At 43.1% G+C, this 59,082-nt stretch overlaps 4 protein-coding genes across 7 annotated transcripts; 2 read left to right on the forward strand and 2 right to left on the reverse strand.

Annotated features, from left to right (window-relative positions):
- The first annotated feature begins 4,062 nt into the window (after positions 1–4,062).
- Positions 4,063–18,508, forward strand: LOC143170907 (ceramide synthase 4-like). Of its 2 annotated transcripts, XM_076359578.1 has the most exons (10): positions 4,063–4,340; positions 6,112–6,229; positions 8,278–8,396; positions 9,618–9,675; positions 10,227–10,277; positions 13,054–13,146; positions 14,539–14,667; positions 14,974–15,080; positions 17,143–17,287; positions 18,368–18,508. In XM_076359578.1, exons 1-10 carry the CDS (start codon positions 4,174–4,176, stop codon positions 18,443–18,445), a joined length of 1,065 nt encoding a protein of 354 aa, XP_076215693.1. In that variant the 5' UTR covers positions 4,063–4,173; the 3' UTR covers positions 18,446–18,508. The 2 variants fall into 2 exon arrangements, with proteins under 2 accessions (XP_076215693.1, XP_076215694.1); XM_076359579.1 differs by lacking the exon at positions 13,054–13,146.
- Positions 18,509–21,137: 2,629 nt separating this feature from the next.
- On the reverse strand, positions 21,138–24,483 carry LOC143170906 (kelch-like protein 23). Its single transcript, XM_076359577.1, has 3 exons — positions 23,387–24,483; positions 21,963–22,374; positions 21,138–21,740 (listed from the first exon to the last, which is right to left on the reverse strand). The coding sequence occupies exons 1-3, from the start codon at positions 24,363–24,365 to the stop codon at positions 21,428–21,430; spliced, it is 1,704 nt and encodes a 567-aa protein (XP_076215692.1). The 5' UTR covers positions 24,366–24,483; the 3' UTR covers positions 21,138–21,427.
- Positions 24,484–26,373: 1,890 nt separating this feature from the next.
- LSM7 (LSM7 homolog, U6 small nuclear RNA and mRNA degradation associated) lies at positions 26,374–30,793 on the reverse strand. The gene is made up of 4 exons (XM_076359581.1): positions 30,711–30,793; positions 30,259–30,349; positions 28,668–28,739; positions 26,374–27,464 (listed from the first exon to the last, which is right to left on the reverse strand). Exons 1-4 carry the CDS (start codon positions 30,753–30,755, stop codon positions 27,322–27,324), a joined length of 351 nt encoding a protein of 116 aa, XP_076215696.1. The 5' UTR covers positions 30,756–30,793; the 3' UTR covers positions 26,374–27,321.
- A 75-nt stretch (positions 30,794–30,868) lies between these two features.
- Positions 30,869–58,133, forward strand: SPPL2B (signal peptide peptidase like 2B). 3 transcript variants are annotated; one of them, XM_076359271.1, is made up of 15 exons: positions 30,869–30,976; positions 40,370–40,489; positions 42,875–43,057; positions 43,759–43,848; positions 44,206–44,345; positions 45,190–45,332; positions 46,208–46,304; positions 46,461–46,577; positions 48,118–48,199; positions 49,032–49,106; positions 49,239–49,301; positions 50,774–50,873; positions 51,837–51,914; positions 54,276–54,436; positions 55,475–58,133. In XM_076359271.1, exons 1-15 carry the CDS (start codon positions 30,920–30,922, stop codon positions 55,760–55,762), a joined length of 1,794 nt encoding a protein of 597 aa, XP_076215386.1. In that variant the 5' UTR covers positions 30,869–30,919; the 3' UTR covers positions 55,763–58,133. The 3 variants fall into 3 exon arrangements, with proteins under 3 accessions (XP_076215386.1, XP_076215388.1, XP_076215387.1); XM_076359273.1 differs by having other exon boundaries at positions 54,276–54,504; positions 55,475–55,534; XM_076359272.1 differs by lacking the exon at positions 30,869–30,976 and adding an exon at positions 37,662–37,733.
- Positions 58,134–59,082: the final 949 nt, after the last annotated feature.

Genomic DNA, 59,082 nt, shown 5'->3' on the forward strand with positions numbered 1-59,082 from the left:
CTGCCAGGGCGGTGGCAAGTCCAAGATTGCAGCACTGGTGAGATGCTTTGGACTTGCAAGGGTAGGAGGGGAGAAATTAATGTCTATTCTTCTTTTTCATGAGCTTTTAGAAGGCTAGGAAAGATCCCTGTTGTAAAATCACACCACCTCTCACCTGAGGAGCAGAATGCTTCCCGGAGACTGCACAATGCACTGTGGAGCCAGTGCAGACATACATTGATGCCTGCTGAATTTTATCCTCAGGGCTTTGCTGTCCCCCTGAAGATTGAGATAAGCTCATTAGGAGGCAAATCTGATTCTTGTGAAAGGGTACATCAAGGATTCAGGAGAGCTGTTAGACTTGATTAAGAACTAGAGTGCTGCTTTTAGCTGAGGAACTGAGCATGACAGTGATGAGTCACTGGGGCAGATCAACTGCCGAATTTGTTTTATTGCCATCAACTTGCTAAGTCTTAACGAAGCTCAGTGTGTAATCAGCTTCCTCCCCACATTGTTCCACCCTCTCTTTACATCTGCTCCAGCGTTGGGAAGCTTGTGAGTGCTGTGATAGTATTTATGAATTTAGTATATCAACTCGCTCCACCCCTTCCATACTAGGGGCATCCGAGCCCCCAGCACAGAGACGCTGTTGTAGAAAACCTGCAGCAAGACTGTCACTTGTCTGCTGAAAAACCCAGCAGAACGGGTGGAGCACTGGGCACCACAGCAGCATCTGAATCTATTTCCCCTGTATCTTTATCACCCCATGTGTACAGGGGAGGCGTGCATCACACAGTGCATGCATCACATGATGTGATCAAGCAACTGTAGGAGATGAGGTGTCCAGCTCCAGGTGAACTATGAGAAAAAGAACATTTACTGGTGCTCCCATGCTCTTGTGTGGTGGGTGAGTTGAGGACTGGCAAAGCATGGCCCCCAGGCTGTCATCTGGCCAGCCTAGCACAAAATTATGGCTGACATGAATCTGCTAACTCCAGTAGACGTGGACATCTAGTGCTATTTTGGATCTTGTTTTAAGAGCAGTTTGGCACAGTTGTTCCTTTCCCCCTGCACACACTTGGGAAACAGCAGAGATGTGCATCCACCCATTTTTTTTCATTTAGACATGTACGCCCAAGGGAACCTTCACTTGGATGGCTACACTTCTAAAGACATTGCTTTTCTCATATGCGCATGTACAACAGACACAGTGCCTGCAGGTAAGGGCGTCCCTAAGAAACAGCAAGACAGTGTTCAAAAAGCTGAAGTCATGTCTAAACAAGGAACGTGGAAAGGACCTGTAACTTTGGCAGATTAATGTGAACATGTAATAAAGCAGGCCAAGAAATATCCTGAGAAACAACTTGAAAGGCAATACCAGTCTCTGAAACATTGGAAAGACTGCAGGAGTCATAGATAATGGAGGCATATAGCAAGAACACTGAGACAAGATCAGGCTAGAGCCAAAAAATTCAATGAGCTGCCTGCATATGACTTCATAGAATCATAGAATCATTAAGGTTGGAAAAGACCTCTAAGATCATCGAGTCCAACCATCAACCCAACACCACCATGCCCACTAAACCATGTCCCTAAGCGCCTCATCTACACGTCTTTTAAATACTTCCAGGGATGGGGACTCAACCCCTTCCCTGGGCAGCCTGTTCCAATGTTTAACCACTCTTTCAGTAAAGAAATTTTTCCTCATGTCCAATCTAAACCTCCCCTGGCGCAACTTGAGGCCGTTTCCTCTCGTCCTATTGCTTGTTACTTGGGAGAAGAGACCGACCCCCACCTCGCTACAACCTCCTTTCAGGGAGTTGTAGAGAGCGATGAGGTCTCCCCTCAGCCTCCTCTTCTCCAGACCAAACAACCCCAGTTCCCTCAGCCGCTCCTCATCAGACTTGTTCTCCAGACCCCTCACCAGCCTCGTTGCCCTTCTCTGGACACGCTCCAGCACCTCGACGTCCTTCTTGGAGTGAGGGGCCCAAAACTGAACACAGTGTTCGAGGTGCGGCCTCACCAGTGCCGAGTACAGGGGCACGATCACTCCCCTAGTCCCGCTGGCCACACTATTTCTGATACAGGCCAGGATGCCATTGGCCTTCTTGGCCGCCTGGGCACACTGCCGGCTCATGTTCAGCCGGCTGTCAACCAGCACCCCCAGGTCCTTTTCCGACAGGCAGCTTTCCAGCCACTCTTCCCCAAGCCTGTAGCACTGCATGGGGTTGTTGTGGCCAAAGTGCAGGACCCGGCACTTGGCCTTGTTGAACCTCATACAGTTGGCCTCGGCCCATCGATCCAGCCTGTCCAGGTCCCTCTGCAGAGCCTTCCTACCCTCGAGCAGATCAACACTCCCGCCCAAGTTGGTGTCATCTGCAAACCTACTGAGGGTGCACTCGATCCCCTCATCCAGATCATTGATAAAGATATTGAACAAGACCGGCCCCAAAACTGAGCCCTGGGGAACACCGCTCGTGACCGGCCGCCAACTGGATTGAACTCCATTCACCACAACTCTCTGGGCCCGGCCGTCCAGCCAGTTTTTGACCCAGCGCAGAGTCCACCTGTCTAAGCCGTGAGCCGCCAGCTTCTCTAGGAGAATGCTGTGGGAGACGGTGTCAAAGGCCTTACTGAAGTCCAGGTAGACCACATCCACAGCCTTTCCCTCGTCCACTGATCATAGAATGGTCACCTGGTCATAGAAGGAGATCAGGTTGGTCAAGCAGGACCTGCCTTTCATGAACCTGTGCTGGCTGGGCCTGATCCCCTGGTTGTTCTGCAACTTCCCTGCTTAGAAGCTCAAAGAGGGTCCAATACCTGACATCTTGCTGAGGCTACATCCCAAGAAGATCCATCTCAAGCTGATGGGTGTGAAGATGTTATATAGCAAACAGACTAACTGAATAATAGCAAACCTTCAAACCTGGGTGGCATTCACTTAAGTGTCAAGAGGAAACTCGTACTAGAAGAAGTTAAACTACCAACTGTGGAATGCCATTTTTTGTTTCAAATCATCTTGTTACCAGAAAAATTTAAGAAGGTTCCAAGTGGGAATGTGAGGAGCTATAGCCATCTGTATTCTGACATCCAGACTGGTCAGACTGGTAGAAAGTATAATAAATGATGGAATTTGTGGAAACACATATGAACATAATATTTTAGGAAAGAGTCCCCATGGGTTGTGTATGAGGAAATTATGTCTCACTCTGCTGGAGGTATCCCAAAGAGTCAGTGAGCACATGCAGAGAAGAGAACCTGCTACCTACTCAGCTTTGCAAAAGCATTCAGAAAGGTCCCTCACCACAGACTTAAAGAAATCCACCTGAGGTTACCATGAGAGACCAACATGGATTTTTTTGCAGCTATGTATTGTTGCAGGTGCCCCAAAAAGTGGGAGGGAAAGGCAGATGGCAAAATTGGCTGATAATGAAAGTTACTCATGATGATGATGCAGACTGACTGCAAGCAGTTGCAGAAGGGTTTACGGTACTGAGGGACTGAGTGATAAAACACAAGTGAAATTGAATATGGAGGAGAGCAATGTGGTGTACATGAGAAAGTCTCCTGAAGTGCTGGGCTGAGTGTTAGCACTTCAGAATAGTTTTGGGGAGCGGTATATCAACTTAGTGCTCAGTATGTGGTGGTTCAGAATGCAAATAGGATTTGGGATGTTGCTGGGCAAGATGTAGGAACCAAAACTGACTGTTGGGGCCCTAAGGGTGCCAGAAGATCTTAATGGCTGTGGCCAGTCTCACCTGGGACCTCCATCCACACCCTCTGCCAGGTGTCAGAGCTGATTGATAGGTGAGGGCTTTGCAGCCTGGGAAGGAAAAGGCTGGTAAGAAAGGGGGGGCAAGAGAGAAGCCCCTGCTGTTATTGTCACCAGGTAGGGACTTCAGTCATCTGTGCAGCAGAGTGTAATTGAAGTTAGCCACCTCCTTGACACCCACTAAATTACTTTCTTGTGCTAGGACATCTTACCCCACCTCCAAGCTCACGGGCAGGTCAGAACAAGTGATGCTATTTCAACTAGTCTGAAGTCATACTCATGGGATCGAGTGGGAGGTGGGGAGTGTGAATGATGAGCTGTTGAGCTGGGAATCCTGATTTAGGAATGAGCTATATGCCTTGCTGCTACCTGCTTGCTCAGTCCCAGAGCCTCTGCTTTCTGTGCCTACCATCTTGACCAAGATGGGACTGTCAGAGGGATTCTGGCACCATGAATACTGGCTGCCACCTGGAGCTACCTGGGAAGACATGAAGGAGTCTGCAGACATACACTACCCACAGCCTCAGGACCTCTTGCTCTGCCTCCCCGGTGCCCTGCTCTTGATCATTGTCCGATGCATCTTTGAAAGGTGAGCACAGCAAATCCAGTTTCTCCTGTGTTGGTTGCCACCAGTGTCTTGCAGGGTTGCTCCAGACTAATCCTTACCTGCTTCCTGACCACTACAAAGTGGACAGGGGATTGTCCCTAAGAATACTGAATCTCTCTGCTTTTTGTGGCATATGTTATTTGTGTGGCAGCTCTTTGCCCTGCCTTCCCCTCCCTCTCTCCTGTACCTGTAACATAACCTGTACCAGCAGGTGTGAAAAGACAAGTCCGTCACTCAGTCACACCTCAACTGTGGGTGGAGGGTCCCTCTGGAGAGAGTCCAGGTGGGAGCTTGCAACACAGATAAGGGATTTGCTGGGTACATCAGTGTTGGGAGCCTGCAACTGAGCCAGGGTACAGCCTGATCCTAGAGGATGCTTCCAAAGGTGCTATGTGAGCCCCGACTCTCAGCACAGAGGCAGAAGGAGAGGATGACCATGGCTCCTGGAGCTTGTTGTGGGACCACTTTGCTCACACCACTCCTCCTTGCCCAGCTCTGCCCTGCTCACTCCTCCCGGCACCAGAGATCCCCAGTTCAGTCAGGGATGATGTACTCCAATGCCCTAGCTGTGGTCATTCACATGGCTGAGGGAAATGGTACTCCCCAGGGGGGCCTGAGGACCGACTGGCATCTCCCCAAGACTCACATGTGGAAACAAGGCAGGTCCACATGGCTCAGCACAGGAGATGGATTCGGACTGGGCTTTGGGCCCCTTTTCCAGGAACACAGAAACTGACACATGGGGAGGTACAGACCAACCCTCACGCACGGGAAATCGGGGAGCTGATCAGTTAAAGAGGGGCCGTGTGCTAGTGTGGTCAGACCTGCCGAGATGCTTCCCCGCCAGGCAGAGCAGGACTTCGGGTGGGTGGGGCGTGAAGCAGCAAGGCTGTGCTCAGCAAACTTGCCCTCAGCTGGGACATGGGCTTTCTCCTGTGGCCTAGAGGAGCTGGGGGAGCACTGGCCCATCTCCCTGGAGAGCTGGCTCTTGCTTGCTGTGCACAGCCATGTGAGAAGCTGTGGCAGACGGGCTGTAGGAAGAGCCAGAATTAATTCCAGGGTCATCAGGTCTTGCCTCAGAGATGTTGCACTTGCCTGGCTTCCCAGAAACAAGATTTTAGAAACCAGTACCTCCCACTAGAGCCTTGCTGGGGTTTCCTGCAAAGCTAGTGTTTCCTGCAGGAACCAGCATATCCCCATGTGCTCTGCCCTTGGCTCCCACTGCAGCCAATGGTCGGGTACCCTGGGCCCAGAGCACATGGGACACTCAGACGCTTGCAGACTGGTTTCATGGCATGGTCTGGGTTGCTTGGGAACATTGTAAAGGGGACCAGCAGGCACTCCAACACACAGAAATGCAAGGCATCTCGGGGCCTCAGCAGAAGAATTAATTATTGCTTATTTTGTAGTTGTTATTGTTGTCTCCGCTGCACATCCAGCATTCCTCACCTTTGCTCTGGTGCCATCTCTCTCAAGAAAGAGCATTGACCTGACAGAGGCACTGGGCTTCGTGTGTGCTCCTGGAGCAGTACTGGGTCCCTTGGGCTGTGCATGCGTAGCTGGGGTAGTGCTGGATCCCCTGGGCTGGGTGTGTGAGCACCCAGGGCAGTGCTGGACCCCTGGTGCAGTGCTGGACCCCTGGTGCAGTGCATCCATGCACAGGATACAGCGCTGGCAGGATCTTGCTGTTGACTGATCCTGGCTCACAGCGCAGGCACACACGTCCTCTCCTGTCTGAACTTTCCTCTTGCAGAACCGTAGCTCTGCCCTTGGGCAGGAGGTTGGGTGTGAGTGACAAGCTGAGGCCCATAGTTCAGCCCAATGCCACGCTGGAAGGCTTCTACGTTCTGCTGGGCAGGACCCCAAAGGAGGTGAGTGTCCCCTGTGTCCCAGTGTCCCAAGCAAGCTTGCCCAGGCAAGCAATGCCTTCTCCCAGTCCAGATACCCAAGCCCAACCAAACCAGCCTCAGAGGCAAGGCAATTACTGCTAACCACCCTTCCAGGGAAGAAGATATATAAGCAGATATTTCAGCATCTTCCAACATGTTCAACAGCTGCAATCCCAGCAACCCCTGACCTTCTGCATATTGAATACAGCAGGTAGTGTGAGAGCTGATGGATCTATCTGGTAAGGAGGCAGCCATCACCTCCTTTGACTAAAGTCTATGGATAAGGCTCCTTATTTTTAGCAGAACTACAAGTCCTTCAGAATCATAGAATCATTTCGGTTGGAAAAGACCTCTAAGATCATCAACTCCAACCGTTAACCTAGCACTGCCAAGTCCACCACTAAACCATGTCCCTAAGCACCACATCTACACATCTTAAATACCACCAGGGATGGTGACTCAATCCCTTCCCTGGGCAGCCTCTTCCAGTGCTTGACAACCCTTTCAGTGAATAAATTTTTCCTCATGTCCAATCTAAACCTCCCATGGCGCAACTTGAGGCCGTTTCCTCTCGTCCTATCGCTTGTTACTTGGGAGAAGAGACCGACCCCCACCTCGCTACAACCTCCTTTCAGGTAGTTGTAGAGAGCGATGAGGTCTCCCCTCAGCCTCCTTTTCTCCAGGCTAAACAACCCCAGTTCCCTCAGCCGCTCCTCATCAGACTTGTTCTCCAGACCCCTCACCAGCCTCGTTGCCCTTCTCTGGACACGCTCCAGCACCTCGACGTCCTTCTTGTAGTGAGGGGCCCAAAACTGAACACAGTATTCAAGGTGCGGCCTCACCAGTGCCGAGTACAGGGGCACGATCACTTCCCTGCTCCTGCTGGCCACACTATTTCTGATACAGGCCAGGATGCCATTGGCCTTCTTGGCCGCCTGGGCACACTGCCGGCTCATGTTCAGCCGGCTGTCGACCAGCACCCCCAGGTCCTTTTCCGACAGGCAGCTTTCCAGCCACTCTTCCCCAAGCCTGTAGTGTTGCATGGGGTTGTTGTGGCCAAAGTGCAGGACCCAGCACTTGGCCTTGTTGAATCTCGTACAATTGGCCTTGGCCCATCGATCCAGCTTCTCCAGACCCCTCTGTAGAGCCTTCCTTCCCTCAAGCAGATCAACACTCCCGCCCAAGTTGGTGTCATCTGCAAATTGACCGAGGGTGCACTCGATCCCCTCATCCGGACCACTGCTAAAGATATTAAACAGAACTGGCCCCAAAACTGAGCCCTAGGGAACACCACTTGTGACCAGCTGCCAACTGGATTTGACTGCATTCACCACAACTCCTTGGGCCCGAATCATGACTCACACTGATGCATGGATTTTAAAAATAATTTTTTATTTAAATTTGTATGGAGCTTTGTCAGATTAATTAAAAAATGCTCATGAGCTCATCTTTACATTCATTTTAACCACAGTTTATAAATCTTAAGGCTAGGTAGTTTTATTTGGAATTCATACATAAAATAGAGCATGTTGGAAATGATGCTTTTTGGCCTGTGAATGTGCAGTCACTCAAACAGCTGGATGTTTTTTCTGACATTACTGAGTGAACTATGTGCTTGTTTCTTTATCATCACAAGCTAAAACTTCTTTTATCTTCAAGTTTGCTATCTGTAGCTGATAATTACCAGTCAAAACTGCATCAGAGGTGGAAAAAAATGTGTTTAGACTTTTATAGCAAAGATATTGAATCCTATTGTGTACAGCTGGCAATATTTAACCAGGGAGAGCCTGTGCTTACATCTGAACCTGCACTTAGATATGGCTGAATTGGAATTTTAAAATGGCCAAAAGTATTTGGGAGTTCACAAATGCAAATAGAGCTGATATGATTTTTTTCCAAAGAAAGGTGTTCTTCAGGGAAATGTGGACCCACAGCGGCAGAGGCAGCCTGCAGGAACATAGCTTTTCCACCCACATGGGGACAGACAGCCTTAGGAATGCTAAGTCCTGCTTCCCTGCTCTGTTTTCTAGGGAGACCTGATTTCACTGGCCAAGCAAAGTGACCTGCCAATCAAAAAGGTGGAGACCTGGTTCCGGCACCGGCGGGCCCAGGACCGGCCCAGGCTGATGAAGAAGTTCTGTGAGGCCAGGTAGGTGGGCCAGCAGAGGCTTTTGGTGATGGAGACCTCCAACAAGGTCTGCACACCATCACCATCCCCTGCCCCGTCCCTAGCCCCAAACACACTCCCAGAGGAGCCCCCTGCCAGCTGTGGCTGCGAAAGGAGAATTTGTACCATGAGGCTGGGTCCCACCACTGCACGCACTGGCGACAGAGCCACCATGCCGTGCTGCCAGCTTCATCCTTCTTTCCTTTCCACTTTTAACTTTAAAAAGTTAAAGTTGCCTCAAAAGAGTCCACTGGCCTTGATGCAGATCAGGTTTAAATCTCAGATGCTGGAGGGATTTTGAGCAGCAATGCCATTTGCAAAATGCATCAAACGTCTTTTCAAGATGACCTTGATACGAAATTAAAATTTTAAAATATTCTCAGCATGGATCATTGGGCATAAAATAAATCCATGAAGTGCAGTTAGTAGGCAGTGCAAGCCATGAACAGAGGGAGGTAAAAACTGAAAAACACCAGAGAGTACCAAAATCTTCATAGCATTCCTTTTCCTCAAGCTATTTGCTCTCTCATATGAAATCTTCCTGCATATCTCAGTAATACATGAAGTCAGAATGGAGAGAGAAGTCACCAAATGTCTCGATCGAAAGAATCAGGTTATCTCTGGTTCTCAGCTTCAGGTTTAATGCTGTATGTATGCAAAGACCCCCATCAGGTATGAGATCTACTCTCCCTCCCCCTCTGAAAAATATATTATTCAGTTCTTGAATCTTGTTGTTATGCTTTTTAAAAAACATTCTCCTCCTGAAAGCTTGTTCAGTGCTCCACACTGCAGCATTTCTGAAGAAACTAATAAAACCTTGAGTATTCCTGTGCCATCACTGGGAAAAATTACGTGCCTTCCACAGGCTGTGGTATATAAGCATTTGCACAGGTGATCTACAAACACCCACATAACAAAAGGAGACAGGTAGAGGCATTTTGGTAGTCATGCTGCATCCTGTTTAATGCTGATGGAGTATGCCAGGAATTTGGGCACAGCACGGACCACAGCAGAGCCTGCGTGGGCTGTGGATACCCTGTTGCCTTAACAGCACATGCGTGTATGTGCAAACAGAGCTGAGGTTCTGCAAATCTGTCCAAACAAGCACAGGTTCTCCTGTAGGCTTTGCAGTGTCCTGGGCACAGCCTGGGGAGCTATTCCAACTCTGGAGGAAGTCTTAATTCCTTGTTTTTTCTGTTTTAGCTGGAGATTTACATTCTATTTCACCTCATTCTTCTCTGGGCTGGCTCTCCTGTATGATGTAAGTACGTGAGCAGGGTGATGCTGTGGAGTCACACCTTTCCGGGGTTCCTCATTCATGGCAAATGAGGCTAATGGTCCTGGGCCATTTTAAAGCCCATCCAAAGATCATGTGTGGCCATGACTATGGGTCCAAAGCCAAAGAAGGAGAAATTCAGGGGCATAAAGCAGAACCATCCCCAATCCTGATCCAGTAGAACAGTCCCCCTTTCCCTGGCTGGACCTGGCTAGGTGTCAGTGATGTTACCATGTTTTTTTCCTTGTCTTAGATCATTGTGTAAGTGATTCCCCACTTATAGCCACACACAGCCCTTGTGTCTCAGCCAAGAGCAGACCCTGTCCTGGCTGTCGCTGCTGCCTGTATTGAGACACTCCATGTGACATCCTGTGCATTCACTAATGACAAATGCATTTTGCCAACCACTTTTTCCAAAGCTCAAAGGCAGATTGGGTCTAGCATGGGCACGCTGACTTCTTGAAGTACTTCTTCACATGGTCATTACGTGTCATTAAAAGGCTATGGGTTCTTACTGCTGCCTTCTCTCTGCACAGAAGCCCTGGTTTTGGGACCACACCGTGTGCTGGCTGAGATTTCCACAACAGGTGAGCAGCAAGTACATGGAATCACAGGAATTCATATTGGAAAGGGGGCCAGGAGGTCTCTTGTCCAACCTCCTTCTCGCAGCATTCAGCTGCGAGATCAGACCAGGTTACCCAGGGCTTTCTCCAGTCTAGTTTTGAAAACCTTCAAGGATGGAGACAGCACAACCTCTCTGGGCAACCTATTCCACTGTTTGACTGCCCTTATGATGAAAAGGTTTCTCCTTACATCCACCTCTCTTGTTTCAACTTACCTGTCTCTCATCCTCGCACCATGGCGAACAGCTTGGCTCTGTCTTCTTGACAAACTCCTCATAGGTAGTCCATATAGAATCATAGAATCACAGAATAGTTTGGGTTGGAAGGGACCTCTAAAGGCCATCTAGTCCAAATCCCCTGCCGTGGGCAGCGACATCTTCAACTAGATCAGGTTGCTCAGAGCCCCATCCAACCCAACCTTGAATGTTTCCAGGGATGGGGCACCCACCACCTCTCTGGGCAACCTGTGACAGTGTTTCACCATCCTCAGAGTAAAAAATTTCTTCCTTATATCTAGTCTAAATCTACCCCCCTTTAGTTTAAAGCCATTCCCCCTTGTCCTGTCACAACAGGCCCTGCTAAAAAGTCTGCCGCCGTCTTTTTTATAAGCCCCCTTGAAGTACTGATAGGCAGCAATAAGGTCTCCCTGAAGCCTTCTCTTCTCCAGGCTGAACAACCCCAACTCTCTCAGCCTGTATTCATAGGAGAGGTGTTCCATCCCCCGACCATTTTCGTGGCCCTCCTCTGGACCTGCTCCAACAGGTTCGTGTCTTTCTTATGCTGAGGGCTCCAGAGCTGGACACATTACTCCAGGTGGGGTCTCACCAGAGCAGAGCAGAGGGGCAGAATCCCCTCCCTCGACCTGCTGGCCACGCTGCTTTGGCTGCAGCCCAGGATACGGTTGGCCTTCTGGGCTGCGAGCGCACATTGCTGGCTCATGTCCAGCTTTTCATCCACCAGTACCCCAAGTCCTTCCTGGCAGGGCTGCTCTCAAGCCCTTCATCCCCCAGCCTGGATTGATACCGGGGGTTGCCCCGACCCAGGTGCAGGACCTTGCACTTGGCCTTGTTAAACCTCATGAGGTTCACACAGGCCCACTTCTCCAGCTTGTCCAGGTCCCTCTGGATGGCATCCCGTCCCTCTGGCGTGTCGACCGCACCACTCAGCTTGGTGTCATCTGCAAACTTGCTGAGGGTGCACTCCATCCCACTGTCTATGTCACTGATGAAGATATTAAACAGTACCGGTCCTAGTACAGACCCCTGCGGGACACCACTCGTCACCAATCTCCATCTAGACATTGAGCCGTTGACCACTACCCTCTGGATGCGACCATCTAACCAATTCCTCACCCACCAGACAGTCCACCCATCAAATCCATCCCTCTCCAGTTTAGAGAGAAGGATGTTGTGGGGGACCGTGTCAAAGGCCTTACAGAGGTCCAGATAGACGACATCTGTAGCCCTTCCTGCGTCCACTGATGCAGTCACTCCATCACAGAAGGCCACTAGGTTAGTCAGGCAGGACTTGCCCTTGGTGAAGCCATGCTGGCTGTCTCGAATCACCTCCCTGTCCTCCATGTGCCTTAGCATAGCTTCCAGGAGGATCTGCTCCATGATCTTCCCAGGCACAGAGGTGAGACTGACTGGCCTGTACTTCCCCGGGTCTTCCTTTTTTCCCTTTTTAAAAATGGGGGTTATGTTTTCCCTTTTCCAGTCAGTGGGAACTTCACTGGACTGCCACGACTTCTCAAATATGATGGATAGTGGCTTAGCAACTTCATCTGCCAGTTCCTTCAGGACCTGCGGATGGATCTCATTGGGTCCCATGGACTTGTGCACCTTCAAGTGCCTTAGATGGTCTCGAACCTGATGTTCTCCCACAGTGGGCGGCTCTTCATTCTCCCAGTCCCCGCCTTTGCCTTCTGTGGCTTGGGCAGTGAGGCTCGAGCACTTGCCAGTGAAGACTGAGGCAAAAAAGTCATTGAGTACCTCCACATTCTCCATGTCCCGGGTAACCAGGTCTCCCATTTTGTTCCGGAGAGGGCCCACATTTTCCCTCGTCTTCCTTTTATCCCCGATGTACCTATAGAATCTTTTCTTGTTGCCCTTGATGTCCCTGGCCAGATTTAATTCTATCAGGGCTTTAGCTTTCCTAACCTGATCCCTGGCTGCTCAGACAATTTCTCTGTATTCCTCCCAGGCTGCCTGTCCTTGCTTCCACCCTCTGTAGGCTTCCTTTTTGTGTTTGAGTTAAGGTCGAGGGATGTCCTGTCCACCTGGTCCCTTTTTGGTCACACACACAGAGCTGCTTCCAGCCAGGCTTGGGTTACAGAGAAACTCGTTGAGAAGAAGTGCCTGTTCAGGGCAGTGACTCTCTGTCTGCTATCATATTGGTGGATGAAATTGGTGGAGTTGGACTAGATGACCTTTAGAGGTCCCCCCCTTCCAACCCAAACTATTCTGTGATTCTATGACCTCTTGAAGCAGGGATGGAGATGAGACCCTGCCTCCTCTCAGTCCCTCTGCAGACTGGACAGGGCTGGTCCTGGCTTTGGACTAGGCTCGACAGTGCATCAGCAAATGGTTCAGTCACGGGGAACATGAAAATTTAGGCATGACTAAGCTCTGCTGTCCCAAACATGGGTTGAATGAAGGGGCTTTGCCCAGGAAGACCCTTCTCCTCTCCTGTCCCCCAGGGCTAGGCAGGGGTGTCACACTGCCTGTTGCTTGTCTCACAGCCTCTCCCGCCTGCATTGGGCTGGTTCTACCTGCTGGAGCTCTCCTTCTACTGCTCGCTGGTGGCCACGCTGCCCTTTGATGTGAAGAGGAAGGTGAGTGACAGCAACAGAACCGCAACCTGCTGGCTTGGTCTGCCCCCACCATGAGGCTCTCCCCTCCTGCTGTCAGCTCCCCAGGGGTGCAAAGGACAAGGCACACATGCTGCGAAGACCCATGAGCACATGAGCTCCCTGCAGCTCTCATATCCCACCATTGCACCTTGTGCTGGGTCTTGCACTTGTGCGGCGTGGCCTTCCTGCCTGCTAGGCCGGGGAAGTGCCGGGGGCTGACATGGGGTCCCCACGCCTAGCCAAGGGACAGCCACTGGGTGGACATGGCATCATGGCCTTTCCTGGCTCTGGTTGCAGGTGCTGCCTGAACCAGAGGGCTGTGTCCTCCTGATGGGAGGGAGCTGGGCCATTGTGATGAGGGTCCTGTAGATGCACATGTGGCTTTTGCAGCATGGGATGAGTTGACCTCCTGGGAACCACAGACCCAGCATCCACCGTTGCCCTCGCCTTGTTCTGCAGTGGAGACTGCACAGAGCTGTGCAGTTCAACTGCACAAGCTGAAGTTCAACCTCAGCTTCATTTGACTGTTTAATTTGATGATCACATCTCTCTTCAGAGACATCATGCTTTTCCCCCAGAGACGGGCTCTGCCCAGCTCTTGCAAAGCATGCCGAGGGTCCCAGGGGACCTGCAGAAACTGTGTATTAAAGTTACCAACACTGCAATAGTCTTTGTAGACAGGTTGGTTATTGGACAGCAATGCTTCCCAGAAGAAGCAGCAACCCACTGCCTGGCAGTGATCCTCCCTGGCCAGAGCCAGAGCTGCCCTTCCCAATACCTCCACAGAGCACTCAGGAGTCATCTCATACCCCAAAGCATTGCCTTTTTGCATGTACAGATTTGTCCATGCAGGCATGAGTCATCCAGCAAGGTCCTCTCTTTACCTGAGGCATGTGAGAAGGCATATTCCCCATGTGCAGTATCTCCAGCCTATCTGCATTGCTCCCTCTCCATGGGCAGCACAGGGAGGTTGAAGAGCTGCCTCCGTTATGGCTAGTGGATAGGACCTGCCCCAGGGCAAGGGCAATCTACTGTCATTACAAAAAGCTCTTCAATACACAGTGGAGGGGTCTGGGAGGAAAATATGGGGTGTTAAGAAAGGAACTTTCTTTGTTAGGGCATATTGATTCCTGGAAAATTTATAAAATCTGTCTTCTAGCATGTTTGCACCTATGTGTACTTCACTGGTATTTATCTGGGTTTCCATAAACTGGGCATAAAGGTGTTCATTCTTCCTGGGACCGTGCAGGACCTCAGAGAGCTGTAGCACAGTGGGGAGCACTGATACTTTGTGGAGGTGTTTGACATGTCCTTGTGAGGCAGCAGCATCCAGGTCAAGGTAGGACTGACACACAATCTCTCTTCTCGTGCCAGGACTTCAAGGAACAGATCATCCACCACATCGCCACCATCACTCTGATCTTTGTCTCCTACTGTGCCAATCTTATACGGTTTGGGATGATAATCATGCTGGTCCATGATGCCTCCGATTATATTTTAGAGGTGAGTTACCCTCACCCAGAAACGCAGATCTGTGCTCGTGTCTGTGGGTAGCACTGGGAACTGTGTGCCTTACTACACGTGATGCATGTGGATGCGGTGGCCCACACAAGTGGGCCACATGTACTATAGTGCCAGTGCATTTAGGAAGTATCAGATTTACTGCTCTTGGGGGAAAGTAAGCAAGTGCACAGGGACTGGGGCACATCCCCGCAAGCCTGGTAACCCTTGCAGGATGTGGGAAATCCCTCAGACCCCTAGAAGGAGAACACAGGCACACAGGACATATGGCAATTTGTCTCTCTACAGCTTGCCAAGATGCTCCATTACATGAAATGGAAGCAGGTCTGCGAAGCAGTCTTTATTGTTTTCGCTGTGGTTTTCATCATCTCCCGGCTTGTCATTTTCCCGTTAATGTGAGTTACATTTTAATGTTCTCTGAACATGGGTGTTATGCACTATTTGAGCTTCTGGAGAGATGACCCTCCATGCTGAGGGGAGGAAAGGCAGGGAACAGGACACTGCAGGTGAGCTCAAAGATTAATCCAACTGGAACTGAGGAACCCAAGAAAAAAAAACCCAGGGTTTTAACTATATTAATTAATTAATTAACTATATGAATTAATCTAGAGCCACAGCCTCTGCCCCTCCATTCCCACCCTCTCACTGTCTCTCCTAGGCAGGCACTGTCTCTCACCTGGGGCTGTCTCTCATGCTGTGATGAGATGCTTACATGCAGCCACAGCAGCTGACTTCTCATGAGCTATTGTGGCACTGAGAATGTTTTAGGACTGTCTTTCTCCATCCTTCTAAAGCCATCCCCACCGGTCTGAGGGTAATCCTTTTTCCCCTCTACTCCTGCTCAAGACCTGGTGTGACTCTTCCAGTGTGTGGCCTCCTTCTGTTGCAAGCACTGGTTCCTACAAGAGAAAGAAGGTACAGACTGTACTGGTTAGAATTTCCCAAGAATTTCTTAGCAGATTAAGAAAGGCTTGCTTAAAGCTCTATTAAGATAAAATTTATATAGAAACAATGGCATAGTAATTTAAGGTGACCCACCATCTATTTGAAATAAAACACGAAATTCATGAGTCAGGATACTCGACATGCTGGGAGAGTATCAGCAATGATACCTCCAGAAGCCACACACAGGCACCAGTCTTGGAGAATGACTTTTGCCTACACACATCTGACCACGCTCCCAGCCTTTAACTATGCTGAAATTGTTCCCCTTTCTTTACCACTGCCAAGTCACCTGGAAAAGCTGATCCCAGTTAACTTCCCAGAAACTCATTCCACAACACTTGCATTATAGTCTAAGGTTTCTGTTTTCTTTCAAAACCAAACATTTCATTTATTACACCCAGAAGAATTTTTAAAATGGGGCATGTTATACACACATAGGAGCAAGCCTGCATTGCTGTCCTCTGTTCCTGCCCTGGCTCTATACCAGCACTGAAGATGCTGAGTTTTGAATTTTGGTCCTGCTGCCATTTAGTTTGGACGCCTGTGAGGCTGACTTTGCATAACAAGTCCCAGATTCTGGTCGTGAAATGGCTCCCTTAGAGAGAAAAGCAATAAAAACTTGAGGCAACTTTCCTGAGAAAGAAACTAGAATAACCATGACTTCAGTTGTCTCCACTGCAAAAATTCAAGCCCCAATATCTCAACCTGCTGTATCATAACATAAGGACAAAGAAGGTAACAGATGTCCCAGGTCAGACCAAGGGTCTATCTACATCAGCACCTGTCTGCATCAGCAGCAAGAAGCAGATGTCTAGGAGGGCAAGAGCAGAGCAAATACACACTATATCCAACAACGTTTCCCAGCTTCCAATATGTCTTAGATTTCATGTCTTAGATAACTTGCAGAGGAGGACACATACCAGTGTTCATCATTTCTCTCCTGCGCTGAACTGCTCTCTGTTCTGTCTGCTCTCTGTTTCCAAACCAGTGCTTTCTTCCTTTCTGTCCCCGTCACTGATGATACAGTTTGTGACTTCTGCCAAAAATAATGCCCTGCCCAATTGCTCATCTGTACCCTCAACTCTTCCCTAACTTCAGTTAAAAAAAATCATTTATAATCTTTTTATTTAAGTGCCAGTGGCCAGGTCCTGTTATGATTTAATTTTCGTCCATTGCTCCTCTCCAGATTTATTTTAGGAGAAACGCTGCCAGTTCCTGCTTCTTCTGGGAAGCATTGCAGGTTTCCAATAACCAGACTGCAAAGACGATCGCATTGTTGGTGATTTTAATACAGAGTTTCTGCAGGTCTTCTGGGACCTGGGACATGCTTTGCGAGAGCTGGGTAGAGTGTGAAGCCTGATGGTGCAGTCCTAGCACAGCTCAGCTCTGCCCTGGGGACACAGGAGCCAAGTAGTTGCCCAGAAAGACGCTTGACCCTTGTAAGTGTGAAGGTACTTGGCCTGCTTCAGTCTTGTGTCTTCTGATTTGTCTCTCCCTCTCTCTTTCCCACAGCACATACTATTACTTTGTGACAAAATTTCAGTTGTTCCTCATAAGCTGTCTGATAAACACTTTCCTGATGGTCCTGCAGTTGTTACACGTTTTCTGGTCCTATCTAATCATCCAGATGATCTTCAGTGTCATCCTCCATGGTGCGGTATGAAAAATCTTTGTCTCCTCTGTGCCACCACTACTCATGAGAGACTATGAGATCCAGGCTGGCTCCTGCATGCCTGCAGGGAAAGCGGTGGGAGAAATGGGACTGCCCAACAAACAGCCCGAGAGCTTCTTAAGTCACATGTTGGGAGTTGTGTGAATACCTTTGCTCATGGAGATCAGAGCAGCAGCTCACTTGTAGTTTGCAGCTGTGTCCTAGTGACATGGGAGCCATCCATGGTCCTTTCTCCTCACTGCCTAACAGCTTCTCAGTATGCAGTTTGGGAGAATTGGACATACCAACAGGTTCCTAAGTGGAGTAAGGAAGGAGCAATCAGGTAAGCCTGGTAGATAGCATACTGTGTATTTGCACCTCTGAGTTTTGGGTGCATTCCACAGGCTTTTGATGCATGCCAAAAGTTTGTATAGGGATCATTGGAAGAAACCTTGTCATCAGAGATGCCAGTTCCATGGCCTGCCTTGCTAACATAAGCAGATGGCATCTTGGTAGCCTCTGAGTAGATTTGTGAAGGCTTTGAGGATCTGTGGCCAGAAAAAAAACCACCACAGTGTTGGTGTTATGCCTTCAGCTTACCTTGAACTACCCCTTCATTAAAGCTAACTTAAGAGAAAAAACAGTTTTTCTGGAGGAAATAATGGAGCATACTCTCATCAAGTTTGTAGATGATTGCAAAGTGAGGAGACCAGTCAATATGCTCACTGGACAAATATGTGTTGACTTTCAGAGCTTTGGCAGTAACAAACTGCACAGGAAAATATGGAGAATAACTATATGTAAAATAAATACTAACTTATTTTCAGAAGGTCACATTACAAGAACATTATTAGGGCGACAAAAAAAGGCGTTCAAAAGTTAGGTGAAACCATAACAAAGTCCACCTCCCAATGCAGGGACAATTGCAACACTGGCTTTAACATGGACATGATCACACCTGTTATTTTTATTTTAGCTGCCAGGCTAACACACCAGTGCTGTGAATGAAAACAGGACCAGTCCCCTCTTAATATATATGATGTTATAGGTTTTGCAACTCATTTAAATTGTCTTTCTTTCCTACAGAAAAGAAAAGATGCCAGAAGTGACACCGAGGAAAGTGACAGGAGCGAAGCAGAGGATCTGGCAAAGAACAAAGAGTAACGCAGGTCTCGCTGCAAAACACCAAGAGCCGGGCAGGCTCTTAAAAGCGGGGAGGCTGAATAGGACCTAGGGGGAGACGCCAGACAGGCTCACAGATGGCTTCATAGTAGTCTGCCTGAGGCATCATCCAACGTCTAGATGCAAGTGAATTTCATTGTAGCATTTGCAGGCAGTTAAGTCACTTTAGGAGATGTTTTCTTCACCTCTTCTGTTGGGACCATTCTTTTACTACTAATCTATGATCATTTATCCAGGGAAAAAAAGGTCTACCAGCCAAAGTCTCACTGTAAACAGAAGAGGGGTTGAACAAGCTGCTGAAGTTATGACACCTAACCGTGGTTATCTCAAAAACCTTCCCAAAAGTTCATGAGATAATAAGTTACAACTGCTGAAGATTTAACTTACTTGCAATTTCAGAAGATACTGGCAGCCATTGCCAGCCACCTCATGAAAGGACTTGCATTTGAAAGACACCAGCTTAAGTGGCAAATAAGTTTTCAGTTGTATAGTATAAAATGGTCAGGCTTTGGGGAAGGATAAACCATTTCTGCAAATAAGGCCTGGCCAACTGATACAAGCTGGTTTGCTGTATGAATTATACAAAATAGCTCATGTATCTAAAAGATTTTGCTAACTGAATGTCTATGCAGGGAGAAGGCTCCTAAAATTGAAAGCAACTGCACACTTTTCCACCAGAAATTATAATTTAGTCTAAATGGAAACTTTCCATAGGGATATATTAATTTTGTTGAGGTTTCATTTTCAAAATTGGAAAATAAGTGTTACAATATTAACATTTTAATGGGATAGTTTAGGGGTTTGATGACTTTTCACCTTGTAATAATGTTGTATCTGATGTCATTTTCAGAATTTATAGTAGACCATAAAATTTAAAGTCAATGTAAAAATGAATTACACCTAAACCAAAGAGTCTGTTTTACCTAGATTTTACATGATGCAGAAGTTTTTTAGAATATCAAATCTTATGTCAGTAGGAAAATCTTCTTAGAAACTTGCTGGAGGTCTGACATCACTGCTAACTCAAAGGCTCAGAAAATGCAGAGGACAAATAAACCTACATATCTATGTCTGTAAACAATATACAGAAACCTGCAAACACTGTCTTTAAAACACGTTTTCTGCTCAGGCTTTGAGTATGCTTCCAAGGGGTCTGACACATTTTACGCAAATACTAGGGGAAACTGTTTCTGAGAAATGCAAAGAGGTGGAGAATGAAGGATGGTGTAACTAGAACACACTGTTGTGAAGAACCATGGTCCATCTCCCACATCTGACCTATGCAAGTCAAAATATAAAGTCAGGAAAGATGTGCGAAAGGCAGAAGGAACTGAGCCAGCATCCCCTTAAAGGATTTTGACATTCAGATCTGCAGGAAGCAAGGCAGCCAGCCACTTATCTCCGTGGGACGCCGGCCTTGAGAAGGATGTCACCTAGCCCCAACTAGCTATACTTTGCTGGGAGTGCAAGACCCTTCATTAGGATACCTGGTGTAAGGGTTTGCCCAGGAATTATTTCACCCTGTCCATCGAGGATGAAGCTTTCTTTTAAAGCCCCAAATGATACAGGAGAGTATCAGCTTTTAAAAGATTTATATAGTCTCCAGGGCACAAGAGTACAACTGGCCATCGGACTCAAAGAACAAGCCCAGCGTTTCATTGCTCCCAGCCTCATCATGGGGGAAGCACCAACTCTGCTCTCAGCTCACGGAGCTGGCAATGCCACAGCCTGGCTGGAGGCTGATAGATGGACTAGAGCCAAGGAGTGGAAGCCAGCCTGGATTGAGAGGGCTCCACATTTGCAGGCCTGGGTAGAGTAGCTCCTGCCACCCTGACAGTTCTCACAGTGCCAGGGTTGCTTTTAATCAACACCTCTTGGTGTTTAAGGCCTCTCCCATTCTCTGGAGATGATAATCATTCAGCTCAGGAATTCTCTTAAGTACATTTTCCTTTCAATGTTGCTGTGTCACATCAAAGAACAGACTCTGCTAACATAGATGACAGTAATGCTTGTAGTGTAACCTCCCAGGTTGGTACTGTTGCACTCTCCCCTTCTTGTCCAGTCAAGCAGACTGACATGGCAGCCATTCTCAGCTGCTCCATCCTTGGGAGGACTGAGTGCCCTTGGAGATCTATCCCCTACTGCTGTGCTAAGTCCATAGTCCTGCCCATCAAACCCTCTTCCTCATACACAGTCTTCAATTAAGGCCACGTGCGGGTCCCTGCTACTTGCACCCTCATTTCAGTGCTTTGGGATGGGGATTTTTATTCTGGGTCTGTACAGCAATGAACTAAAGGGGACTAATGAAACTGAAGCAAGACTCTTAAGTGTCCCAGTTTGCAAATGGTTATCACATACCTGAATGCATAAATCCAGAATAGCCTCCCTCCTTCTGTGGTGCTCTCCAGCCTGGAATAAAGGTAATTTTAGCCATAATTACATAACCTGGGAAACTTGCTTATTTCAGGCTAAAACGATACTGATACTGGGTATGGCTTGACTGCAGTGGTTGTTTGGTGTATTTTTTTTCTGCTCTGTCCTACAGCACTAAGAGCTCATACATCCTGCTGAAGATTCCCTTAACACACATTTGATTTATTATTTTACTCCTACAATATTTTCTAATGACTTTCCTGTCTCTCCCAGCTGTTCAAAGGACAGAGAGCCACAGAGGTTAAAGGTCAGAGCAGCCCTTTATTTAGCATCAACCCTGAGGAGTTTATGCACCATAACAATGCTGACCACCATTTCCAGTAATGACCTGCAACCTTTGTGTAGACACAAAGGTTTCACTGGCTTTTGCTTCAAGTTCATTTGCCAGGTAGAAAAAAAAAGACAAAGTTACCAAGGAACAGATCTATTTTCAAAATTAAAAGATTTCACAGACCAAACCTGACGCAATTTAACTTCCATCAGCTGTAAAGCACATTACTTTCTTTTCGGTTATGCTGGATCTGGCATCGCTCATGCCCACGTATCAAATCTTCGCACAGAGACACACCCGTGAATAGGAAGGGGGCAAGGGAGTTTGTTATCTATGACCTGGCACATATCAATGTAGGGATCAAAGAGGACTACAATGGGGAGGACACTGTTCCCCTTCCTCTGTCCAAGGAGATAAATTCGTCCATTCACAGTGCTGCATCCCATGAAGAACTTCTGGGTCAAGCATTCCTCATCCACCCGGGTCCATTCATCTGTCTCCACATCAAATCGAAAAGCTCCCCCTCCTATGGTGTACAGGGCACCATTCAGTGATGTGATGCAGAGGTCATACCTGGGAGGGAAGAAACCCTTGATCAGAATCAATAGAAAGATCTGGTCCCTGAAATACTCAGTGCGACTTTGGCCCTCATATCAAGAGTCCCATTTAAACAGAGAATCACAGAAGCATTGGTGGGACAGGACTTCTGGATTTCTCCAGTCCAACCTCTTCTTGGAGCAGGACCAACACTAGAACCTTTCTTCTGCTGCCAGGTCCCAGAAGATTATTTCTTACCTTGGAAGCGGGGAGAATGAGATGACATCCCAGCTGTCCGTCTCTGTGTTTAGCCTTTGCACTCCATCGTATACATGTCCATTTTCATCCAGGCCACAGACCACATAGATCCTGGTTCCCACACTGACCGCATCTCCTCTCTCCACAGGTTGAGCCATAGGACTCATGCTTTCCCACTCTGACTCCATCAAAGCCATGCGCTCCACTGCTGGGACTATCCCTTCATCTGTGCTCCCTCCAAGTACATACAGGTAGAGCCCTGCTCCTACTGCACAATGGCTATTGCGGGACTTCTTCATGGCAGGCCCTTCCAGCCAGCTATTGTCCAAGCAATTGTAGATAAGCACCCAATCCACACTATACCACACAAACTCATCCCGGAAATATCCTCCTGTCACAAAAAGGAAGCTCCCTGGAAAGACAGCAGAGAAAAGTATCAGTTACATGAAGGCTGAAAATTGCTCCTGAGATCTAGGGTTCTCATTTCTCCCTGGGCTATACTGATGAGGTGCAAGATGAGCAGAGAAAATCACTGCTCTTTGTATCAGTTTGCACAAATATGCTGGGCCTACAGGACGCAGATGGTATAGAATAAGGGGTGGATATTGTCCTGGTTTCGGCAGGGATAGAGTTAATTTCCTGAACTCACCGAACATTTTAGAGGGATGGCCCACAGATGAAGGGAATGATATCTGTGTGTGTGTGTGTGTGTATATATATATATATATATTAAAAAAAAAAAGGGGTGGTGATTAATGAAAATGTACTGGAAAGGTACCATGTACTGGATTAATGAAAATGTACTAGAAAATATGAGACTTGAGCATGACGCAGATGGTATAGAATAAGGGGTGGATATTGTCCTGGTTTCGGTAAGTCCTTCCAAGTCTGCTCCCACTCTTTAACAGAATCATGGAAACACTGGTTGGAAAGAACCTCTGGGGATCTCATGTCCGAACTCCCACTTGAAATGGGACTATCACCAACACTGAATAAGGGAAGCCATGGTATTGAGCTGTCTTTAAAGTCTCCAAGCATGAAGATTTCGCAAGATCCATGGGTAAGTTTAACTTAACGGCAGCTATAAATCAGAAGTCACCATCTGTCAAAACAACAATGAAGGAGAAGGCCAAAAAAATATGCTGCTTAAAGTTAAGTCATTATACTCACTCCAGATAAAGCTAATGTAAGGAGTTCAATAGTTGCTGCTATATGAAAAGAAATATTCAGCCTTGTCTAACATTCTCCCAGGACTAAGGAAAACACCACCATTCTTTGAACGAATATGAACACAAATATGAATGATGTTTTAGCAACACTGAACAATGCAGTTTTACAGGAGAAGCAGCTGAACTCCCTGCATTTGGGTCTCTAAGCCTCAACTTCTGTTTGCATTTGCTCAGTCCCACTTCTTTGTAAGTTACCTACTGCTGCCACTGCATATTGGGTGAGGTTCCTGCGCTGCAATGGAGAACAAGCCTGCCAGGTCCCTGTTTTAGGCTGAAAGAGAAATAATTCTTGCTGTTCCTTGTCATGCTTTCCTCCCAGGACATATAAGGTGTCATAACTCCGACCAGCACAAGGACACAGTTCCGTATTTTGCCAGCTGGGTGGAGGACAGCTGTCTAACTTCTTTATTAATCTGGAAAAGGTATCTGTCTCTCCAAGGCGCTTGCTGCGTTTCACCAAGATATCGAGGAAGGACAAACTCAGAAAAGCGACCCTGACTTCGCCCACCAAATCCAGAAAGTCTTCCTCTCTCGTTGCTGGGTCCTCTGTTATCCACCTCATAATACTGTCAAAAACCACATCTTCTCGCAAAACGAAGAGGTCATCGCTTTTTAGGAGCTGCATCAGCATTTCTTTGGGTAGTGCCTTAAATTCTTCCTGGCACATCACATCCCCCCAGTGAGTGAGAGCCACGTTCATAGCAGACACGTACAGCTCTATAAAGGCAAACTGCTGCGAGTAGGTCATCAGGCCCAGGCAGTTGGAAACATGCAGCTCTCTCTCCAGAAATTTCTCACACAAAAGTTTCACTCTGTCAAACTGAAAAAAATCAGCCGTTTCCAGTAAGCTGGTCACATTTTCTTGACCTATAAGCACTTGGGCTGTGCGAGTGAACTCAAGTAGCGTCTGAAAAGGCACTGCATCAATCCCTCTGATCACTATGTGGTGTTCAGAGCTCTCTCTTGCCCCCCCAAAAAACATGGCTTCAAAATAACGACTATGTATTGAAAGTACCCTACGGCTGACCTGAAAGAGTCTCTCTCCAACCTCAAGAACTGTGTCTGCAATCATTTCTGTCTGAGGTCCCAGCTCCTCTGGTTCTTGTGCAGGCTCCATGCTTGTTGACTGCCAGGCAGTTAAAATTAACTCAGCCCTTATGCAGTCTTTACTCATGTGCAGTCTCTGGAAACATTATCCCCCTAGCCAGGATAAATACAAGATAAGCCAATCTTGTCCTAAAAATAGAATATGTTTTCTACCCTCCTGCTTTGCTTTTCAGTCTTTCCTGCTGCTTTCAGAGCAGCAATAGTAGGAGAGCCAAAAAACACAGATTTAATTGGCATCTACCTTAGGCAGGTAAGACCACAGCAAATCAGGGGAGCTGTTAGCCAAGCAAAGAGCCTGGACTACAAGGAGGAAAGAGGACAACCAAAACCTTCCTAAGCACTGACTAAATATCAAGAATTTGTAGAAGAACATTGAACCCATTTGGAAAAGAGTACCCATTACAATACTTTTCACTTCTGCAAATCAAGAACATAGGAAAGCTTGAGACTTCCTGGAGAAAAAACACTGATTTCCCCAAAGCCACATCCTTCATCAGTTCAAGTTGAATATCAAATTCCAGATTGCTTGCAGTATTTAGTATATATTTAACTTTATACTTTAGTAAGAGATGGGGGGAAGGAATGAGCCCCCATTCAAACCCAGATAGCTGTCACATACTCGGTCATCCTCAATCTCAATGCACTAAATAAATATAGTCATAGTACAAGCACCAGCTCACTGATTCCACAGAGTGAATTTTTCCACAATGTTTAGACCAAGATATTAAGTGGAGAGATTTGCATAGTGACCTTGAACTAGTGCCCCTTTTCCTAAAGAGCCCATCCCAGCAAGACTCAGTCCCATTTCTCGGTGGAGTTCAGAAAGCAGAACAGTGCTATCTGGATCAAGAGCACCTTTTTTTCCCCTGGAGGTTCCCCTCCTGCATTTCTGGAAGAGGCTTCTGCAAAACTGCTGTTACAAATGGTTTTATAGTCACATTTAGGAATTAATGCAATAGAAAAGCATATACACATTTAAAATTCAGCTATCATTTTCATATTCTTATTTTCAGGTACTTGACTCCCAAATTCAACCCACAAGTCTGCACTGCAGAAAAGGACAGCCATGTATCTTGCAATGAAGACTGAGCGACCTATTAACTGAGCAGGAAATGCTGGAAACATGCCCCTCTCCAGAGTTTATGCACTTGACACATGACTTCAGGCAGATGTCTCTGTACCCTCTGCATCTAGAGCCTGGAATCAACTCAAGAGAACTTCAACAGGTCCGTTTCTGACACTACACTCGGAAAACAAGAGTACAGAGATGGTGCAGCACGTTATCGGTATCAACAACCAGCAATCTCTCTCACACCTAAGGGACAGTTCAAGACTCTACTCAGGCCGATGGTGAGCAAATTCTGCTCCAAACACTCTAAATAAGGAGTCTCTTTTGAATTGTGCAATTGCATGAAGAACAAGTTTTGTAGTGTTAGGAAAAAAAAATGTTGGAAGGAGCATGACTCTACAGACAGCTCTGTGAAGCACTCAAAGAATGAACCCCTAGGAGCACTCAACTTTACACAGGCAATATGCCACACGACAACTGGTCCCTAGTTTCATAGCCTCCTGGAAAAGTCAGATACACTGAACTGGAATTTATTTACTTCAGGTTCCCACCCATTTCATAGCTGACCCAGGAAAGGCTATGAATGGGAGTACAGTGCTGTCGTCAAAACAAACAGGCAATACAACCTGTCCTTGGCATGTTTTCTTGACAACCTCTAGGAACAAGACTGCTGCCACCAAAACAATTTACTCTGCCACAGCCTCCTCATAAAGGGTCCTCAGGAAATCAGGTGGCAGAAGCAGGTTACATACAGCCTATGGGCACATATCCTCTACTAGACAGTCTTTAAAATGTCCAACAGAAATGCACACGTCCCAGAAAGGGACCAGATGCTCTCAGTCATTTCTCATGGATTTCCTGTCTTAGAGTGGAACATGGCTTCTGATCTGGTCCCTCCTGATTTTGCTGTGTTTATGCACCTCCTGAACAAATTTCATTTAGATTTACAACTGTGGAGAATTGTAATGTCAGCTGTAGAGCACTTTTTCAGACTAACAACCACACATTTAGGAACAGATTAATTCATATTTATTCACTCAAAACTCCTCAATTCTTGCTATTTCTGCAGTATAAAAGAAGTAGAAATTTTTACTTACAAATCAAGTTATAACAAGCAGAACCACAAGCAGATAGCTACAATATAAAAATATGCAGTATTTCCTGACACTGCCTACAATTGAACATTAGGATCTTAAATATTCTTCCCCTAAAATTCCAAGTATTGAATAGATTCTTCCGTAAGGTTCATGTCACTCAGCCAAGAATCATCCTAGAAGTTAGTCCAGTCCTTCTGTAGAAGTGTGGGAGCCTTCTGATACACAGATCACAGCCCACAAGATCTGGAACAAGTGCTAGAAAAGATCTTCTTAGCTGCATAGCTTGTACAGGTGATGACAAGGTACTATACAAGGAAAGTAACATTCCTGCATGCACTGGAGCAAGCAGGCAAAAGAGACTGAACTCAACAGCAGGAATACTACAACACAATGCTTCCCAGCTGAGTACTGACATCTAAGAGGAAGAAAAACATGTTCTAATGTATTTAGGCTTTAGATTAAATACATTTTTAATGTATTTAAAAATGTAAATAATAGAACCAATATTCAGGGCATTCTTTACTAATTTTATGTGGTTGTTTCAAAACTCACAAGATCAAGAGGGTCTCAGACAATTCCATGACAATATATTCTCTCCTGTCAGCTCTAAACAATGTAGTTACACATTTATTTGGGGGGGAGGGGGGTGGTGGTGGGAATCAAAAGTTACTTCTTACACACCACGCCCCATCCTCTCATCATTTATGGAAAGCCACAAAAATAAAAGTTGACCATTCTTTCACACTAACAAATACACATTCAAACTCCTCCCCCAAAACAGGAAGCTTCTCACACAATGATAGTTTTCTCCGATGATTTGCACCCTTGAAGTCTTCAGAGACAATCCAAAGAAAGCATCAGCCATCTTGCTGCTGAATGAAAGGGTTTGGAATAGCTTCCATTCCATCCTGTGGACAAATAAGAACCACAGAAGTCCCTCTGCAGACCACAAGTCCCAGCTGACGTGTGTCTTCTGTTAATTTGTATTGATCATCTGGATCTGAAAAGCAGAGATCCACCGTTACAAAGGCAACATAAGGAAAAGAAACCAAATTCCATCAACTTCAAAAGGCACAGACATACAGGTTTTTTCCAGGTGTCTCTGCTTTGTTTTATTGAACACATGGACTATAAAAGTGATGCAGCAGTAATATCCGATGTCTTCAAGACATTACAGGTTTACTAATTTTCAAAGTAGCACATGCCACAGCGAGCAATAAAGAACTTCGCTTTGTATGCAAAGCAGAAAACATACCTTTTAAAGAATTCAAAGGCCCTTTCATTCATCTAACCAAAGGCATACATACAAGTGATTAAAAAAGCTCCTGATCCCACTTCAAATGTCATTATAGACAAACATTTTGGGATCAATGCAAATCAGAAAAAGACCCTAACTTCAGAATGCACTAAGTACAGAATGCACTGGTCCATTCCTTGACCAAGCCAAACAAGGCTGTGGATGGGGACAGACAGACGAACACTTAACACAGCAACAGCCAATTCTACCCTCCTTGAGATGTCAATATATTCAATAAAAATGCACTACATATCTTTTAAAACTCCCTTCTAAGTGCAAAATTAAAGGTTCAGGTGCTTACTTGTAAGCAGGCAAGAGAACAGTCTTCAAAAACACTGTCCTATCATATGATAAATTTTATTTCAGAGAGGAGAAAGGAAAATGGGAGTATCTATCCTTGGATGGGAAAAAGAAACAAATAAAAAGAAAAAACCCTACACTATTAGCTCTAAGAAGCTATAGAAGGCTTTAGTTCCACAGAAACGTGAAGACTGCATTTACAATAGAGTTTAAGACAGTAAGATACTAGTTCTTGCTGAGAAGCTTTTCCTGCTTTGAGCAAACCGGCAACCGTCCAGCAGTACAAACAAAGGCAAAGGCAACTGCCTTATCTGAAGAGACACACTACTTTATTCAAGCTTTAGAGGACAAGAATGCCAAATGAGTTATAGAGGAGCTCAAACAAGAACTACCAAGAATGTTCTACCACAGGGAATGTGCTTAATCTAACTTGTGCTATCTTATCCCTTTCTTTACAACTTAGTTATCACAAACATGTCTCAGTTCGGATGATGTCAACCTGCAGTTTCTGGTTATTCACTCAGAGCTGTAAGATTTCTGTGAAGAAAATTATTTGGGGGGCGGGGGGGGGGGGGGGAAGCTTTACACAGATAGCATATTACTTACCTCGCATATATTCAATGGTACCATCAAGCACAAGGTTCAGAAGAGGGTCAAATCCTTTCAAGACACCACTTGCTATTGAAGACCACACACAAAACAATGATTAGAGATCAAAACCAGTTATACAGCAACACAAGATTGTGTGAAGACGCATTCAGTTCTCCAGCTCTGTTCCCTCCTTCAAGCAAGGCTATCAAGCAAATGAGACCAGAGGTATTAAAGTGTCCTCTTTATCAACATGCAAATGCACAAGAACCCAGTTTGTGTTGTGCCAACTGAAACTTACAGGTTTTTCAACCAATTCTTCAAAATGCTCTTCAAGACACTACCATTTTTGTTTTCAGCCAATTTCAGGGGCATTTTAAGAATACTTTAGCATAACAAAACAATAGAAGTCACACCACAAAAAAACCCACACCCAAAACCAGATAAATACCCTTAGTGAAGGGGTATGGCAAAAAAATGAGGCAAGACTGTAATATTTTGAAGTGTTTTCCTCAGAAAACCCATCTTCCAGGTGCTCTCCTGGAACATAATCTCTTTAGCATAAGCACTGCCTTCATTGGAATGCACTGCAGACAGACAAGCACTTTGTCCTAAAACAGAACATGATTCCACAAAACTGGTCACTAAATAAATTGCAAGACCACACAGAATCATTCCCCAGTTTGAAAAATACTTGTTGATTACCAGCATTACTATCATTGCTAACAGCCCAAATCAAAGAAGAGACTTTTACAATCCCAGGTGTTACATGAAGATCATAAAGGAACTTGGCATGAATTTTTTGAGAAAAAAATCTAAACCAATAAATTCAATGGAATTGGCAAGTGCTCAAAAACTACAAAAAAAAAAAAAACAAAACCCACATTTATCAGTAAGGAGTCCAAGTAACTTCCAAAACCTCATAAGCATCAGGTCCCAGTGGAGTTTTAAAAAGAGATTTTTAAAAGCAAACCGAGTTTACTTTAGCAAAAGCTTCTGCCGAGCATCTCCCACGCAGCATGCTGTTAACTTTCAGACAAACAAGTGGTCTGCAGGTGGCACTATCAGCAGCATCGGGATGGATAGCTGCAGATACGGCAAGGGAGCAAGTAAGGGGAAGAAACAACGACGTAAGAGCCTCGAAAGTGATGAAAAGACACGGTGAAATATATTGAAACAATCTATGAACTCCAGGCACATTTAGCATGTTAAGAGATGAAAGGTTTGACAGGTGTATTAATCGTAGCACCCATAAATGTTTCTTTGCTCCTTTAAGTGCATCCTTGTAATGTGAAAAAACAGCCAAAATAAACAGTACAGTCGAAGACAACTAATAAAAGTAGATGAAAGAAAGGTGCACGGGTGAAACATAAACTTGCAGCCAGGAGATTAATGGAAAAGTTAACGGAGATAAGCGTCACACCGGTAACAGCAAACAGTAACAAATACAAGCACCCTCTATTCATCGTCTTTCCCTGAAAGCAAGCAACGTGACCGCACGGGAGACGAAAGCCGACAAGGAGCGAGGAAAAACGCCAAAAGGCAAAGCGCGCTTCACGCTGCAGAGGTAGACGCCTCAGCCCCGGCCCGGGGCCGCGCGCGGGCTCACCTTCTCTCCCACCTTGGAATTTCACTCGGATTGTTTTGTCGATATATTTGGAGAGATCCAAAATACTCTCCTTCTTCTTCTTCTCCTTATCCTAAAGGAGAGGAGCACAGGCAATCTGAACTAAACAGAACCCCCCCTGCCCCGCCCTTCCCCCCGGTCACACATACACTCCGCAACGCTTCTTTTTATTGCACTATTTGTAATACGGCTACGGAAACCGCCCCAAGGCAGAGCTCCACGCGAAGGAAGAGCAAGGGGACAGGGCTGACCGGCACGGCGGCGGGCCGGCACCCCGGGACTGGCGGGCCTTTACAGCACCGCCATGGCACCCGCAGCCATAAAACCCCCGGGGCCGGGCCCACCCCTGGGCGACGGCGATCAGCGGGAGACGGTCTGGGCCTCGACCGCCGCCTCGCACGAGGCCGCGCGCCCGCGGATCCCCCACTCCTCACCGCCATCTTGCTCGCGCCACCGCCACCTCCGCCGACGCTCGCCATTTCATTCGCCGCTGCCAGAAGTGACGTTGTACCTCGGCGAAGCCCATTAGCGGCTCACGAGGGCGGGGCGGGGCTTCCGGGGCGGGTTGCTGGGTTACCCGGTGCGGAAGGGCCCGGCCCGGCCCGGTCGGAAACAAAGCGGGCGGCGGCGCAGCGGGCCCGGTATGGCGGCGCGGCGGGCCCGGCTCCGCCTCTGGCTGCTCCTGCATTTTCTGCCGCAGGTGAGTGGCCGCGCCGGCCCTGGGGCGGGCAGCCCTGCTGGGATGCGGGGCAGCAACCGGGCGGAGAGCGATCACGGGCAAAGCCGGGCGCTGGCCCGACGCTGGTCGCGGGGCCCTGGCGGGGCCTATGGTACTGGTGGCCTCGCTTGGTCGGGTGGTGTTTCTCGGTCTGAGAGTCGCCTTTCACGGCTAGTAAGGGCGCAGAGCGGAGCCTGGGCTGCCCGGCGGCAGCAGGAGGGTGCCGCAGCCCTCCGTGGCGGGGAGGGACGGGGGGGGGCGCAGGGTGTTAATGACCAAGTTGCGGCCCGCTTTTTCTGGAGGAAAGAAGACAGCATCGTTCGTACCCCAGGCTGCACCCCCACGTCTGTGTTGTGTGTCCTCCGCGATTTAGCGGTATATTTATATATGTATATTTGGGTTTGTTTGGGGGTTTTTTTTCCTTCCTCTTTCCGTGGTTAACAGCATACTCCTCGTAGTTCTTAAAACATCGGGTCCCTGTCAGGCCGGTAGCCTTCTCCAGGCAGCCCTTCGCGAAGGGTGTGCAGGCTAGCAGTCGGGGTTGGGGCTGGGATCCTTGCAGCAGGGACGGCTCTTGGCTTTGTGTTCATCCCGACTGACAAACTCGCTCTGAGAAAGCAGCCAGCAGAAAAGAAAGGGGATTTCTGCTGAACCTGACCCCATAGCCTGTCTTGAGTCTTGCATTCTCATTACAATACTAGTAAGTTTTGTGGAATAAATTTTTAAGGGTGTGACAAACTAGGCACGTAATCCTGATACAGGAGAGAGTGGATTTTTAGCTATTGTATTGTATGGTACATAACTTTTGTCTTTTAAGTTCAGGTGTTTTGTGTTCTGAAAATGTTGAAGTATCATTTAAAGTTCTTAACCGTTTATTAGGTAATTTGGAGGGTAGTATGTCTTCTTGAGTATTATTGGTGTAACATCTTAACACGACAGTCTAATTTTTCCCTTTTCCGTACCTGTCTCCTTACTGATTCCTTGCCAGTGATCTTTAGTTACAGAATGGTCTGGTTGCCAGTTAACTTCTTTTTTTATTTCTGCATCATCCCCTTTTTTTCTTTTCCTCCATCATCTTTTCCTGCATCATCCCTTCCTTATTCCCCGCATGCCCTGTGCATTTTGGCATCTCTGTTAATGCTTCAACTGGACTGGTAGTGCCAGCATAGGCCCCACAAATTAATAAGATATAAGAATGGGTCAAGGACTGGCATGGAGTCAGTTTGATCCATCAGTCTAGAAAAGGTGAGCACATCGCAGTGTGGAAGGACAGCAGATGAGATAGTCCACTGCTGGATACTTAGAGATCTTGGCTTCAGCTCCATGCATTGCAGCATACTTCCTTTCTGTAAGCAAGTAATTTAGTATGTTTGTGCAGTGGAATAGTGTTAATGTGCTTGAGCAAGCTTTGAACAGGCTTGCCAGAGTGCTGAAACAGTCCTGCTGCAGCAGCAAAAAGCGAATTTACTGTATGCTGCTAATATGTTTCTGTTAGCCGAGCTGTCTCATTTAAAATTTTTTTTAATACCTCGTATTTTGCAATACTTCTACATCTCTTGTACTTGCGCTTGTTGGTACGGTTTTAGGTAGTACATCATCCTCAGCGTGAGGCAGAGAGGAGTGCTCTGATGCACTTGTACTACTGTGATACACCAGTGACTGATGGATGGGTTTATTCTGGGGGACAAAGCTGACAACTCTCACTATGAGCTGTTGTGTGCGTTTGCTGTGCACCAGCTGTACTCATTATCAATGGCTTACTCTTGTCATAGTGCTGTTGGGCATATTTGGAATATATCTTTGTCTCCCTCCTTGAGATAGGATAATAGGATTTATTATTTTTTTCCCTGGGGCAGGGGGAAGTAGTGTCCACATTTGCTTCTAAACTCTGATTTATATGGGGAGAAGGAACAGCTTGGCTAGTGAAGCATGGCTCTCTCAAATCTGGGCTCTCATCTGGGAACACCTGAAGAGGGGTGTGATCTTACAGATCCAAGTACAATCTGCACTTAGATCTTGCTTTGGTATCTGAGTCCTCACTTTTCATTTAACTTCCCTCTCACTCTAACCATTCCTGCATGGCATTGCTACCTCTTAGTTGTCCTGTAACAATAACAGACATACATGAGCCTTTGACTAACGAAGAATATGGTAACATGATCTGCAGTGAGCATGTTGGATCTAGCTGGCCTTCACTTATACTAGCTTTCAGCAGAATATTGAATTGAGGTGATGGTTTCTCTATTTAAAATCAGAGCACACTATGATGTAGGTCCGAAGAGTTGAAAAGACTGAAATTCTGGATTAAGGTGGTGGTTGACAGTTTAGTCTCATGGAATTGTTTCATTGTGAATACGAAACTCTCTACTGTACAGTGCTTGTTGAAGGAGTGTTTTCTTTGTGTGCAAATTTGCTGTCTGCTATTGATGATCTCCAAATTGATCGGTGCTGCTCATGGGAACGAACGCACCCCAGCTCTTGGGAACTCCGCTATGTGTCTTGCCTGATACATACTGTAAGAGTAGGCATAGCTCATTCATTCCTTCTTCAAGGAGCACAGCTCCTAGTGTCTGTTAAATCTCTGAGATTCAGGTGAGCAAATCAGCTGATAGAGCTAATGAAAGTGGAAAAAGTGTATGGGGCATCCAGGTGAGTTTGGGGACAGAGGCAGGGAGGAACAAACAAGAATGAGCCACTAGGTTGGCTCAGTCACTCACATTTGCAGTTTCTTGAAATACGGGTTAGCTGAATTCCTCCTCTCCACCTTCTTCCATTATTTAACTTGCAAGCCCCAGTGCTTGTCTCTGAGCTGCATTAATTCACCAACATGACAAAAAAAACTTAACTCAGCAAAAAACTGGGGAGTGTTCTGATCTTTTAATGCATTAAATAAACCATGGAAGGGTCTGATGAGGTTCAGAGCAACAAGCGTGCTCTTCTAATGCCACAAACAATTAGATTGGCTCAGTTGCCTGTTAAGTTGTGCCCTCAGACTTTACGCATCTGTTGTGTGAAAACTTTTCCTTGTTTTGCAGCTTTATATAAAACCCTTTGCTTTGTGTTAATTATACAACAATCTTCATAAAGCTATGATTCTAGGAGATTTCCAGCTTTGCAGAGGTCTTGCTTGTGATACAGCACTGTTGTTGAATGTGGATGCGTGATTGGTAACAATGTTTAAATACAAATACTCCCTCCCTATTCATATAGGGGAAATAGGCAATTCCCTACTTAACTGGGAGGAGTTACTTCTGCTATTTGAGGCTAGGAAGTCCATTCCTATTGAAGCTTGTTGTAGTGCTTTCTAAATCATATGTACTGTAAGAAGCAAGTATCATAAAACACCTTATTGTCACAACAGCTGTTGTTTTTCTGTTAGTGTTTGAAAAAGGCTGGGTTTGATATCCAAACACTTGGAAAAGGGGTTGTAGGAAAAGGGGTTGTAGGAACATTGTATAGGATCTGCACAGGAGATTACATTTTCTCATGGGTTAATATAGGATATGGAGTGATCTCTAGGAACTAAAAACCATCATAAATATTGCCACCATCCCACTGCATCAGCTGCACCTCTTTGAACTTACTTTTGTTGTCTGATACCCAGTGACATAAATAAAAACAAAACTGGAGGCATCAAAGTCCTATGGTAGTGAAACAAGAAACTCTGATGCCTATGGCTCTGCTTAGGTGGGAGGATAAGAACAAACTTGTAGTGGCTCTTAACAGACTTCAGAACTATGCTTTGATGCTAAGTGATAATTGCTTTGTAAAAATGTCTGTTAATCCACATTCGCCATGGACTCCATTCTCCATGGACTCTGTACACCCTCTTCTGCTTTTAGCCCTGCTCATATTCCCTTTAATTCCTCTCATCCTTGATTTTCACTTGGCTTTTGGCACACAAAAACACATAGCTTCTAAAGTGTGTTTTAAGCACTCCACATTAGGAACCTTTTACTCCCTTAATATTTCTTTAAAGAACATCGATTAAGTTGCTCAGAAAGCATAATTGTGTATTACTGTCTTCAGTGTGCAATTTGGGGATTATTACTGAGTTCCAGTAATGGTTATCTAAATGGAAATGTAGCAACACACCCTATGCTTATTCTCTTGTTTTAAAGATGTGTAGTTTATATCTTATAAATGTAAAACTTTTAACTGTACAGGTTAATTGTTTCTCAAGTGCATAAAGCTGTTCAGTTACAGGTACCTAACTCCTGCAAAACTACCTGAAGCTTTTGGAAGCAGTCGTACACGTAATATTCAAAACTGAGCTACTCTGTGTGTTTTTTTTAAGGCCAGTCAGATCCTGTAACAATAAGCAGGAAATACTTTTGTTCTGGTCTTTTGTCTGTGTCTGTATTTGGGTCTCTGTGGCTTCTCACTCTTGAAAGTAAAATTCAAGATAATAACAATAATGGATTATTTTTCAATACTTCTTCCTTTTGTTGAAAGGGTTTTAGGTGCTATGGCTGGATAGCTCAGATATGAGTTAAGAAGTCCACCATGGCAAATAGTTGGAGTTTTTTGCTAAACACTTTTTTTTTTTTTTCCTCAGAGCATATGCACAATAGTGTCTCCCTTCCTCCACAAATAGCTGTATCTTGTAAACTTGCACTTTGCTCAAGTGGCTTTAATCTGCACTGAAATAAGCAGGGTAACCTGCCATGCCCAGCACACTTCAGGACAAATGTCATAGATTTTAGAGCACTTAATGAACACTAATGTTATTAAAAAAAAAAAAAAAAAAAGGAAAAAGTTGCTGCATGAGTTATCAAAGACTAATTATATACAAAAGAGCTAAATATAAAAATCTCTACCTCCTGTATATTTTTAGGCTGATGTTTCTTTACTGCTTTGCTGACATCTTGCAGTACAATGGCATCATTTATCCTCCAGGCAGTGTGGAGATCGTTTATGTTTAAAGGACGATTCTTTGAAGTGTTCCAAAAAGCATCTTTTTACCTTGAGTGTCTCCTAGGGGTGCAGGGTAACTTCTGTGTAGTGAGGCTTGAAGTAAAGAGGGAGAAATGAGAATGATGGATTCTTTTAATGGATTTTTGAACAAACACGTTAAGACACAACTTTGCTACTGCCTCCAGTCATCTTTAGCGTCTTGTTTCTCAGCTGCTACCTGGAGAAACAAATGTGTAAGATGTGTAACTGTATAATTATCAAATCATTAGTCTGTTTAGCTTATGAACGTTAAACTAGATGTTGACAGATTAGTCTGTCACAACTTTCTGTCTAATTCAGTAGCAGCGATGGTTAGGGATATTACATTGTGTTTCTCTCCAGAACAAGGTTTCATCAGTTCTGGTAGGCACAAAGTGATTTGCTTGGGGAAAACTAAATCTGAATGATAGAGCAATTAAACATGTCTTCAGTCAATGACTTCAGTTTTGTTTAAAAGTGCTGGATAGGAGAAAGAGACAAGGGAGAATGGGAAGGGAGGAGTTGGGTCTGTGGGTAGAGGACAGTAGGACATGAAGGGGGATGGTAGAAAGATAAGATAGATGGGGGGGGGGTTGTTTGTTTTGGGGTTTTTTTGGAGTTTTTTTGTTTGGTTTTTTTTTCCCTGAACCTGCTGCTGTTGGTGGTGGTGAACTGATGGTCTCTGGTCACTAATGAATGGGCAGCGTTCCACCAGAAACCAAATGTGTGACTAGTTAAGGTGAGAGCCATGTCAGTTATTGTATGTGTTTCAGATATTTTTTTTTTTAAACAAATTTCAAAGTGCTAAGTGCTAGTAAGGATTATTAGGAGTTCTCAATTAAAATGCCAATAAAATGGAGAAACTTCCACTTACAATAGGAAGCAAATGCTCTTGGAACACAGAAATGATAATAGGAAGAATCCAGTTACATTAACAATGTGTGGTATTCCTAAGCACTGGATTCCCAAATCACTGGGCTAAAATAGTATTTTGAGAATGCTACGTTTAATACATGGTCAATTTTTTCCTGACTAATAGCTCATATGAAGCTAAGTACAGATATAATTTGCATTTGCTCTCAGCATTGTCTTTTTATAGTCTATTACCAGACAGTGCTACTTAAACATTGAAGTTGCTCTGTAAGAGGACTGTGAGGCTCTGAAGCAGTAATTAAAGATCAGCCAGACTCTCCTTCTTCAAAAAGAAGCATTGATCTGGATTTGTATAATTGAATTTAAAAAGAAGAAAAAAAAAAAATCTCCAAGCCAAAAAACAACCCTCAAAAGTTAGTTTTTGTCCTGCTTTCTGAGCATTTCTTTTGTATCTGAATGGGTTTTTTTATCTGAAGCTTTTAAAGCTTCCTGCAGCAACTGTGATCTTAATCTTAAATGAAATTCTTAATGTGGCAGTGTTCAAACGTGACCAGATGGGTCGCAGAATGCATGTGAACAGGCTTGGTACCAAGGAGCTGATGTTCAGTATTTTGCATGAAGGAAAGAATTCTTAAACTTAGACTTTTACGATTAGTGGAGATGGTGCCTGACACTATTCCCAGGGCAGTGCCTGCAACCCTGTTGTTGCTGCCCTGAAGAACATAGAAGTGTCCCATAGAACTTAATGGTGACTTGGATGATGTTAAAATTAAATTCTCCATACCTTCTCGTTCCAGCAAGGAAAAGACCCTATTGTCAGAGAGTGAAACAACGCAAGGTACCCATTTGCCACTTAGAAATGGGAGGAAGAAGGAAGGAGGATTTGTATCTGAGCCCTTAGACTGCAAGAACAGTAACAGTAGACCTCATGGTATAGTTTGTGTTTCTTCAACAATTTCTGAGGGTGGGGAGGATTTACAGTTATTTTTGTTCAGTTAATATGAGAATGAAGTCACCACTAATTAAAGTTAAATAAAACCACTACTAGTGGTAGGGAAGTTGCACCTACTTCCACGGTTGCTTTGTTTGTCTTCCTGATTTCTGGTTGCCTGGGTAAATACCTACTAGGACTCGGTGCACAAGCAGACAACTGCATCAACTCCACAAAACTATTTACTTTTGCAGGTGCTATATATGGTCTTGTAGGCATTTTTCGTCTGGCTTTTTGGGTGGAAGATGAGGAATATATCTGGTACTCACAAAGTTGTGTCACTATATGCAGGGAAGGGATGGAGGGGAGGAAATATTTAAAAGAACAGAGCTCATCATGAAGAATAAGAAGACTGGTGAATAACTCTGTAATAAGGAAGTGTTTGCTAGTACCTGCTATAGCAGGGGGGGAAAAACAATTAAGTAATTCTTGTGATGACCAGTCACCCTATGTAGCCCCTAGGTCTTTCAGTTTTGCTGGAAAATGGCCTGATACAATCTGACATAACCAAAACAATGAGGAAATTACTATGTTTGCTATGTATTATCTTGCAGAGATAGGAAGCTGAAAATATTTGTGTTAAAAGGAGCACTTCTTGCAGTTAGATGTGGTTAGAACACTTAGCTATTCAGCTAAAACAGACTACATACGGTAGTCTGTATGTATCACCATTGAGAAGATGCCTTCAACGGGTATATTTGCTGCATGTTACTATGTTTACTTTCCTCTGCAGCCCTTGTTCTCTCCAAATTCCTATAGGGTCTGGGTTCTGTTACTTCAGTTTCCTGGAGTTCTTCAGGAGAATTGTGATGTCTCCATGATTAGGCCAACTAGGATTATTCTTGCTACCATGGGCTGCTCCCAGTGTGGAGGTGGCTGCAGTAAAGGCTGATGTAGCTCCAACCTGAAGCCAGGCTGCGTATCAACTGGAAATAACCTATACCACAAGCGTGCCTTGATTGTGGTATAGGCTCAGGCTTCATATGGAGTCTTTTTTTTTTTTTTTTTGTACCTTTTGAAGCTTTGAGGAATTAGTACTAGTTTTAAGAGAGCTTTGAGTGAAGAATGGTAGGCTAGGTTGTCATGTTTGAAACCCAGTTTGTGACTAACTGTGCATGAGGTACACACACAGCTTTGAGTGTAGTGTTCCTAGTTCTTCAGCTCAGGACTGCAGCCTGGGCTGTACTTGGGTGTAGAGTTCAGATGGTCCTTCCACTGCAACTCAGCTCCGTTCCACAGGCTGAACATCAAGTTAAAGGTGGCCAAAGCTTATGATTCATTATTCAAGTTAAGGGATTTTACCCATAAACAACTGGGGTGAAGCTGTCACGTTCTGCCTCTATGACCTTGTTGTATGTTAACCCTGGTGGGCAGCTAAGCACTACACAGCCTCTCGCTCGCTTCCCCTCCCACCCCCAGTGAGACAGGGAAGAAGAAAGGAAGAGTAAAAGCCAGAAAACTTGTGGGTTGGGATAAAAATTGTTTAATAAGCAAAGGAGAAGTAGAAGAAGAAAGAAAGAAAACAAAACAAGTGATGCAAAGGCAATCACTCACCACCTCCCACAGGCAGACCAATGCCCAGCTAGTTCCTGAGCAAAAGATGGCTAACTTCCTTAAAACCCCCCTCTTTTCATTGCTAAGCATGACGTTATATGGCATGGAATATCTCTTTGTTTAGTAGTCTGCCTGGTTCTGTCCCCTCCCAACCTCTTGTGCACCCCCCAATCTATTGACTGGGGGGACAGAGTGAGAAACAGAGAAGGCCTTGACACTGTGCAAACACTGTTCAGCAATAACTAAAACATTAGTTTGTTATCAGCATTGTTTTGGTCACAAATCTAAAACACAGCACCATACCAGCTGCTATGAAGAAAGCAGCCAGACCCAGTACAGGTCTGTAATTATAACTCTTAGATATGTAATCTTCACTACTTGTAGCAATATTGTTGGAGTTTTGACAGCAGTGATTGCTGGTCACTGAAGCAGTGAAAAATATATGCAGTATGTAGTCTTGAGAATCTACGTGTGCCACCTAGGACATAAAAAGAGAGCAGATAATGCTGTGGGGTCTTGTCAGACCTACAGCAAAGGTGTCCAAGGCTGAGTTTTGGAGTGATGTGAATCTGGAATTGATCATTACTTCAGGCTGTACTTTCAGGAGTTGGTAGGGGCCAGGCCTCTTATTCTAGCTCTCTTAGCTGTTCTGCAATAGTCCAGCTTCTTTCTATTGCTCTAGTTAAATACATACATGCGCCATTCTGGCTGTGTTGTTTGGGGTTGTTTGGGGTTTTTTTTTTTTTAAACATACCCAGTAACATTCAGTGAGGTTTCATTTGATTCTTTGACTAGTTGCTGTGTAGGAGGGAGTCTGTCTAATGTATCTGAGTCTTTGTTTGAAGTATGATGGAAATAATAACAAATTCCACTGTACTCCCTGCACAGATACTGAAACTTCGTAGAATCTTTTGTTTTTCTTTAAAATACAAAGCAGGCTAGTCAACAGCAAGTTATGCCCATCATTCTGCTATTTCATGTGACCCAAAATTCTTGTAGTGAAATTTTTGTTATGTTTTCAGGTGTACTGTGAGTATGGGATGGTACATGTCCTTTCAGAGAAGGGGAGCAGCAAAGGAAAAGACTACTGTATCCTCTTCAACTCTCAGTGGGCCCATTTGCCACATGATCTGGGTAAAGCTGTAAGTACCTAGCCAAGCAATGACAGAAGAATGTATTCAAAAGTGCCTTTGTTACAGGGAAACTTCTGATTTCTAACTTGGATTAGTAGAATTTGAAGCAACTACTTTTTTTGCTCTACTTAGAAAATATTTTTATCTGTTAAGATCACCCTAGGCAGTGCTATGATGGCAATATTCTTTTCCAAGCAGCATGCAGAGGTAATGACTATTTCTGGTTCAAAACAAAAAAATCTTCCTTTTGCACAACATGGTCAATTAAATGAAAATGGCACTTAACCTGTGGTTGGAAAGGAGTTTTTGTATGTCAGTATGATACAAAGTGATACCACGTGGCCTTGCTAATATAATGCTTTCTCAGTGGTCCATAGTTCTGTCAAGTGTAAGAATAAGTAGTCACAAACTGTGTCAAGCTTTTTCTGCATTATCCAAAGCTGTATGAGCTGACAATTGAGACAATTCTTCACACTCTCTCCACGAGAAAAAGTTACTATCACTGAATGATGAAATCAGCAAATGCACTTTGAATGAGCTACTAATTGGGGAAGATGTGGAGTAGTTGACTGATACTCTGTTCACTTTATTCATTGTATTCCTTAATCTGCCAGTTGAGTGCTACACAGAATTATTAATGTTCCTTATCAATGTATAATCGAGTCTTAATTACCTGTGGTGGGTTTATTGCAACTGCAGATTACTCCCTAGATACATAGATAGCTCAGATGCTGCAGCTGCCTTTGCCTCATGTAGACCCAGTTAATAAACTCTTGCACTTGACCTGACTCTGTGTAACGTGAAGTCAGCGCATGTATGCACTGCATCCCTTTGCTTCCGTAGCAGAAGTGGGAACGCAGAAGTGCATGAAGCTGGTTTGAGAAGCTTAGGGTCTCATTCGACTGGATCCAGGCAGACTTCCCACAGAGTCTCTAGCGTTCTAGACTCTAGGGTTTGTGAGAGCTGGGCACTGTACTGTAGACATCTTGTTTTAACCAGTCTCAGAAAAAATTCACTGGAGACATATTTCAGTAGTTCTGCAGGAGCTAATGTAGTCCAGAGTAGCTTGCACTGAGCTGAAACTGAAGCACTCAACAGGTTCTGACCTGCCTTCCACAGAGCACTTGGGTTGCCTCTGCTATATCCCTTGCCTATCCCTGTTTCCTTCCTCAGCTCTCCCTCTGCCTTTCCCTTCCTTCACATTCTCTCCCTCCTTCTCCTTCCTTCCAGTACTCCAGCAGTACAATTTATTAACTGAGGTGATGCAGTGCCCCAACCTGAGCTCGCTCTGCATTTGTGTTGTGCTCTGATAGAGCTGATAAGCTTTCCTGAAACCTGGACAACCAGGAAGCGTGTGTAGAGACGTCTTACTGTCTCTAAAGTAGGCGCCAGGTTGGAGACAGCAATTTTCTGAATAAGCTTGGAGCTACTAACAGCTTGACCCTTGCCTTTGCCTCCTAAAACACTAGAGTCAGTTATACAGGTATTTGGTATTGTGTCATGTACCTGTGGATTTCCAATACAAAGTGTTACATGTGTCAGTTTCTCAGGTTAAAACTTTACCGTGACACTTCTCAAACCTAACAGCTCAACTCTGAGCAAGAGTGGGGCTGTGACCTGCTTCTGTTAGCACAGCTCACACCAAGAATCAGTTATTTGGTAGATAATTGCATTTTTCAGGTGACTTGCAAATAGAACTGGGCAAAGACTGTTGTTGTTTAGGTTTTGCAAGGAACAACTTATGCTGGTGTTATTTCTAAAACCTTGAAATGTCTTTGGGCTGTTCCTGTGTAAACATACCAGAGTAGATGTATTTGGGTCTGAGGAGGGCCAAAATTAAGGAATTGGGGCAGACCTGCAACATCTCTGAATTGCAAGCAGTGAGAGAAGCAGCTTAGAAACCGGTATCCAGGTGCTTAGGATCCAAAATCTCAGCTAACTAGGTATGGTTTCAAAATGGAAGTTTATTTTTGTTGCCTATGCTTTTGTACTTCACCCCAGCCTGTGTTTGTGTTTCTAGCTGTTCATACCCTACATCATCTCAGCTTGCCACTCAGTGTTATAATTGCTAGGGTGGCACATTGCTGTACTCATCCTGCATCCTGGATGCGTGCATCAGAACAGCAACAGTGCTGAAGAAAACAAATGCAAGTGCAGACCATAACCCAACTTTTATTACCAGCAGAATTCTGTACAATAAAGTGAAGCAAGGCAGGACCCTACGTAATAGAGAGGGCAGCACTGTGTCAGCTTTCAAGTTTCTCTGAGAATACTCTCTCACTCCATTACTTGAAAGTTCTAAATTACCCTTTAGAAACTCTGTGTTTTCTGCTCTTGACTTCTTTTATAATTTTATTTTATATATATGTATTTAACTAATTTCTTTCTTTTCAGTCACTCTTGCAACTGCAGGATCAGACAGCATCTGTTTTGTGTTCTCCTTCTGATGTACCTGATGGGGGATTTAATAATCAAATCCCTATGGTGATGCGAGGGAATTGCACCTTCTATGAGAAAGTGAGGCTTGCTCAGATAAATGGAGCTCGTGGGCTGCTCATTGTTAGTAGAGAGAGACTGGTAAGTCTCTTTCTGTCTTTCTATATTGCTGATACTCCTCTGATGTTAGATATTGTCTTGTTTTCAGTGCTCATTGCTGGTATTTGATGCTCCTCTTTAAAATAGATAATATGTGTGTTTATGTGTGTACGTACATTGCATAGCTATGTGTGGAAATAATACAGCTGAAGGAAGGACTAATGAAACAAGAGAAGGTACTCAAATATTTAAGTAGGAAAAGTGCTGCATAGATCCCATGTAACATTAAAGTCAAGGGCTCAGAATTATACTTATGAAATACTGGAATCAAAGAAGGTTAGTTTCTTGACTCATACTACTACCTTCAGTGAGATCTACAGCACAGTGAATCTAGTGCTTTAGATTCAGCTGAAGCATCACCAGTGTATGTTTTGTAAAATTAGTAGTTTTGAATATGGTAGTCAATACTAGAGGCACACATCAGTCATAAAACCATGACCCTGATGTGCAAAAGATAACTGCTTGAAGTTTGGTTGCTGCATTTTGCTGTTACAGTCTTTAATGACTTATGTTTTACTGGAAACAGGCATACATTTTGACTTTGAGTTTTTGCTGTCGTTATTTTCCGTTCTAGAATATTTTCCAAATTAACAGAAACAGAACTTTCAATTTTAACCTTTTTGAAGTAGTAGAAGTATTTGCAGAAATGAATATATTCTTACCTGGTCTGAACTATCTTTCAGGTTCCTCCTGGGGGAAACAGGAGTCAATATGAAGAAATTGATATTCCTGTGGCTCTGCTCAGCTATACTGATATGTTAGATATTGGCAAGGTAAACTATACTAAATGCTCTGATTCATATTATCTCATTTAAATGAGTCATTGCTCAACAGTATTTGAAGTCCATCTTAGGAGCTTTGGTTCTGTAGAGAGTTGTACTCATGAAGATTGCATTATTATGTTTTGAAAAAAATGCAAATCTCTTGGGAGGTTATTTCTCATCTTCAGAATAAAATAAAAATGGACCCTGGTGCTGGAAATAAATATCACTAATAGTAGAGCCAATAGGTTGCTCTTAAGTATTTATAATAAAGCCTGATTCTCAGGTTCCTTAGTGAAAACTAAATAACTGAACCTTTGCTAAGGTAGCTTTTTGGAAGTTCTTCATAACTTGTACTTACCTCCACAGAGTTTTGGCAGCTCAGTGAAAGGGGCGATGTATGCACCAAATGAGCCTGTGCTAGACTATAACATGGTGATTATATTTGTCATGGCTGTGGGGACTGTTGCAATTGGAGGATACTGGGCAGGAAGCAGAGATGTGAAAAAGTGAGTAACTGGAACGTATTATGTCAGTTTTCTTGTATTTTTCACAGAAAAAAAAATACATGGTATTTATCTAAAGATCACCTGGTAGCTCTGCTGATGAGGTTTGGAGACTGTTTATATAACCAGAATGGGAAAATGCTGATGTGACATTTGGAGGGCCCTGAGCCTTGTATTGGCTTTGTCACTGTATGAAATTATTAGAGTATAATTTGCATGTAGAGTATTTTAGTATTTTGCCTTGTCAAAAAGCCAAACATTTGAAAAGCTCAGAAGGAAAATTGGATAGTAATAGGCTTCCTATTAGGGCTTTTGCAAAAATTCACCATAAAAATCTTTTGTAAAAAAAAAAAAAAAAAAAAAATTGTTTTTACTAGTATAGTGCAAAACAAACTGATTAGATGGCTAACACATACTATGTTTATTCTGAATCTTTTATTGAAATGTTGTGGTTACTTTTTGCCAGTAGGTGGAGTTGGGGGGAGGAGGTCGTCTGTGCCACACTTAGTTCTAACATTTACTTTATATACACCACCTGGCTTTAGGATTTCTTCTGAAGTCAGCAAGTTATTCTGCAGTAATTTTCAGGCTTCTGTTGAGTTGTTAGTGAATGAAAAATAGTGCTCTTGATAAACTAATGCAGCAATTGCTGTTTTATGCATCGTTATATCTGATGTTCATGCATCCGTGTAAAATGCGGAGTTCCACTGACTTGAGCGGAAACCAATGCAGGCACTGGTGTCGTGTCACGTTTTCCAACCCCATGTAGTTCTTGCTGAAGATTCAGTGCCCTTTTATATTTTGTTGCAGAAGGAATGGACTGATTATAGCCATGTTACTCTTTCAGGCGGTACATGAAGCACAAACGTGATGATGGGGCAGAGAAACATGATGATGAAACAGTTGATGTGACTCCAATAATGATCTGTGTATTTGTTGTGATGTGCTGCTCAATGCTGGTCCTCCTTTATTTCTTCTATGACCACTTAGGTACTCTTAAAGTTGTATTTGTATTGATACATCTTCAACATCACAAGGCTGCCATCATTTAAAGAACATTTTTACTGTGAAAATAACTATGAAATGGCTGTCTTCTGCCAGGTTTCTTCATCCCAATATGATTTAAAACCCTGTAAGAAAACCCACTGAATAGATTTCTATACCTACTTTTAGTGAGGTTGCATTAGGTGATCATAGAGCTTCTTTCAAATGTAAAAGCCTATTAAGTAGATACATACTTAATGTCTTCTACCTTTTATTTTTGTCAAAGGTGTTCTCAAACCTATACTTGTCTTTCTATTGTTGTTCAATTTGAAGTTAAGTTGTGGGATCCAGGATCAATTTTTTTTATCTTTATAAAGATGATATGTTTCTACTGATCGCTTATCAAGTTGATTGACAAAAGAACATGAGAGCCTAATGCACTGGAACTTCCGTCCTCGTATTTCTGAGGAAGTTATGAAAGATGCATCCCATCTGTATTAATTCATTTTGCTACTTAATGATTTTAAGAGTTCCCTTATAACGCTCATGTATACTTATAATGAGAAGATAAACACTTCACCATAAATTGCCTTTTAGACTTATGATTTAATGACTTTAAGAATATTAGCACAGAGGTTTTGATTTGTTGAAGTAGCTATTACATAAAGTACACCTCAGTAAAATGAGCTAGAATTAGATACTTAAAGAGCATAAATCCAATCAACAATCATTTGAAGTCTCTGAATTTAACTTTCACTGGTGAAATGTAAGCCTTATTTCTCATTCAGGCTTTTTGATCGTCTGTTGTTTATTCAGCCAGGATATGAGAAAAAGCATCTCTTACCTTATCCTACTTGGACTTACTACTTTTTCTTTCTCAGTCTATGTTATCATAGGAATATTCTGCCTGGCTGCTTCAATTGGTCTTTACAGTTGTCTGTCTCCCTTTGTAAGAAGATTTCCCTTGGGAAAGTGTAGGTATGTGGCAACTTCTAAATTTTTAATAGGCGAAATTAATTTTTTATAATGTTGGGTAGGTGCGGGATTTACAAGGTGGTTTCATACTTCAAAATGTTTATAAAGGAGGAGGGTAACTACAGAGACAACTGTAGCTTTGGTGTGTTTCATTTTCAGAATCCCAGACAACAACTTGCCTTATTTTCACAAGCGTCCACAGGTCCGGATGTTGCTATTGGCGGTATTTTGTATCTCTGTCAGCGTAGTCTGGGGAATCTTCAGAAATGAAGATCAGTAAGTGTCTATTTTAGTTTCTGTGCTAGAAATTGTAATATGCTTTATAGTATAAGTAACTGACATCTGTAGAAGCCTAAACTTATCCGGAATTTAGGAGTGACAGGAAAGAAACTAGAGACTTGGGCAGAAATTCTTAGTTGTTCCTTATGTACTTAACCTTTTGTCTTGTTGATTTAAGTTACAGAAAACTGTCCCTTGTTAAGCTTGAATTTCTCTGAGTCCCAGTCCATATTCTGATCTCTTTGGCTTAACACAGCTTTTCAGAAGTGGTATGGAAAGTTGGACACAAGTTGTCTAACTTATTTCTTCAGGTGATGGTCTGCATGTGCATTTGCTCAGAAAGAATAAGAGCTGTGAAGATTGTCAGATCTTTAGTTTCTCTCAGCTGTCTGGTATGAGTAAAATTCTGTGTCCCCAGTATTGCTGTGGTACCTAGTTATAGCACGTTCTTCTTACTGCTTTTGTTAGAGGGTGGGGGTTTTTTTGGTTGTTTGGTTTGGTTTTGGTAACAAAAAAGTTACTCCCTACCTCACTCCCAGATGCTCCAGTTTCCCCATACATACATGATGTGTTCATCTTCTTGGTCCCTCTATCAGGGATTCCGTGTTGGATCTGAAATGCCGGTTTGTGTTTCTGCTGATGGTACCAAAGATGTCTTGCTTATGCCTTGAATGCCTGTTATTGCCTTTGTGGGGTCCATTTTCTGTGTTAAGGCTGTGGATCATTCACTGACAGAACTCATAAATCCAGGAAGCATCAACTCTGAAACACCTTTTAGAGAAATAAGTGTCAGACTGAGGAGTACGGAAGTACTATAGAGCTATTCCAACCTGGGATATTTAGAACTAGGAAATCCCTTTTCTGCCTCAAAGCTGGAGTGGACCTGAGTGTCCCCCTGCACAAAGCTCCATCAGCAAGTGCTCAGCTATTGATCACAACAGCATAATCTCTCATCTGCATCTAGACCTTAGTGATTTTAGGGAAACCTTAGTGTTTCGTATCTCAAAACCTATTTCTGTTTGATCCTAGCAATCAAGACTAAAGCAAAGAGCCTTGGTACTTCTATACTTAACTTGCAAAGCACAATCAAGAAACAGCCCCAGCTGTAGGCCTCCCTCAGCACACAGGGGTGTACACATATACACAGGCCAGAGGATCCCAGCACTTCCTGTTTTGGTACCCACTGACCTCATTCAGCCAGTTTTCAATCCATCTCACTGTCTGCTCATGCAGCCTATACCTCATCAGTTTCTCTGAGGATCTTATGGGAGATTTCAGTGGAAAGCCTTACTGAAGTCTAGGTAGACAATACCCCCACTGCTCTTCCCTCATCTATCAAACCAGTTATTTCATTGTAGAAGGTTATCAGGTTGATCAAGCACAACTTCCCATTTGCAAATCCATGCTGACAACAATGTTGATTTCAAGCAAGTACTTCTAATAAAGTTTTCTGTCCCGAACAGGTCCTTAGTGAGAACAAGGCTTGGTCTGACTTTCCTATTGTTTTCTGCAAAAATGTTACTCTCCTCTTTCTTAGGTGGGCCTGGGTTCTGCAAGATGCTTTAGGAATCGCTTTCTGTCTTTACATGTTGAAAACAATTCGCCTGCCTACATTTAAGGTATGAAAGTTAAACAGATGTAAAAAGAGGATGTTTGCCTGTATATAGTTGAACAGAGGAGCCACTTGGAGCCAATGGAGTACATTGGCTTGGAAGTGCACTTCCATTCATATGTAGCTTGGAAAAGAAGTGATGTAATGAGTATAATGTAGACCAATAAGTGGCATGTGATTGTTATGCATGGTGTTTGGTAACTTAAAGTTCTGTAGAGTGTTGACTACTAATAAACCACACACTCACTTGTGGTTTTTTTGGGGGGAGTTTTTTGGTTTGGGTTTTTGTTTGGGGGTTTTGTTTTGTTTTGTTTTTTCAAATTTGACACACAATTGATGCATCGTTCTGGTGCTTTTTTCAAATCTTTCAGAACTTATTCAGTATCCTAAGATAAAAATCAGTATTAGTCATTTAGTTGCTCCTTAGGCAGCTCTTCAAACTCTGTTTCAAGTTACCTTCACCTATAAATTTGTTTCCCTGGACAGATTGGCCAAAGTAATATGGCTGCTGTTTCAAGCTATGCCTCGCATCCTCTAGAGAAAATGCAGACCTTCTTAATATTTCCTAACAAATTGAAATGGCACCATCTCCAGATTTTACAAGATAAAGAATTTTAGGGACTAACGTAATTTTGTGTTATAAAAATTACCTTCTTTTATATGGTGCATGTGAGACCCAATTCCTCCATCTGAAATATTTAGGAATTAAGAAAAATACGTGGGTGACTTGTTTTAGTCCTTGTTAGCTTTTGCCTTGAATAGTCTTAAGTTGCTAATTATTCTTTGCTGTTTACTAATGCATAGTATGTAAATACCAAGTATCTTGTCTCTTCCTTCAGGGTTGTACCTTGCTCCTCCTGGTTCTTTTTGTGTATGATGTATTCTTTGTATTTATCACACCTTTTCTAACAAAGGTAAGTAAAGTACTTCTCTAGTGCCTGCTGCTCAGAGTAAAGCGTAATGACCTGTTTCTCTGTGTGTTCCTGAATGATCCCAGACCTGCTGAGTGAAGTGCTGATTTACAATTTTCACCTTTTTTTCTTTAGACTGGGGAGAGTATAATGGTGGAGGTGGCTGCAGGCCCGTCTGATTCTGCCACTCATGAAAAGGTATTGTATGTAGTCTGAAAATATGGCACTAACTTCCAGCTATTACACTTTCAACTTCTCTAAAATTCAAAGACCACAAAGCTGAAATGGAGATGCCAGTCTGAAAAGAACTTAGTGTGGAAATAAGCACTCCTGAGCTCTCTGGAAATCTACACCGAACACAGGGGGTAAAGCAGACTTTTAGTGGTTCATCACAACAGCTTTGGTCTTCCTTTACCTTGCTTTAGAAGGGTTTCAGTATAAGGAAGCTGGTTAGCTCAGCTTTACAAAAACACGTGACCACATTTGTAAATATAACTTGTTGCTAATGAAACATATCCATTTTTACCTGAAGAGATAAAACTTACATGATCAGTCTGTCTCTTCCCCCTCCTCCCCTGTTTTGATAATTGCTTTATGAAAAGCTGAGGCTATAGGCAAAGGAGAGAAACATTAATTGGAGACAGAAAGAAAACAGAAGTCAGTATTCAGTGGTTCTATACCGTTTGACAGCAGCCAGCTGCATGCAGAGCTGTACAGCATGATGTGGCTGTCTCGGGGAGGAAAGTACGTGAGGTGTAGGAGATAGTGAGATACAGTGTGCAAAACAAATAAGAAATGAATCTGTAGGAAAACTGGCTTTGTTAATTTAAGGATGTTGGGCCTGTTTTCAGCAATGAATGTAATACTGTTGCATGGGAAAATATAGAAAAGAAAACAGTTGTTTGCAGGATGAACTACAAGTGGATCAATCCATACAATCCATACTGATTTCTTTAACTTCTTAAGTTCTTGTCTTTTGTACCCCTTTAGTACCCCTTAAGTTTCAGTTTTATGCACAGAATGAATGTATAGAACAATAATGATAATATAAGTAGATAAAATTATTCTGGCACTAACATAAGAAAAGAAAGAAAAGAAAGTTTGTTTAATGTACTGTATTAAAGAGAATACATGTTTGCAATGAACCTTGCTGTACTGTGCCTCAACATTGCAAATTATGTAATAAATAGGAACACTTGGGAAAAAAAGTCTTTAAAGTCATTTGAAAAAATCACTTTTTAAAATTATTCAAGTCTTTACTCTTTTGAGACTTTTATTGCAACCAGTAGAATGAAATATAAATAGTTATTTCTTCTGCATGTGGCAACTTACCTAAATTTTTTATGTTCCTGCAGTTAAAGCAGAGTTGATACCCTATTGCATGTGAGGACTTTGAAATTAATATAGTTTTGAGATGTCTGTTGTGCAGAGTTGTCTTGGCTGTTTGTCTTTAGAAGTATTTCATCACTCCTATCTTAAATACATTTTGTTAGTTGTTAGTAATATTAATAAAATATTTCAAACAAGGATCTAGAATGTAAAAAAAAAAAAGATACATTTGCTTTATTTGAAGTCTGCAGTTTCAGTATAACAGGAACAAGTTCTGGTAGATGGTGTCAGTATGTAGAGAAAACAGCTTTTCATAAGGCATATGTGTCTCTCATACCAAGCTCCCAATGGTCCTGAAGGTTCCGCGACTGAACTCCTCACCGTTGGCTCTGTGTGACAGGCCTTTTTCTCTCCTAGGATTTGGAGACATTTTAGTTCCAGGTATTTCTTGTTTAGCACGTTAAGAATTTTACTTGTTGCACTGTCATATTAGTTTATTCCTCTTGTACTTCTGCTTCAAGTGGGGAGTTTGATTTGCCTTCTATAAACCTGATAAATTTGTAAGTGTATCTTTTATGTTCTTTTTTCCTGCACTATTCACTTTTTCCATAAGAAATTAAATGCACATTAATCTTATGGTTCAGTTTCACATGCAGTGATGTCAAGAAATGTAGAGAAATCTCAAGAGTTGATTTAGCAACTCATTTTACAGTATAAAACATGTTTAATAGTGTGGTGATAGAGGATGTTATTTGTCCATTTGCACATGATTTGAGTACACACATACCTGACCACTCAAAACTTCATAATTTTGTTAGTCACACAACATCCAGTGTTTCTACCACACCTTCTCTCAAATTTGACTTCAGATATTATGTAGAAGTATGCCTGGCACCACTGCAGGTGAAAACAAGTATGTATCTTCTGGCTTTCAGATTTCTTCTGAGAAATCATTTGTTTTTCTTGTATTTTTGGGAAATATGAACTGTCATCCCCGTCCGTGTGCCCTCCCCCCACCCTATAATAGGTATAGTCATTAACCATAAATTTCTACCGTCTTTGCTAGGAGCTGGAAGGGATGAACTTACCCTTATTCTTGTTATGAACACTGTATTTTTACAGCTCTCTATTAGGGATGGGATGACGTTTTGTATCTAGGATCTGTGTAGATGTTAATTTTATTATTGGAGTGCTTCTGTTATACTGGGCTTGTGTTATCATATAACTGTTTTGTAAGCTGTGCAGCCTCCTGAATGATGCTGTCATAGTACTTAAACACTGGGGTGCCCAAGTAAGTGTCGGGGGGGAAAAAATCTTAAAAGTTCCTAGATAATTTGATGATTTTGTGTATCTTAATGCATGAATGGGTTGAAAGCATGTTGTAATTGTTCTTTCCTTTCCTAGGCTTACTGGTAGCCTATTGCCATAGATTTGATATTCAGGTGCAGTCGTCCAGAGTTTATTTTGTAGCCTGCACAATAGGTACGTATAACAGTGACACTTGAACACAATACCTACAGGAGTTGCTTCCTTTGAAAGCATACCATTGATCTCATATTACATACTTTGGGGGTTTGTATTATTCTTCTCCTTTTATTATTAAACAGAAATGTTTTAGCAAAGTACTTTTGAGACTAGACCTTCCATCACCAAGTTATCTGATGTCATTTTCCTGAGCTGTTTTGTCTGCCATATATAAGGGGAGCTTCTTGTTACCATGGTTTGTCTCACTATAACCCTTACATGTACTCTATCTTTATACATGCTTAGCTACTCATTCTGGTTTCTTGATTCATGAATCTGAGTTTATTGCATATGAGAATTCAGGGATATCTTCCTTTGACTTTGTTCTTAACTTCTTGTGTATTCTAAAAATCCGTGACCTATGATGCAATGAATTACATTATGATGGCTGTAACACCTCCAAATGAGTCGTTGTCTTTAGTTTGTAGAATCCACAGAGTTACATGCCATGGACGACCAATTAATAGGTTTTTACAGATTTCTGTTGGCTTTGTTACAAAGTATTTATGCTAGGAAAGACTTAAGATGCTTGCAGTTAATGTCATGAAAAATTTTCATGAAAAACTGTTTTAGAAATATTTTTGAAAAAATATCTAGGTTCTTGGACACTTATAGCAGGGTTAGAGAAATGCTTTTATTTCAGTGTACCAAATCTTAAATAACTTCCTCTCATATATACTTAAACGGAAGTTTTGTCTTACCTGGTACTTTCAAAACATGTTTACAGAAATTGATAGGAAAATATTGTATCAACATTGCAGTGTACTATTGCAGCAATGAAACCTAACCACATACAGGGCTGTGTTAGCAAGATTGAGTCAGCAGTATGAGAGAAGTGATTGTTCCCCTCAACTTGGCAGTTAAGACTGAGTCTGGAATACTGTATCTAGCTTGGGGATCCCTGGTGCAAGACCAACATTGACATACTGGAGTAAATCCAGTGGAGGCCATCAAGATGGCTGAGGGCTGGAGCACATGATTTTAAAAGAAGAGAAGGCAAAGATGAGATTCTGTTGCTGTCCACAGCTACCTCATGTGAGGGTGCAGAGAAGACAGACAGATGTTTCTTACAGGTGCACAGGGATAAGATGTGAGGCAATGGACTTAAGTCACAAGAAGAAATATTTCAACTAGATATAAGGAACTCTCACTAATAACATAACATGCCCTGAAAAAAGGTTTTTGAAGAACTGTAAAAATGTGTTGAGTATTCTAATCATAGAATCATTTAGGTTGGAAAAGACCCTTAAGAACATCGACTCCAACTGTAAACGTAACACTACCAAGTCCACCACTAAACCATGTCCCTAAGCACCACGTCTACACTTCTTTTAAATACCTCCAGGGATGGTGACTCAACCACTTCCCTGGGCAGCCTCTTCCAGTGCTTGACAAGCCTTTCAGTGAAGAAATTTTTCCTCATGTCCAATCTAAACCTCCCATGGCGCAACTTGAGGCCATTTCCTCTCGTCCTATCGCTTGTTACTTGGGAGAAGAGACCGACCCCCACCTCGCTACAACCTCCTTTCAGGGAGTTGTAGAGAGCGATGAGGTCTCCCCTCAGCCTCCTTTTCTCCAGACCAAACAACCCCAGTTCCCTCAGCTGCTCCTCATAAGACTTGTGCTCTAGACGCTTCACCACCTTCGTTGGTCTTCTTTGGACGTGCTCCAGCACCTCAATATCTTTCTTCATCTGGTTCCTGAATAAAAATCAGTTGGATTTAGCTTCATTGTTCTGAAAATGTAATTGAAAATAATTACAATATGAGATCCTAGCGGCTTCTGTTCTACTTAATTTTTGCAGAATATATGCAGAAACTAAATAGAAAGTAATAACAAATTATAACATACAGCCGGCTTGTTTGGTTTTTTTAGCGGTGTTGCAGGATACTAAGAAACAGCCAAAGCCAAGCCAAACAAGAGGCATATGTTATAATGGTCAAAATAATTGTCTGTATCTGTTGAATTCATAAATACAGTATGAGGCACAATATTTCATTTGTTTATTTTGCCTTTCTCAAACTGCTTAAGGTAATGATTTAATTGCACAGTATGGACTAGGCAGATCACACTACTTTCACAACATGTTATCATCAATAGAAAGACTGTAATATCTCTGTTAAGTAAAGCACTATTCCAAGTTTACATTGTGTATATAATACTTGTGTCTAAAGAGGCCTGAAAAAATTCTGGAGATGTTGTTTTACATATTACTTGAAAAAAGTTCCTGTTAGAATGCTCATCTAGCTAATTATTTAGTTGTTCTTGAGCAGAGCTATATCTGAATAACTGTTTTTTGCTGTGTTTGTTTCCTTCCAGCATATGGCATAGGCCTTCTTGTGACCTTTGTTGCCTTGGCATTGATGCAGATGGGCCAGCCCGCTCTCCTCTACTTGGTGCCCTGTACTCTTCTCACAAGCTTTGCTGTGGCTCTTTGGAGAAAGGAGCTTGCAATGTTCTGGACGGGCAGCGGCTTTGCGGTGAATACCAGTTTGATATGAGTGTCTTCAAGAAATACTAATATTATAAAAACCTAACTAGAATTAAAGTTGAGTAAAATATTGCAGTATTATCAAACAAAACCAAAGATTTTTGTTTTGCTTGACTGTTTGCTTTTTTACGTACTTTTTTTTGCCTCAATAAGGTTTTCTTTTTTAATGTTTATGGCCACTTAAACTGGCTAGTGAAAAGTAAAGTAGACCTTGCCTATCCTTCTTGATTCTGCCATAATTTTACTGGTTTAATCTCTGTTGAAAGTTATTGTTATTGTTGTTATTATTGTGAGTAAAATATTAAGATATTATATAAAATATATCCTTAAAATATTTTTCTTCATATTTTTTCATAGCCTACTGCTTATGAAGGTAGAAATCTAGTTCAATATAGTATAATATATATAATATATAATATATAAAATATAATATATTATCACTTTGTTTCACTGTGGTACAAGTGAAATTAATTAGATTCCAAAAGGAGTAATTTCTATCATGATGCATGATTATAATTTTGAATAATTACTTGAAGGGCAAATCTATCAAGCTAGAGGTTCCCCCCAGTGAGTTTTATTTTGTTATTCAACTATTTGTGATAACCTTCACAACTTTCCTCTAGAGAACTGAATTTAATTGTTTGAAAAGTATTTGAGATCATCTGAAATGTGATGGAAAAGCTGCCAGTTGTCGTACACTGATAGTAAAGGTAGGCAAAACCAGAGAATGACGAAGTGCCAAAGTGCTGTTTGCGTGTTCCTGCGTAATCAGCAGAGCGCATCTGAAATCGGCGAGGAACCATCAGGCAGAAAGCAATTAAACACATTTCTGGAAGAAAAATCCCCTTGTGTACTATAAAACACAATGACTGTGTTTTATATAACTGTGTATGCATGTGTCCACTACTGGAGAATGATAGCGGAGATGATGGACTGTTAATCTTCATCTTGTATGACCATCACTCCTGATAACTGGACACAGTAATTCCTGCTTTCCATCATTCTGACTGTGATCTTCCATTTACAGAAAGACCTACCTCAGCCTCCCTTGGTGATAGCTCCTGTCAACTGCCCTGAGCTTCCCAAAGATAGCAATGTACCAGCCTCTCAACAAGACACAGAACAAATGACCAGTCCTACCCTCCATGTGAAGGAGCTGCATGGCCCCACCTCAGCTGCAGAGGAGCTGGCTGATACTGACACAAAGACGGACCGGTCAGAAATTTCTATTGCACAGAGTGAGGAACCAGCTGGTCAGAATAAGGACGGCCTTGAAAGCAAATGCCTAAATGCAGAGCAAAACCAGCTGGAATAAACGATGTGATAAGAACTCCTTATTTTCCCTCACAAACATATCCATGTAAAACCAGTATATATTTAGGACTGGTTTAGTAGTGTTTGCGTTCATTGAAGAACCTCACTGGGAGTCTGATCATCAAATCCAACAACGAATGTTCTGCCTCCAGCTTCGGTACAGCTATACACTTCAAACATCCTTCTGAAATATGGTGCTCTACAAGGGTTCTGATGTATGGATTTCAATGATCATTTTATTAATGAATGCCTTTGTTCCATTTTTATTATACCAGGGTAGTATTAAGAGTCTTTATTTACACAGTACTCTGTGCTTGTGTGGCTATTTTGCTGCTTTAGCATAGTGTAGGTTAACATGGAAGAAAAGCATTGAACAAGTCTGCTACAATGCTTAGTTGAGAGAAACATGATAGGTTTTTTTTAGCACTTTCCCTATTGTCACGTTTTACTTTACTTTTCCCTACTTGTCAAAGCCATTGATACAAGGGAATGCTTTAGTATAAACTGACTTTCAGGAAACACAGAGAATGGTTAAATTACCAGCCTCTGAAAGGATTTATACTACCGTGGTGCATTAAATGCATCTCTTAACTTTTTTGTCTTTGTTTTTACTTCCAGGTACCTGGGTTGGCTACTAGTCTAGTTTAAAAGGCAGGATGAATGGAGCTACAGGAAGCTTTCTAAGCACTCGTATGAACTCTAGGGGCTGTCTCTGAAAATAAACAGTGTTTGTCACAGAACACTGTCTGGAAGCAAAAGCATATTAAGAATGTTTAATGTTTTAGAATAAAATACAAGCCAAATAGGTAAGAAAATAGGTAGTAGCACTATACTAAACTTAATAGGCAGTATTTTTGTTGGGAAAATGTTAAAGTAAAGCAGTAAAAGTTCATATGTTTGGGGTTTTCAGCTTCTACTTGTTATTTGTTTAAGGAATATAATTGCGATTTCTAATTCTGAAGAAAATAATCTGATGTTTTCATTCCCAAGAGAGCACATATGGTGCTATAGTTAGGTGTGATTTAAAGCTACTTGCTGCTCAGTAACTAATCAACTGCCTCAGTCGTGTTTTGTCTTTGTCCCAAGAGAAGCCAAAGTATGGCCTGTCAGGTTCTGGAATGAGGCTGTGATCTAGCCTATTATTTTGCACCTCTTGCTACGTGACATTGTGAAGGACTAAATTTGTGAATTTAAAACTTTTTGGGGTGCAGCTGGTCTTACTTTATATCCCTGAAATTGTGTTTTTTCCTGTATAACGATTGAGTCTTTTATGCATCAACTTTAGTACACATAGAGGGGCAATGTGATTTGCATATTATTTATTCCATCTAAGAACATTAAGCTTTATCAAATGTCTGTTCTACACTTAAATTGCAATCCCAGAAAGCCTCAAACACTTCACATTAAAACTGAAGTAGAAAATGGAAGTATTCTAGGATCCTAGAATATGATTCCAAATTGCATGGAAGAAATACTCTTCAGAGTATTTGAGAGCCCAAAATGTCGTTTACAAAAGTATCATCATAGTGACACAATCAGAGGCAATGCTTTTAAATTAAGAGTCTCCAGTTGGCATGTTGAGTTGGATTCTGAAGGGCTCTCTTTTAATGTCTGTCTGTTAAATTTCAGCCGTTGTCTTTTTGGCTAGGTCTGCAAAAGTTTGCCCTGTGCTTTTTGGATGATAACTTTTGTTCTGTTTCACATTGGGTGGATAGTATTCTTTCTGTAGAATGTGAAAGGCTTTCTGTAAAGACCATACTATGGCTTCAGAGTTTTACCAGCTTCTGCTTAAAGCCTCAAGCCCTCTCTGATAAGTTGATTTAATGGTGAGTTTCTTGAAAGGCTTCCCGAGTCCAAAGGCCTACACTACATTTAATTTACAAGTCACTCTAATGGAAGATAGTAGTACTAAAGACATCTGTTTTTCAACCTCTTCTTTAATGGACTATGTTACTTTTGCCAGCAGTAATCTGAACCAATTATTATTAATAAAAAGCAACAGAGACATTTTACTGAACTTCAGCCAGCTGGATTATGCCTTAATTTAAGCCATTGTATAAGTATGTATATTAAATTAAGAAAACAATCTTGTGTTTAAATAATGAACTTGACAAATAGCAAGAAAACAAGTTTGGAGACTGACTCAAAAGTTCTATGGTTTTTTGCCTTGATTGTCTTTCAGTCATAATGTTATTTGGAATAGCTTTTTATATACTTAAAAGACAGTAGCTTTCTGATGATGAAGCATTAAGTTTTATCACCTACTTGAAAGTGTGTTTTAACATTTGTTCTCATATGTTGTGCATTAGGAAATAGTTTATTTCTCAAATTATTTATAATTCAATTAAAATGGAAGAATTCATAACACTTAACTTGTAGGCATTTAACAGTTGCTTTGTTCACATTGCATTCTAGATAGGTCTGCTTGGAGCACGTGCTTCACCTTATGTTTCTGGGGGTTTTCCATCTGTTTTCAAGTGTGATTCTCTCTCTCTCTCCCCCCCCCCCCGCCCCCCCCCCCAATGTGGGAAGAAACCAATAGCTACTCAGTGCAATATCTCCCGTTAAAGTATGTAAACTGGCAATGGGTTACATACTTTGACTATTCCAGTACTGTACTAATCAGGTGACCCTGGTACACCAGTTTGGCTGCGACTGTTCGGACCCTGATCCTGGGCAGTTCAATCACTTCCATCAAAAACCAAGGCTGTGCTTTTTTTTGTCTTTCAAAAACCTCCCTGACCAGCTTAATGTAAAACTTAATGTTGTATAGGAAAATGTGAAGATATGTTCACTGTAGCTGACTCTGATTTTATTTGATTGCAAATACACATCCCACAACAAACTTGAGTTAAAATGCTCGAAGTAATGAAAGTAATGTTAATGTTAAAAGTAATGTTGATGCGCTTCTTGTTTACATCTTTCACATACTAAGCCTTTAGCTAACTAAAAATTCAATAATAAGGATTCTATTTCTGAAAACTTGTATGTGTTCAGGGGAAGCACTTGTTTTAGTAAAAAAAACTAAACCAACAACAACCAACCCCACTTAAAAAAAAAAAAAAATAAAAAAACCAACCCAAAAAACTCTTTGGATCACAGTAGTGGGGATCAGATTCTTTCCTGGGTCTGAAATTATTAAATACCGGTGTGTTGGACCCAGTGGGGGGTTTTTTGACTGTGTCCTCCTGAAGGGTTGCACAAATGCAGTTGAAGGTAGAATGCAACCTGAAAGACTTTACTAAGGGTGACAAGTAAGGGAGAAGTATCCCAAACCCACTTTTAATTTTGGGGATTATTTTTTTTCTTGTCACAAATGAA

Source organism: Aptenodytes patagonicus, chromosome 25 (assembly GCF_965638725.1).
Source record: "Aptenodytes patagonicus chromosome 25, bAptPat1.pri.cur, whole genome shotgun sequence".
Classification (NCBI taxonomy): domain Eukaryota; kingdom Metazoa; phylum Chordata; class Aves; order Sphenisciformes; family Spheniscidae; genus Aptenodytes; species Aptenodytes patagonicus.

Excerpts from the sequence above, each read along its gene's own strand:
- LSM7 (XM_076359581.1), bottom strand. The coding sequence starts at position 30,755 with ATGGCGAGCGTCGGCGGAGGTGGCGGTGGCGCGAGCAAGATGGCG. Across the intron at positions 28,740-30,258 it reads ATTCCAAGGTGGGAGAGAAG|CAAGTGGTGTCTTGAAAGGA; the intron begins GTGAGCCCGCGC and ends GGTCTTCAATAG. Across the intron at positions 27,465-28,667 it reads TACCATTGAATATATGCGAG|ATCCAGATGATCAATACAAA; the intron begins GTAAGTAATATG and ends TCTGCTTTTCAG.
- SPPL2B (XM_076359271.1), top strand. The coding sequence starts at position 30,920 with ATGGCGGCGCGGCGGGCCCGGCTCCGCCTCTGGCTGCTCCTGCATTTT. Across the intron at positions 46,578-48,117 it reads ATCTTCAGAAATGAAGATCA|GTGGGCCTGGGTTCTGCAAG; the intron begins GTAAGTGTCTAT and ends CCTCTTTCTTAG. Across the intron at positions 50,874-51,836 it reads TGGAGACATTTTAGTTCCAG|GCTTACTGGTAGCCTATTGC; the intron begins GTATTTCTTGTT and ends TTCCTTTCCTAG.
- LOC143170907 (XM_076359578.1), top strand. The coding sequence starts at position 4,174 with ATGGGACTGTCAGAGGGATTCTGGCACCATGAATACTGGCTGCCACCT. Across the intron at positions 9,676-10,226 it reads GGCTGGCTCTCCTGTATGAT|AAGCCCTGGTTTTGGGACCA; the intron begins GTAAGTACGTGA and ends CTCTCTGCACAG. Across the intron at positions 10,278-13,053 it reads GGCTGAGATTTCCACAACAG|CCTCTCCCGCCTGCATTGGG; the intron begins GTGAGCAGCAAG and ends CTTGTCTCACAG.
- LOC143170906 (XM_076359577.1), bottom strand. The coding sequence starts at position 24,365 with ATGAGTAAAGACTGCATAAGGGCTGAGTTAATTTTAACTGCCTGGCAG. Across the intron at positions 22,375-23,386 it reads ATATGCAGTGGCAGCAGTAG|GGAGCTTCCTTTTTGTGACA; the intron begins GTAACTTACAAA and ends CTGTCTTTCCAG. Across the intron at positions 21,741-21,962 it reads TCATTCTCCCCGCTTCCAAG|GTATGACCTCTGCATCACAT; the intron begins GTAAGAAATAAT and ends CTTCCCTCCCAG.